Source organism: Trachemys scripta, chromosome 9 (genome assembly GCF_013100865.1).
Source record: "Trachemys scripta elegans isolate TJP31775 chromosome 9, CAS_Tse_1.0, whole genome shotgun sequence".
NCBI lineage: Eukaryota > Metazoa > Chordata > Testudines > Emydidae > Trachemys > Trachemys scripta.
The window spans coordinates 45,425,802-45,495,678 of record NC_048306.1 but is presented as its reverse complement, the minus strand read 5'-3'; the positions used below and the strand labels follow the sequence as shown (position 1 = coordinate 45,495,678).

The 69,877-nt window shown below is 47.8% G+C and overlaps 5 protein-coding genes across 11 annotated transcripts in view; 3 read left to right on the top strand and 2 right to left on the bottom strand.

Moving 5' to 3' along the window:
• The window catches only part of FUNDC2 (FUN14 domain containing 2), a 21,361-nt gene extending 12,639 nt beyond the window's left edge, over positions 1–8,722 (top strand). For both annotated transcript variants that reach the window (XM_034781471.1, XM_034781472.1), the window contains exons 3-5: positions 1,769–1,844; positions 3,539–3,673; positions 4,338–8,722. In XM_034781471.1, coding sequence (XP_034637362.1) covers positions 1,769–1,844; positions 3,539–3,673; positions 4,338–4,415 — 289 coding nt within the window. In that variant the 3' untranslated portion in view covers positions 4,416–8,722. The remainder of the gene's footprint in view (positions 1–1,768; positions 1,845–3,538; positions 3,674–4,337) is intronic.
• A 2,276-nt stretch (positions 8,723–10,998) lies between these two features.
• On the bottom strand, positions 10,999–30,760 carry CMC4 (C-X9-C motif containing 4). Of its 5 annotated transcripts, none has more exons than XM_034781466.1 (3): positions 30,623–30,760; positions 15,054–15,121; positions 10,999–12,252 (listed from the first exon to the last, which is right to left on the bottom strand). In XM_034781466.1, the coding sequence occupies exons 2-3, from the start codon at positions 15,109–15,111 to the stop codon at positions 12,083–12,085; spliced, it is 228 nt and encodes a 75-aa protein (XP_034637357.1). In that variant the 5' UTR covers positions 15,112–15,121; positions 30,623–30,760; the 3' UTR covers positions 10,999–12,082. The 5 variants fall into 5 exon arrangements, with proteins under 5 accessions (XP_034637357.1, XP_034637360.1, XP_034637361.1 ...); XM_034781469.1 differs by having other exon boundaries at positions 30,545–30,671; XM_034781470.1 differs by having other exon boundaries at positions 30,576–30,653.
• On the bottom strand, positions 15,054–29,577 carry MTCP1 (mature T cell proliferation 1). Of its 2 annotated transcripts, none has more exons than XM_034781464.1 (5): positions 29,492–29,577; positions 16,949–17,135; positions 16,674–16,844; positions 16,460–16,511; positions 15,054–15,121 (listed from the first exon to the last, which is right to left on the bottom strand). In XM_034781464.1, the coding sequence occupies exons 2-4, from the start codon at positions 17,066–17,068 to the stop codon at positions 16,464–16,466; spliced, it is 339 nt and encodes a 112-aa protein (XP_034637355.1). In that variant the 5' UTR covers positions 17,069–17,135; positions 29,492–29,577; the 3' UTR covers positions 15,054–15,121; positions 16,460–16,463. The 2 variants fall into 2 exon arrangements, with proteins under 2 accessions (XP_034637355.1, XP_034637354.1); XM_034781463.1 differs by lacking the exon at positions 15,054–15,121 and adding an exon at positions 16,236–16,378.
• A 97-nt stretch (positions 30,761–30,857) lies between the features above and the next one.
• On the top strand, positions 30,858–41,969 carry BRCC3 (BRCA1/BRCA2-containing complex subunit 3). Its single transcript, XM_034781462.1, has 8 exons — positions 30,858–31,011; positions 32,239–32,358; positions 33,722–33,809; positions 35,991–36,079; positions 37,141–37,196; positions 37,692–37,823; positions 38,613–38,656; positions 41,093–41,969. The coding sequence occupies exons 1-8, from the start codon at positions 30,907–30,909 to the stop codon at positions 41,242–41,244; spliced, it is 786 nt and encodes a 261-aa protein (XP_034637353.1). The 5' UTR covers positions 30,858–30,906; the 3' UTR covers positions 41,245–41,969.
• Positions 41,970–68,250: 26,281 nt separating this feature from the next.
• LOC117883414 (transmembrane protein 47-like) overlaps positions 68,251–69,877 on the top strand; it is a 31,138-nt gene continuing 29,511 nt past the window's right edge. The window contains exon 1 of the mRNA XM_034782694.1: positions 68,251–68,543. Within this exon, the coding sequence (XP_034638585.1) occupies positions 68,348–68,543 (196 nt within the window). The 5' untranslated portion in view covers positions 68,251–68,347. The remainder of the gene's footprint in view (positions 68,544–69,877) is intronic.

Below are 69,877 nucleotides of genomic sequence, written 5' to 3'. Positions count from 1 at the left end.
ATTTTACAGAGATGATTTTTACCTTTTTCTTTAATTAAAAGCCTTCTTTTTAAGAACCTGATTGATTGATTTTTCCTTGTTTTTAGATCCAAGGGGGTTAGATCTTGATCCACCAGGAGTTGGTGGGAGGTAGGAGGGGGATGGTTAATTTCTCCTTGTTTTAAGATCCAAGGGGTTTGGATCTGTATTCACCAGGGAATTGGTGAAGAGTCTCTCAAGGCTACCCAGGGAAGGGAATTAGCACATTTGGGAGTAGTGGCAGCGGACCAGATCTAAGCTGGTAGTTAAGCTTAGAAGTTTTCATGCAGGCCTCCACATTTGTACCCTAAAGTTCAGAGTGGGGAAGCAGCCTTGACAGTGTGGGTGCCTCAGTTTCCCCTGCAAGATGCCAACTGAAGGTGTTGGAGAACAAAGAGATCAGGTGGCCTCCTTTCCCGGAAGAGAGACAAAGGCCAGAGGGGGGACTGGAGAAATGGATAGGGGAAACTGAGGCACCCACACAGTATTTGTAGAAAACATTAAGAACATTCCCATTTTGTAACACCTGTATACAACCAATTATATACTTTAAAGGGTGTAAAATAATCAAGTATTGTGCTAAACACGATCATAACCCAAACTGATGGCCAGATTTAAGTTGTGTGTGTTTTTCCCCTCAGGTGAGGGCTCTGGGGTGGGGCTGAGGGGTTCACAGTGCAGGAGGGGGCTCAGGGCTGTGGCTCAAGTTTGGGGTGCTGGGGGTGCAGGCTTGGGTGGAGTGGGGCCAGGGATGAAGACCTTGGGGTGCAGACAGGCTGCTCCAGGGCTAGGGCCAAAGAGGAGTCCCTCTTCCCATCTGCAGCAGCAAGTTCCAGGGGAGGGGCCCCTTGTCCACCCCCCACCCCCCCCCAGCACACTCACTCTGCATCACTGTTACTGAACATGCTCCTAGGGCCCCTCTCAGGTCCAGGAAGCCCCCTCGCCTCCCCTATGGTGGGTACCGGGGCGGCAGGCTGCCATCACGTGTGGCCTCCCCTGCTGCTGCCCCTCACCCTAGCCTCACTGGGGGTGGGGGATGGGGCTGCCCCTTGCCCAGCATGTGGCAGGAGTGGTGGCTGCGGAGGGGGCAAGGTGTCACAAAATTCACCCAAGCCCTGCTGCTCAGGTCCAGGAAGTCCATCCCCTGTCTCCCCTGTGGTGGGTGGGTGCTATGGGGGAGAGGACTGCCATCACATGTGGCTTCCTTCTTTCCCTGCTGCAGCCTGCTGCCCCTCACCGTAGCCTCACGGGATAGGGCTGCCCCTTGCCCAGGGCGGGGCAGGAGTGGTGGCTGCTGGGGGGATGGGGGTGGATCACAGGGTCAAACACTTATGGAAGCCCCAGCAGCTGCTCAGGTGAGTGAGGTCCACTCCAGCTGTCTCCCACCGGAAGCCCCCTTGGTGTCTCCTCCTGGTGGGTGCCGGGGGAGGGGAGGGCTGCCAAGCATGTGAGTGCCTCCTCCCTCTCCTGAGGTGGAGTAGCAGCGCAGGCAGCCGAGGGAGAGCCATGCCCTGCTTTCAGTCAGGCATGGACGCTCCGGGGGGTGCGGGGGCCCCACTCCAAACATTGGGGGTGCGGGGGCCCGGGCACCTCAGGCCCATACAACTCTCTGCCCCTGTTCCTTGGTTAGTGAGGCTGTTTCTGGAGTCTGAGTGGTGTGTGTGGAAGGATGGAGTATTTACAGAAAGCCAAAGTGTGGGTGTGGTATTTGGTTGAACTCACTTTCTGGCCTGTCCCTCTTTGATTGTAGGTGTACTGGCTTCATCTTTCAGAAGGTTGGAAAGCTGGCAGCAACAGCAGTGGGTGGTGGCTTTTTCCTACTTCAGGTGCGTATGGTTAATCTAGGCTTTGTGAAAACTGCCCCTGGGGGTAGTTCTGAGCTGCATAGAGAGGTAGGCTGGTCCAGTGGTTAGGGTGCTAGCCTGGGTATCAGGAGACCTACGTTCCATTTCCTGCTCTGCTAGAGATTTCCTGTGTGACTGTGGGCAAGTCACTTCAGATATGTTTGTTCTGTAGTCCAGGTCTGCAGCTCGGACAGACATACCTGCACTAGCATTGCTAAAAATAGCAGTGTAGATGTGGTGGCAAAGGCTTTGCCACTGCATCTACAGTGCTGTTTTTAGCTGTGCTTGTGGCTAGAGCTAATGTGGGTATGTCTGCCCAACCTGCCATCACACCTGGGATTGCAGTATAGACTGTACTTTTCTGGGCCTCAGGTCGCTCTCTGTGAAATAGGGATAATAGCCCTGCCCTGCCTCTGAAGTGCTGCGAGGGTAAATACATTGCAAATTGTGAGGTGTTCATATACTATGGTAGTGGAGTTGCATAAGTACCTTTATGCAAGCATGCTGCATCACCTTGAGTGTGGCTTCTTCGCTTTTAATAGCTGCAACTGAGTCAGATTTGCATTGCTCTGAAGCTGCTGATTTTTTTGAAGTTAAGGCCTGCTTTCAAATCCAAGATGGGGGCCTCTTCTTCTCTGAACTGGCAGCACAGCAGAAACTGTGTCCTCTGGACTGAGCATTGGAGGGAAGCCATGTGCTCAATAGCGACTATTGGCCAAGGCAAGGGGCAGCACTGAACTTCACAGGGCACTGTCCATGTCTGCGCAGCCAGGCTGAGTTTGGCTTTAATGTAAGGCCTCAGAGGGCACCACCCTCCACAGAGTCTGGTTAGGGACAAGAAGCCCCCTGTTAATGTATTCTTTGGGGGCAGTGCAGCAGTGGAAAATACTCATTTTCTCAACTATATTTTTCCTTGGCTTTAAAAACCCTACCCTCCTGGAGCAGGGCAGAGTGTCCTGTACTGGCTTGCTGGGCCATGAGGGCAGGAAACTGAAATCTAGATTTCACTGTTCTATGTGAGACAGAATGCAACCACTAGACCCTACTCAGTGATCCCCTTCTTTGTTTGTTCCAGCACTTAAATCGTGTATAACTGCTTCCCCTCACCCCGCTAGATCTCCTTGTCCCTTTAAAGGTGGATGTCTCTTTAAAGCATTGTTCAGGCAGTGTTCCACTGTTGGCCCACCATGACAAGACAAAATACTTATATGGAGACAACCTATTAATAAACCATGCCCTCCCATAGCAGCAGGAGATCTGGAATGTGACAGCTGCGTGTAGGCTTTGAATGATACCAGTATAACAAGCTTGGGGGTGAGTAAATGCAGTTGGTGCCAGCTCTGTATTGCAAAGCAGAGAGGCTGACGTAGGTTAATGTTAGACAATATGTAAAAATCTCTGCATATGAACTTCCATTGGAGGATCCTACAGATAGAGGTAAGCAGAGGGGTCCTGTATAACTGAACTACTTCTCCATGCCTCTAGCCTGTTTATATTCCCTTTCCATTAATTTAGTTAGTAGAATAGTTCTCTTACTAACCAAGATGAGATGGTACCTTTTAGAGTTGTTGAGTGAGTTATTTGGGTTAGCAATGGGGCAGGAGGGAAAGGAAGGTCTTGCTAGCTATGGGTTGTGCAGGATTCACTTCATGTTTCTTACCACCACTCAAATGTAGATTGCGAACCACACGGGATACATCAAAGTGGACTGGAAGCTAGTAGAGCAGGACGTGAGCAAAGCCAAGGAGCAGCTGAAATATCACAGCAGTGGCAGCAAACTGTCCCCAGAAGTTAAAAGCAGAGTTGATGAGGTGAGAGCACTTCTCCTTCTCAGATTTTTGCCTGGATGTATCCAGATGCTGGAGACAAGGGTTGGGAACTACTTCCCAACTGAGGCTCTTTAAGGGTAACCACACAGTAGCAAGACAGGGTAGTGGGCAAATCTGCTAGATGTCCTGTGAGATCATGAAGATGGCTTCCAGATGGTGTTTCACCATACAGTGCCCTGTGGAAAATCTCCTGGAATCCAAAGAAGGACCCCTCAGAGCAATTAGGACAGCTAAGCAGATAGTACAGCATAAGAATGCATCAGTCACTCTAGACTCCCTCTACACTCTGGATCAATGTGTGCAGGGGGCATTTGTCCCCTTGCCTCCTGTCTTCCAGATCCTTGACTGCTAATGGTGGTACAGCTATAAAGCCCCTAATGCACATTCAGCTGCTGGTCAGAATGTCTGCAGCACATTGTGCCATAGTGTGCAAGCAGTGAATGAAGTAGGGAGGGCCATGTCTTTGCCTCCCCTCCTGTGGAAGGGGAGCGGAATAGTACTAGTTCCCCTGCCATTAATTTTGGTCATTAGTTGAACTAGGTAGGGATAGCAGCGAGCTGGGTGCAGTGGGTGGGAGGGCTCAGTGCTCATCTGACCTGAGTGACTGGTTCTAGTGTGTTTTGACTGTCCTCTCCCTCTTGCCCAGGTGATAACATTTGTGAAGAAGAACGTTATCCTGACTGGAGGGTTTGCTGGGGGATTCCTGCTTGGAATGTCTTCATAGAAACTACACAGAACTGACAACTCTGTCCCTTCTCACCCCTTCCCACTTGATAAACAGTGGGTTGTGCTGACAGACTCTGCTTCCTCGGGTCCTCCTACTCCTCCTGGGTTCAAGCCCCCCACTTCCTGCAACACTGCCGCTAACTTTCCTCCCTTTCCTTTACCTGATTTCTGTTGGTGCTGGAATCAATCTAGAGAATTGTGACCCTCAGCGTCTGTTTGTCGATCTGACTCCCTATCCCACTCAAAATGCCTCTCTGCAGTTTTCAGGGTCAGTTGGAACCCCATGAACAGCCTGCAAGAGAGAGATCTGAGACAGGCCCACTGCTGTGCTGCACAAGACTGACCGATATAAGCTCTCTTCTTCCAGTGCACACAAGGTTCGTCAAGTTCTGTGTGCTCCTAGTTATCTTGTATTCTCTCTTCTCCGGTAATAGGAAAGCCCATACTTTCTCCAGGAAAATGGTATTTTCATGGCTATCCGTGGATGGAGGCAGAATTGTCAGAGGCGGTCTTAGAACATGCTCAGAAATGGACTGTTTGGAGAAACAACTAATTCCGCAGTGGGTGGTGGCAGAGTGAGTACATGGCAGAAATACTATTGGAGATCTGTTCTTCTGCCTTCACTCCTCCCTAGACTCTTGCCATTATGTTTCACACAGATGATCACTTATCTGTGGTATTTATATATCCCCTTAATGGAATTGCAGCATTGGCACTGCCAATAGAAATTGTGAGTGGTGCATGTCACTATCCCAGATCCTTTCTTGTCATAGGTTTTGAAAGTCATTGGGCATCCCACCATTGAGAAGATATTCTCCTCTCTCACTCTCTAGCTGGTGTCTCAGCGAATGAACTTTAAAATGCACTGAGGCTGTATGTCTGGCAGAAAGTCTGCCTGAAATGTCTGTGCATATGACTGAAACCTGCACTACCAGCCCATCCAGTCCGGCATGCATTTCCATAGTGACAATAACTGTAATTTATCCCTGGCGTCATATCAGCATTTCTGACACTAAAACCTTTTTCTCTGGCTAGTATGGAATTGCAGCTACCTGTAGGTATCTGGTGCACATGGGGCAGGCTTTCTGGAAAGTAGTGCCCTGGGCAGATGAAAGTGGGTGGGATTCTTCTCTGTATAATACAGCCTGGGATATGATGTCCTGGAGCAGGATTCCAGTTTGAGTGCAGACAACAACTGTTCGGGATTCACACTCTGACTAGGATTGCTTTGAATCCAGAAGGCCATTTCTGTCCCTTTGCAGAGCAGATTCCATCCGCCCTCAGCGAAAGGCTGAATCTTCCAGGCAGTCCCCCATCCAGCTGCACCTTAAAATCCCTGGTGATTACCTTCCTGCCTGTTATATGTGCCTTTACTGAGCAGTAGGTGACATATGCTCTTATAGTCATGAGATCCTGTGTTTAAATAGCTACTGGGCATGTGAGGGGAGCCAGTCCCATACATTCCTTCTCCAAACAGAGACTGGCACTTCAGTGCCATAGACAAAGGAGCAGGTATCCCAGAACCGCTCCATCTGCCTGCCCCTTCCTGTAAAAAATGATAGCATTCTTACCATCTTATCTCTTTGGAAGCTGGACAGTGGGTCATGGGAAATGCAAGAGCACTCTCTATGCTGCTGTCAGTCTGGGTTAACTCTCCCCCTTCCTCCTCTCCATTGGCTTCTCCCATTCATGCAAAAACAAGCATCTGTGTCCAGTTCTTTCAGTTTGTTTAATTCCTGCACCTGCAGACCCATCACTGGGCTATAACATGGAGATGGGTTCTGCTAGGCTTGGAAAGGCAGGTTAACTGTTACTCAGTCCTGAGCATCTCTAGCCTTCAAGAAAAATGTAAAAATAACAGAGATCCGTTCAGTATTGCCTAGTACTGGGCTTTGCTTATCTCCCTGCTCAGATGTAGTTTGAAAAGGAAGGAGGTCTAGCTGGTGATAAGCACATTCTTGTTGAAAGTTGGTTCCGTTCCCCCTCTGAAATCATGTCCTAGAATTGTGTTGAACTCCAGGAGCTCGTTGTGTGCATGGCTGGACGCTGTTCAGAATATACTGTCCATGGCACAAGGATGCACTTTATCTATTATGCTGCAGTAATTCCATGTTTACAGTGTTTAGTGGCTTGACCTGACTGGAAGCAAGGGATGTACCCAAAAGAATGCCAGGAGCCCTGAATACTGTCCTGTTAGAGCTGTGGCAGCTTGGCAACTGCAGCTGTTTTCAGGAGAGCCCCTGACATTTAATCTGTGCTAACTTTATTTTGCCTTGTCTGTCCCCTATCATATACAGAGTTTAGAAAGTCAGTCACATCACTTCAGCTTTTCTTTTCTTCCTGATCCTATAGTAGAATATGCCTTTAGATGGTCAGAATCTTTGCTGTCTTGCATTCTCTGGCTGTCTACAGCAGGGCAGGAGAAATTGGGCTTATAGCATGTCAAATGCTACAAGAATTGTGCAGTGATGTAGGTGCACGATAACTTGGTTAGGGAGTGGGGCTGCTAGCTGCTGTGTAGGAAGAAATTCTGTACAGCAGAATGATCTTGATGAATTTATAAAAACATCTTGCTGGAACTCTCCTGTTCAAATAGGAAAATAGTGTACCTACACCTCTGCCTGGTGTACTAGCTAACAAAGCTTTTTATTCAGACTTTACTCTTCCAGCCTCCCTCCAAAGACAATGCTGAGTGGAAATGACCCTCCCCCTTTTCCCTTGGGAGTGACAGTTTTGGGATAACAGTTATAACTCGACCAAAACATTTGGCCTGGTACCTCTCTCTCTCATTAGCCTGATAATCTGCTGGAAATTTAGCGGTGAGTTCTGCTCATGTGGGTATAAAAACTGGCCACAGTCTCTTGACTTCAGTGTTCTCCTTTCCAGCTGCCATTATATTCCTCTTCATGCATGGAGAGACTGCTGTGTATGCAAAGGCACTGCTGGTGCTATGTTGCTGTAGCCTTAGAAGCAAGCAACTTGCCACCAGACCTCAGGGCTGTTCCTACAACTTCCTGCTAACCGATGTCAGTTAATGAGCCCAAATTCTGGGCATAAGGCTCATTAGTCTAATGAGGAATATATTGGGAGCCCACTCTGAGGCATTTAGAAATAGCTATTGTTTGTCTAGACTATTATAAATTGGTGCCATGGAGCTAAGCAACTGCAAGAAAGAGCTAAAACTTAACTTCTCAAAGCTGTTGCTGGAAGAGAGATCAAACAAACAGTTTAAGTACAGCCACAGTAGTTTCTGATCTGAAGACGTGGAGGGAGAGAGGAAAAGCATGGGGCATCCCTGTGTTATTACCATGGAAAGTGTAACACTGCCAAACTGGAGCTTCCTTGGTACTTCTCATGAAGTTCTGTAAGCAGCTAAGATAGTTTGTCCTGGCAAACGTGATTTTTGTATATAGAATGGAAATCGCATACAATTTTTGATCATGTCATGGGTGCCAAGATGAAATCTTAATCCCCCTTCTGTTTTGTTTCAACAATCTCTAGCACCCATACCAGGAAGTTGTGGTTTAAAAATAAGTAGACTTTTAAGATATTTTTGTACATTGTATGTAGATGCTTGTTGAAGTGGTATCTTATTAAACTGTTGCTCTAATCACTTATCTTTCGGGGGTCTGTTTTGGGAACAGGCATCACTTCTGCCACTCCCTGCACTGCAAACACTCTGTTCATAGTAGCCTAGAGAAGGCAGGAGCAGTATCCAGTACTGTAACTGAAGGAGCAGTTGCTGTAATTCTGGGGGAGACACAACTGGGACTAAAGCCAAGATCATCAGATATTTAGGGGCCTACCTCCTGTTGAAATCAATGAATTAAGCTCCTAAATACCTGTGGGGAACTGGGCGTTTTCCTCAGCTATGCACTCCATGTAACCGTACTTCAGTCAGACCTTGCATAGGATACTAGCCTATTGTGCAGGTGCCAGTCACAAGGCAGATTTGTGGGAGAGCTGGGCCCTACCTGAGTGCTTTTAATTCACATTGGCTGCTAAGCTCTAATAAGCTGCCTTTTGTGTAGCCAAGCTGAGAGTCTTATGTGAGCATGTTGGTGGCAGTCATGTGAATTCATGCATTTCTCGGGGGCTGGGTAAATGTGGATCTCTAAGATAATCATTCCCTTAGATAACCCTGGCTTATCTATGTTAGTGTTGATCCTTTCCCCAATGAGGCAGTTGGTGCAATCTCATTCAGCATGTGCCTGAGGGGTCTTGGATTTCCCTAACTATTTTACCCTCTAGGGTAAGAAATCAATGACACCTCTGCAAGCTCATGCTGTAAGCGCCTCCCTACTAAACAAATGTCAAACTCCATCTAGTCAAGCAAACAGAAGGGAACACAAAAGTAACTCTTGTCCTAAGGCTTCTGTATTGGACACAGTGAAAGGAAACTAAGCAGTCATGGGATTAGAGAGAAGGTCCTCTGGCGGATCATTAACTGCTTGAATGATAGGAATTGAAGGGTAGGAATAAATGGTCAGTTTTTACAATGGAGAGGTGAACAGCAGGATTCTCCTACAATCTGGGCTGCTCAACACATTCAATGATCTAGAAAGGGGAGTGAACAGGAAGTGGCAGAGTTTGCAAATGATTACAAAATTACTTAGGATAGCTAAGGCCAAAGCAGATGGCAAGGAGTTACAAAGGGATCTCACAAAACTGGCAGATGAATTTTTATGTTAATACAAAGTAATGCACGGTGGGGAAAAATAATCCCACCTATAGATACACGATGGGTTCTAAATTACTATTACCATCTAAAAAAAGAGATCTAGGTGCACCTGTCATAACTAGAAAGGGAAGGGTAACAACCCTCCTATATACAATACTACAAAATTCTTTTACCTGTAAAGGGTTAAGAAGCAGGTAACCTGGCTGACACCTGACCCAAAGGACCAATAAGGGGACAAGATACTTTCAAATCTGAGGGGGGGAGGCTTTTGTTTTTGTGCTCTTTGTTTTGGTGGTGGTCGCTCTTAAGACTAAGAGGGACCGGACATCAATCCATATTTTCCAAATCTTTCTGCACAAGTCTTTCATATTTCAAACTTGTAAGTAACAGCCAGGCAAGTCATATTAGTTTTATCTTTGTTTTCTCAACTTGTAAATGTTCCTTTTGCTAGAGGGTTTACCTCTGGTTGCTGTAACTTTGAACCTAAGGCTAGAGGGGTTTCCTCCGGGCTCTTTGAATCTGATTACCCTGTAAAGTTATTTTCCATCCTGATTTTACAGAGAATTTTTACCTTTTAATAAAATTCTTCTATTAAGAACCTAATTGATTTTTCATTGTTTTAAGATCCAAGGGTTTGGATCTGTGTTCACCAGGACTAATTGGTGAGGGGATATTCTCAAGCCTACCCAGGAAAGGGGGGTTAGGGGCTTGGGAGATATTTGCGGAAAGGCAGAGTTCCAAGTGGCTCTCCATAAATATTTGGTTAAAATGCTTGGTGGTGGCAGTGTATTTTTAACCTAAGCTGGTAAAAAATAAGCTTAGGGGGTCTTTCATGTGGGTCCCCACATCTGTACCCTAAAGTTCAGAGTGGGGAGGGAACCTTGACAGCACCATTAATAGTTCTCTGAAAACATTTGCTCAATGTGCAGCAGCAGTCAAAAAAGTTATTAGGCAGCATTAGGAAACGGCTAGAAAAGACAGAAAATGTCTCAATGCCACTATGTAAATCCATGGTGCATCCACACCCTCTGTACTGTGTCCAGTTCTGGTTGCCCCATCACAAAAAGAATATAGGGGGACTGGAAAGGGTTTAGAGAAGGGCAACAATGATGATCAAAGATGAGGAGGACAAAAATGTTTAGCTTAGAGATGACTAAGGGTGGATATGATAGAGGGCTATGCAAAAAAATAAATAAGTGTTATTTACCCTTCACAGAATACAAAGACCAGGGGTCAGCTGACAAAATTAACATGCAGTAGATTTAATACAAATGAGGAAGTACTTTTTCACACAGTGCAGTTAATCTGTGGAACTCATCACCATGGGATGTTGTGATGGCCAAAAGTATAACTTGGTTCACAAAAGAACTGGATAAGTCTATCAATGGGTATTAGCCAAAATGGTCAGGGCCAGAACCCCATGCTTGGGACAAAGCTGGGTGTGGAAGACACTCCATTACTGACCTGTTGTACACACTCCACCACCCCTCCCCAAAAGTTCTGGTACCGGCCACTGTCAAGAGACAGGATATTGGGTAAGAGGAACCATAATTTAACCCCGTAGGGCAGTTATGATGTCGTTAAGGCAAAGTTGTGGCTGTAAAAAAACTTTTAGCCAGCCCTTTGTGCATTGCTGCAACTTCTCTTTGAATGGGAAATGAGGTAAATATGAAAAAGAGCTTCAAAGCCACTTCACTTCATTACTTTCCTAGCTCTTAATCAAAACAAGATCCTAGGTTACTCCTGTGACAAATTAATTTTTTATTACAGGCTCAGGATATAAAAACACCACACAGCTTCCAAAAATTTGCAGGTGCGGGCCTTAATCATGAAATCAGTCAATCTGCCTGACCATGTGAGACAAAACAGACGACAGAATAAATACCCCTAGTGAGAACTCTCATTATTCCAGTCATTTATTTTGTATCATGGTATTTAGAATACAAGACAAATGGATATGTCACATGTGCTTTGATATAGCTGCCTATTATGTCCAGGAACTGCAGTGGTCTGTTATTGTTCATAAAAACCTGTATTTCAAAACTAAGTTGTGCTTGATAGTGTAATGATCACCCAGAAGTGCACAAAGTTGATTAGGCTTTGTATGACAGAACTATAGGTAAAGGGACATTGTAATCTCACAAATTCATTGCATGTCATATTGCTTAGATGTTCAGTCATACAAGATGACTGCTGCTCTCAACATCGTAAAAATCCATTTTATACCAACACCTTGGTTTTCCATAAATACTGCTTTAAAAGATTCTCTTCCTTTAGCACTCCCTGAAATAAAATGCTTCTGCAACATCTTTAAGATCATACAAATACTATTGTGCAATGTGGTCCAACTAGTTATTAATCCAATACCCCATTGCACAACTGAGGAAACAGGCACCTCGGTGAAATGACTTATGGTCACAGAGGAACTGTGGCAGAGCTGGGAATAAACCCCAGAGCTGACTCCCATTCTTGCTTTAAGCACTAGAAAAGCAGATCACATCTTTGGGAAACTATGGCTCAATGAGAGGAATATTTCGGATACTTGAAGATGGTCTTGCTTAATGCATCAGATTCAATAGACTCTCCTTGAACTTATTTCCAGTACATCCTATGCCAGAAGGCTGAATAAGTTTTATATTTCACCCTCAAATTCTTATTCTGAGAATGGATTACTGAGTACATTAAGCATCAGAAACAAATTAAGTCACAATAGTTTGGGATAGAAAACAGAATCCTTTGAACAGCCCATCTGTTGTATTGCATTTTACATGTGGTGCACAGGACATTTTATTCTATGATGGATTCTTCTCTGGCTTCATCATCAGTCTGAATAACGCATTATTTTAACAGTTTTATTCCTTGAGGTGGCCTCCACTCCAGCGTGAACCTCATAGTTTAGCTCTGAAGGTTTATTATTTGCCACTTGCATGCTACTTTGTCTGAGAAGAGGGCCACGCTCCATAACCTCCTGGAGCTGCAGCCTGTTACTGTGGTGCTGCATGAATCCCATTTGAAGCTGCCTTAAGCTTCTCCCTCTCTCTTTCCTCTTTCTCAAACCCCGAACAACAGATGGATCTGCCCTTGGGGTATTGGGTGCAGCATCTTCGCATCTCTTGGAGCACAGCCTCACATCTAGCCTCCAGGTAGTTGTTGGCTGTAAAATAAAAGAATGGAGATGCTAATCCTGCACTAGAGAGCAAACTGCATGAAAAAGAGGGGTTCATCTAACCCAGTTAAGTTCTTTCACATTATGGATCGAGCTTGATCCTCTTGTGGCAACTTCTCCATCCCATCCACACCCCTGCTCTGCAATAGCTATGCTGCTTAGTTCTGGGGAACTAAGGAGATGAGGTGCAAATAACTCGCTTTAATGGAGGGAGTACAGCTGATGGGTTGCATGACCCACCTCCTAATTGTGTATCTACCACTGCTAGGTGGAGAACTTCACACTTATTAGCAAATCTTCACTGATTGCCTGCCCTGCAACCCCTGCTCTCTCTAGCTGGGTTTGGACTTCGGTTCCATTGTCCCACGGATTTATTCCCCATCCAATTCTGAGGTCACCTGTACAGACACTCCCCGGGTTACGCAAACCCGACTTATGGAAATCTGGACTTACAGAAAAAGTTCCATACGTTCCGTAAGCTTTTTTTTGCGTAATTGCTGGAGATATGTTCCCGACTTATGCAAAATTCGACTTATGCAAGGCATTCCAGAACGGAACGCTTGCGTAAGTTGGGGAGCTTCTGTAAATGATTACAGTTGAATGTAAACCTTAGACACAAGATGGAGAACATAATGCAAATGCAGAGAGAAACATGGTTTGTTTGTTTTTTTCACTGAAGTTAGTCAAAGAGGCCTTTGGGCACCATAAGAGGGGCCAGGGATGGGTTGCAACCAGCAAAAAGAATCATTCCTTGGGGGCAGGCAGAGAGCTCTGCAGAGCAGCGTGAGGCCCCCTGCCCACTTTCCTGTGTCTCACAGTGCCATCAATTAGCTCAAAAGAGCTGAGACTAGGAATAAGCAACCTTCTAGTGGAGGTCAACTGACCCAGCTCTCTCCTTCCCTTCCCAGTGCCTACAGTACCCCAGGTTTTTAGAAGCAGCGATAACTGTGGCACTCATTGAAGCCATAGTGCCCCAGGGTGCTAAGTGTTCTCAAGCTCTGCAGAACATAGGTTACTTGTCCAACGCCACCCTTAATCTTTACTTTCTGAAACCGACACTTGGCTCGGCAGCACAGCTTGTTCAATGCTGTAACGTCCCAAAACACTTTGCAGGGCAGACCACCAATTTCAAAGAATGTGAGGATTTTGAGAGAGGTAGCCCCAAGCATGACTAAGCAGCTATTGCCGCAGGTGGAACAGTGGTGCTAGCTAATAAAGTCTCTGTCTGTAGGAAGCTTTCCTGGCCGGAGGGTTTGGTGACCACCCTGGGGTTACCTACCTTCCCCTAGAAAGTAGGCTTGAAAGGACTAGATTTTTATTGGTAAATGTCACTAAATGTCAGTTTCACCCTACACACACAAACTGACGCATCCATCAAAAATCATCAAAATTTCCAGATTGGCAAAGTAAGAAAAATGCTGCTTGAAAACTTAGAGTTTGATTTAAGGATATTTACCTTGTATATATTGTCAATTTATCTTTTCGAATTTCAACACTGACTGTCATTAAGTCACTGACCCTGACCCCCGATTTCCTGTAACTGTGAAAATTTAAATGGATAAAAATAAAAAAATGTTTAAACCCCATAATTTTGCGCAATTTTGAAAATATAGTTACAAATTGGAAAAAATGAAAATTATTCATTGAAATTATAAAACAATGAAACTCTAATTCTGCCAAGCCTAGTTAAGAGAGACGGAGATTGTGCTGCCCAAACAGGCACTGCTATAATCATTCTCCCAAGCTTTTTGAAGACTAAGAAAGAGCAAACAGTGACCCAATGAGAGACTAATAAAGAGCAGCTTGGGGATTCCAGAAAAGGCATTAGAATCTTTCCAGGGGAAGAGCAACCCTGTCAGGCTTACATCCTGCCAGGGTAACCCCAACTAGAGCCCATGACCGTGATCTAGCCTGGGAGCAACACAGGCCTCCTGTCGTCTCCCCTGTACATCTCGCTGTGCGTTAACAGGAGCTATAGAGACCAGAAGAGGGTACGTTGCTCCTGGTGCTTTCCCTGACCAGTGAGCATCCCTTTTAGGTTAGCTGGAATGAGTCCTGGCCAATTAGCTCTCATTCACGTCCCAGCCTCTCTCAGACACTGAGAAAGTGGGCTGTAGTCCACGAAAGCTTATGCTCTAATAAATTTGTTAGTCTCTAAGGTGCCACAAGTACTCCTGTTCTTTTTGCGGATACAGACTAACATGGCTGCTACTGCCTGAGAAAGCAAGGAGGCTGATGAATCTAGGCTTAATGATGAGGACACCTACAGCTCAGCAGCATCTCTCCGTAGACAGCCTCTCATGGTTTCCCCTACAAGTTGCAGACATATATGGCACAGGGGAGGGGAGACAGACTGAAACCCTGGGCCTTGGCAAGAACAACTAACGGGAGAGAACCCGCACACCCACCCGGGATTTTCCAAGATGAGTGACCTGTGGCTCATTTTACTATGCATGAGTAACGTGACCATCCCAAATTCAGGTTAACGCAAACTTTACTCCATACTACACCACGACTGTCTCGTCTATATATCTATCTCCAGACACACAAATAAATACTATCCTTTATTATAACAAATTCTTTGTTGTACAGTAGTGGAGTTTAGTTACATCAAATCAAATGCAATGTGGTGATATTAAAATCTGATTTTACAACTACATTACATTTGCAACTAAGTAATTTTTTGTCCTTGCCTTATTCCTTTTGCTAGGGAGAAAGGAGGATGGGGTTAAATTTAAAAACAAAACAAAACAAACAAGACACCAAAAAGAAAACATTGCATATGGTACCTTGCAAGCATTTCTGTATTTCACAGGCTTGTTTCTGGCAGGGATCCTTCTGGGGCATATCCACAGAACTAGAATGATAGGAAAATGTTACTATACAAACAGTGGGGTTTGGGTTTTCTCTAGGGGCTGGGCAAGGCACTGCCTAAGACTTAGACCCTAGGGAGCTCACATTTTCCCTGCTCATATACCCTCCTCACAATGGACAATTGGATGGGTCCCCATTCAAAGCCAGTCTCATGCTGCTTTAGGGTCACTGTGAGACACACAAAGAATCCCTTATCCCCACAAGTTGACCACAGAGCCTTCCCCCCTTTCCTGTCCTCTATTGGCCCAGGGAGCAACAATGCTTTAAACACCCTAGGATATCACTGGGGACAGCTAAAGTTAGGCAAGGAATGAAAAGTGGATAATGGGTATCTTGAAGGGTTCATCTTGTAAAACCTGAAGATCTCTTCCTGGTCAAATCTAGTTCTTTTTCCATTTGGCAATTAGTGAACTCTCACCCACGCTGAATCTGAATGATGCTTAAATGAACATGGTTGTTTTAGTTTAACAGTTCAATTCAGGTAGAGCTTATTATGCTCAAATATATTTTGATGTACCAACACTGCTGGGGGGGAGCGGCGCTGCTACGGAAACAGCATTTGTCATAGAACTGCCTCTGGAGAGGAATTTATAAATAAAAGCATATTTCTGTGGTCCTAAAAAAGGATTACTTTTTTTAAGAAAACGTCTTGGTGATCAGTAGATTAAAACCTAGCAAAAAATGCAGCAGATGAGCCTATCAGACTCAAACCTTTTTAAGATAGGGTTTTTGACACGCAATTTGACCTGTCTATCGTCATGACACTTTGAGATCAAAAGGAAAGCAGAGGTGGATGGGTTTAGTAGTTGGATGGAAGACTCCAAAGAAAATGCAGATGCTGCAGGAAGTGGCGTTGGGGCATCATTCTTCCCTCTGAGCCACCATTAAGCCAAAGTTCCCACACAGTGCTAGGAGATGCTGATGTACTGTCTTGTGGATAGGATATGAAACAGACATTCTGACCATTCATGGTCATTAACAATCCCATGGCACCTTTCAAAACAGATGGGGTATTAGCCCCAGTATCCTGGCCAAACTCCAGTCAGGGAAATTACATTCTGCCTACCTAAAACTGCCCCTTGTAGTTTCAATTGGACATGACACTCTTCTTCACTGCCTGTCCTAAACTCTTGTGTGGTGCTGCTGTGTGCTGTTAAACAGCTGCCACCTCCCACCTCTGAGGTGGGAGAATCATATATTGTACAAAACAAACAGGGACATCTTCCTAGAGGCACCGCTCCTGAAAGACAAAAATTCATATTAAAGGACCACTACAAATAGTTAAAGAAGAGTAAGAAAGAGAGGAAATGGTGACACTTACCAGGTTAATCACCAGGCATGAGTCTAAGCAGCAGCTCCTCAACTCCCCCGATCTGTAAATTACAAGGAAAAGTTCAGTACACCTAAACCACTGTGGAAAAGAGCTAATATACCTCAATAATAATAATATTTCTTTGCCCTTTTACAGCATCTTTCCTCAGTGATCTCAAATCACTTCACAAATATGAATGACTCAGGTTTGCCACCAGCCTTACCATTAGGTGGTGCTGTATCTCCCAAATGCGAGAGTTACTATCCCTGTACTGCTCGCCCTCGGAAAGCTGCCACATGTGAGGCAGTTGCGATGGGGGAAGTTGGCTGGGTCGCAGTGCCTCACCCAGGGGGACCCGAACTCGTTGAATCCGGGCCCTCAGGGTACCTGCCTCCTAGGGGAAAGTACACAAGAGAAGAATAGTCAGTTATTAGCAGTGCAGTAAAGATATCCACAATGTCAGAACTATGATCACTGAGAATCTTGAAAGTCACTTGCCTCTTCCACAGCCACGAGCCATGTTTTACGGCGTTCATCACAGTAGACGCCTACCCGTCGCACCCACAGATGGATGGGCGGAGCACCGGCGTCCCCTCCTTCTGCCATTCCCTCAACCATTTGTTATGACACTCCCACTAGGCATGCAGCATCAACACACAGGACACACGCATGTTTCCCCTCAGCTCTGAACAAATTCATGGAGCAAACTGTTAGGCCTGAAAACTACCTGGTTTCAACGGCGCCATCGTGTGCTCACAAAAAGAGTTACTAGCAATATACCCAAAAGTCAATTCAGGAAACTAACAAGATACCCAGATGTCATGAGATGCTCATACTTTGTAGCATATGTGGCTGTATATAGCTTGTAAGGCATTTTGGGATCCTTTGGGGTGAAAGCGCTATATAACCATCATTACATCCCTTTACAATCGGCGTTACTTATTCCATTAAGCTTTGTGCAAACAATACATTATTTTACAAAGTGCCTTTAAACAAGAGTCCAGAGCCAATGATGCTCATGCTCCCAAAAGGCAGGACTGGTAACCAACAAGAGGTGAAAATAGCTTAGAAAGAACCAAAGTCATTCCAGAAACAATCCGGCCTATGGCTCTGCAGGTCTGATTATCTCATACTTGGCACTTGCAGTGCTGCCATGCTGAATCATCAGATCTCTTTGAAAGGCTGGGAGAACTGCCCATTCATTTACAAGCTTCTTGTCAATAGCCATTACTACTTTGTGCATTTCAGATTTTAGCTGCTAATTGAAGGGTAACTGATACCAGCGAGGGCAACAGAATGTTAGTCACTGAGGTGGCTTTTTCTATTGGGATTCTTCAAGTTTATCAGCGCTCTGAAGTCTGGCACAAGCTGACCTTAACATAATGAAGGTCAAGAAAACTACTCTCCTTAGAGCTACATGAGGTAACCAAAACAGTGTATTCTTCTGAGTGCCTGTTCATGTCCATTCCAATCAGGTGTGCACGCATACACATGCACGGTAGTCAGAAGATTTTCCCATAGCAGCATCTGTTGGGTCGGTCTGGGTGTCCCTTGGAGTTGTGCCTTTAGGACATTCAAATATAGAGCCCTGCCCACCCACCACCCCCTCAGTTCCTTCTTACCGCCAGTGACGATTAGCTGGAACTTTCCTATGCTCTTGTCTTGGCAAGTGCATTTAGCAGTCTATATACATAGTTTTCATTAGCTCTGTAGTGTTAATTAAATAGTCAGCAGCCCTTAGTGTTACATTGTTTTCTTTCCCCTCCTACACTCTCTCGATGCCAGGGCATGCCCAGGTCTCCAGGCTTCAAAGCCTGTGAAGTCTGCGGCACATGTATACCCAGAAGCGATCCTCACACTTCGCGTTTGAAGCGTTTAGGAGAGAACCATCAGAAGGATCGTTGCACCATCTGCAAGACCTTTTGGCCCAGGGAATTAAAGGATAGAGATCAGCACCTGAAGGTCCTGTTAATGGAGGCTGCACTCCGCCCCCAGTCTGACCCCAAGTCGACTGACCCTGTGCCGAGTTCCTCGGTGAGGAGAGCTCTGGCACCGTCAGCACAAGCACCAGTGCTGAGTAAGGACAAGTACTCACGGTACCATCCCGGCTCCATTCATGGTTCACATGCCACACACACACACACTGTTCTCAATCGCCAGTACCGCAGAAGAAGAGGCCAGAGAGCGGTCGTTCTCCCCGTTAGCCTAAGGAGCCAGCCATTGTGAGACCCGAGCTGGGCCACACTACTTCTGCTCCACCACCGGTGACAGTTGCATCAACTCCTGCCCACATGGAAGGGCAGTTGAGTCTGGACCCTCCTTGTTCACAGAGGCCGAGACAGGGAGCTGCACCTCCCTTCAACTCCAGAGGCATTCGAGGCAGCCCAAGAATTACTTCATCTCACGGCACCGTTCTCCCCTCCTAGACTGGACACGTCACCGGCACTGGTCACTCCCCGAGCACCTTCAAGGGGAAAGCCCGCCATGATGTCCCATCTATCTCCAACCCGGGCACCAGAACAGACCCAGCAGCTGTGCCAGTCCCCGAGTCCTCGGCATGAACGGTTGGCGCCTAGAAATACCGCTCCTCCGTGGTCCTCTTTTTCCAGACACCTCAGAGTTGGACTGCTATCAGTCCCATAGGAGTGTCAACACAGGACCGGCACCCTTACCTGGCACCGTGGCCCGTGCAATGGCAGCCCCCGGAGCAATGGCCCTTTTGGACTCTCTGGGCTTTTCATCAAAGCCAAGTTCAGAGCCAAGGGTCACATCCCAGGGCAACATCGGTGGCCTCAGCCATGTTTGTACCCCCGCCAGCACCATTGGTATTGGCAGGATCAGGGATAGCCGCATTGCCACCCGGCACTACCATCCCATCACCTCCAGCACCAGTGCAGCCTGCACTAGCCCCAGTTGTTTCGGCTCCGACATCTCCAACACTGACAAGGGCTCCGGCACCGATGACAGCCTCGGCACCGATTACACTTTCAGCACCGGCGTCGGTGTATGCAGCCTTGACACCGAGGGACAAGACCCCATGCGAGTCGGCACTGGCCCAAGAAATCCAGGTGCCGCAGGACCCTTTGGGTGAAGAAGGACGGAATGGATACAGCTACGGGCATAGCCATGACAAGGGGCTCCTGGCTCCACGTCTCGGGCCTGCCATATGAGATCCAATAGCCATCCCTTACGGGGGGTCTCTTCCTCATCCCCACCCGGACAAGGCGCTGGCGGGCCTGGCTACAGCCCCAGCCCTGGAGAACAGCTGGGTTCTACAGCAATTGCTGCGGCAGGTTGCCCAGGGTATTCAGGTGTGGGAGGTAGGGGAGGACGCAGATCCAATGGTAGACATCCTTGCCCCCTCCAGACCTGCACGTATCACCTTGCCTCTTATAAAGATCATCTCTGACACCACAAAAACTTTGTGGCAGACCCCAGCCTCATTGCCCCCTACAGCTAAACACAACGAAAGGCGCTATTTTGTGCCATCCAGGTGCTACGAGCATTTGTATGTTCATCCCCCACCTGACTCTCTCTATTGATGCTGCCAACCAACGTGAACACCAGGGCTTCCACGGATCCTCCCCAAAGATCGGGAGGCAAAACGACTCAACTTTTACGAGAGAAAGGTCTATTCCACTGGCAGATTGCAGCTCCAAATCTCTAATCAGCAGGCATTGTCAGCAGGTACTGCTACAACACATGTGGGACAATGGCAAAATTTGTGGAGCTGATACCACAGGACGCCCGCACCGAGTTTTCACTTCTGGTGGAGGGGGGGAAGCTCATTTCACGAGCTTCGCTACAAGCCGCACTGGACGGAACGGATACAGCTACGGGCATAGCCATGACAAGGGGCTCCTGGCTCCACATCTCGGGCCTGCCATATGAGATCCAATAGACTATTCAAGACCTCCCATTCGAGGATTCGGCTCTCTTTTCTGAGAAAACAGACAAAAGGATGCATAGCCAAAAGCACTCGAGAACCACTCTCAAATCATTGAGCCTCCATACTCCCGCTATGCAGCAGAAGCATTTTAGACCATAACCTTCCCTGCGCTTCTACCAGCAGAACCATCAGGATGGTTCCCAGAGGAGGAACAGGAGTGGAGGGAAAAGGCCACACTTGTCATCAGGCCAGAGCTCTGGCCAATCCAAGCCACCTTTTGGCCCGAAACAGGCCTTTTGAAGTGTAGTCGAGGATGGCGCACCAGAACAAAAACTGGATCTACCCCGCCTTACCTTTTTGTCCCCTTTCTACTGTGCTTGGTCCCTTATCACTTCACGGCTGAGTGTTCCGCACAGTATAGAGGGGATATTCCATCCCATTCTGTACCCTCCCACCCTTCCACCATCCTTCAATGTCCCTCTTCGGGGACCTCTCTCACGAGCAACTCCTTATACAGGAGGTGCACTCGCGCCTTTTGCTGGGGGCAGTGGAAGAGGTTCCTCAGGAACAAAAGGGCAATGGTTTCTATTCTCGGTATTTCCTAGTACCGATAGCCAAAGGCAGGCTCAGGCCCATCCTAGACCTGCGAGAACTTAAAAAGTTTGCGAAGAAGCTCGAGTTCCACATGGTCTCTTTGGCCTCCATCATCCATTCATTAGATCCAGGAGACTGGTATGCCACCCTCAACTTAAAGAATGCATACTTTCACATAATAATAACTCAGTCTGACAGAAAATGCCTCACGTTTGTGGTGAACAACACCCACTACCAGTTCACAGTCCTCCCATTCAGCCTGTCAGCCATACCTCAAGTATTCAGCAAGTGCATTGCAGTCGTGGCCATGTTCCTCCACAGGCGACAGGTACAGGTCAAGGGTCAATCCAGGACTCAAGTAGAAAGGCAGTTCGCCTTCATAAGAGCTTCTTTCGATGAACTGGGCCTGCTACTGAACAAGGGGAAATCAACGCTGTCCCCAGTTCAGATGATAGAATTTGTAGGGATGGTACTGAACTCGACACACACCAGGGCATTCCTTCCAGATGCGAGATTTCAAGACCTTTTTTCAAGGTCCCAGACAGTGTCCCACCACCACAGCATGGAACTGCCTAAAACTTCTAGGACACATGGCAGCTTGTACCTATATAGTACAGCATGCCAGACTTCGACCTCTTCAAACACTGATGCCAGCCATGAATCGGCCAGCCCACAACAGTTTGGACAGGATTGTAACCCTGGCTTGCCCAGTACTTGACTCCCTCCTGTGGTGGCTCGACCCACAGGTAGTATTTGCAGGGGTCCCTTTAACCAGCCCTCAGCCATCCCTCTCACTAGTGACGGACATGTCAGATTTGGGCTGGGGGGCACATTTGGGAGACGTAAGAACCCAAGGCCTCTGGTCTCATCGGGATCTTGCTCTCTACATCAATGTCAGAGAGCTGTATGTCTGGCATGCCAGACTTTCTGAGCATACCTTGCAGGGAGATGTGTATCAGTCATGACAGACAACACCATGGTGATGTTTTATATCAACAAAAGGGGGTGCATGCTCTTCTCCCTTGTGCCAGGAAGCCCTCATGCTGTGGGACTTCTGTGCAGAACACTCGATACACCTGCAAGCATCATACCTCCCTGGAGTACAAAATGAGTTGGCGGACCATCTCAGCAGATCGTTCCACGACCATGAGTGGTCCCTTCGCCCGGACATTTTCCATCAGTGGGGTTTTCCCCAGATAGACCTGTTCGCCAGGCAACACAACAGGAAGCGTCAGCAGTTTTGCTCCTTCTTGAATCACAGCCCAGGATCCATCACGGACGTGATCCTCCTCCCATGGGGAGGCCATCTCCTATATGCGTCCCCGCCCATCCCTCTCGTTCACAAGGTGCTCCTCAAGATATGGAGGGAAGAAGCTTCGGTGATTCTGATAGCTCCAGCCTGGCCCCGCCAACACTAGTAGACATCACTCCTGAAAATGTCCATGGAAGCGCTAGTCACCTTGCCGCTCTTCCCAGACTTACTAACTTAGGATCATGGTGGTCTCCAACATCCGAATCTAGAGTTGCTGCACTTCATGGTGTGGAAGCTCCATGGAGCTCTCCTGCTCAGACTCGGTTAGATAAGTCCTCCTGGGCAGTAGAAAGCCCTCCACCAGAGCTACCTACCTTGTTAAGTGGAAGAGATTTTCAATCTGGTTGGCGCAGCATCATTCACCCCGATGCTCGCCTCTGTGCAATTTATATTAGACTATCTCCTCCATCTCAAGCAGCAGGGGCTGTCCATGTTGTCAATAAGGGTTCACTTGGCCACCATCACTGCCTTTCATCCAGGTGCAGAGGGCCACTCGGTCTTTGCCAAATCTATGGTCAGCCGTTTCCTTAAAGGGGTCAACAGGCTATACCCGCATTTCCGGCAGCATGTCCCCGCTTGGGACCTCAATCTGGTCCTTTCCAGACTCATAGGACCACCCTTTGAACTTTTGGTGACATGCTCCCTGCTCCAACTCTCATACAAGGTAGCATTTCTGGTAGCAATAACCTCAGCCAGGAGGGTGTCTGAGCTCAAGGTCCTGACTTCAGAGCCCCCTTACACTGTGTTCCATAAGGACAAGGTCCAGCTCAGACCTCACCCGGCTTTCCTCCTGAAGGTTGTTTCCCAGTTTCACATCAACCAGGACATCTTCCACCCGGTATTCTATCCTAAGCCGCACTCGAGCAGCAGGCAGGGCCGGCTCTAGGCACCAGCAAAGGAAGCAGGTACCTGGGGTGGCCAATAGAAAGGGGCAGCACTCTGTCCATTATCAGGACGGCACGTCCAGCACTTCAGCACTCCGTTTTAGTCTTCGGCGGCACTTCTGTGGCAGCTCAATCGGGTTTTTTTTGTTTGTTTGTTTTTTTCCCACCGCTTGGGGTGGCAAATAAGCTGGAGCCGGCCCTGGCAGCAGGGAGAAAAGACTTCACTCATTGGATGTCCACAGAGTGCTAGCCTTCTACATCGAGAGAATGTTACCATTCTGAAACTCGGGGCAGTTATTCGTGGCAGTGGCAGACAGAATGAAAGGTCTTCCTGTCTCTTCTCAATGGATTTCGTCATGGATCACGTCCTGCATCCGGGAGTGCTACAACCTGGCAGGAGTACTTGCTCCTTCGATCACTGTGCATTCTATCAGGGCTCAGGCCTCTTCAACAGCATTCCTGGCGCAGGTTCCCACCCAGGAAATCTGCAGAGCAGCGATGTGGTCCTCCATTTACACTTTCACCATGCACTATGCAATCACCCAACAGGCCAGAGATGATGTGGCCTTTGGAAGAGTGGTGCTCCAATCAGTGGACGACTCCAACCTCACCTCCTGAATCTGGGCTTGAGAGTCATCTGATTGGGAATGGACACGAACATGCACTTGAAGAAAAAAAAATGGTTACTCAACTTCTCGTAACTATTGTTCTTCAAGATGTGTTGTTCGTATCCATTCCAATACCCACCCTCCTACCCCCGTCGGAGTAGCCGGCAAGAAGATACTGAGGGGGTGGCGCGTCGGCAGGGCTCTATATTGAGCACCACGAAGGTGCGACTCCAAGGGGTGCCCAGACCGACCCAACAGATGCTGCTAAAGGAAAAATTTTCTAGCTACCATGCACATGTGCACGTACACACACCTGATTGGAATGGACGTGAACAACACACCTCAAAGAACAACAGTTACGAGAAGGTGACTAACCGTTTTTTCTTGGTTCTATCTTTAATGTGGAGTAAAAGAATTAAGAACTAATCAGTGTAAGGTCTACCTGCTATAGACCAGAAGCAATATCCCAGTGAAATACAGGGATCTCATCCAGAAAACTTGTGGATGTACAAGGCAAACATTGCATGCAAGTAATCAAATCTGGGTACAAAAACAGGAGAAGAGTTCAGGGAGAGAAAAAAAATTATTACTTGCCTCAGTGCAATGTACATAGGGAAAATACACTCCCTTGCTATCCTATACATCTCGGACATACCAAATAATCAATTGGAACACTGGCACTTCAAGGAAATCAGCACTGAAGTCATTCAACACAAGGCTTTCTGGAACGATCCGTAAAGGATAAGGTGACATTTCTATTGCACCATTCATTCTGGAAGATCCCAAAGTGCTTTACAGACTTGAATTGATTCTCAAACTATGCATAGGAGTCACTTTATCCAACACCGATATGTGGAAACCATCACTGTACACCTTAAGTGAGCGGAATGTAATTACCCAAGTTGGAATTTGGCCAGGATACTGCCCTACTCCATGAACTCCATAATGATCACGAATGCTCAAGATCTTGATTTTATATGTCATTTGAAAGACAGAACTTCCAATAGCACAGTTCCCCCCCAACACCACGTTGTGGCATCAGTTCAGTTCCGCACTGGCTGACACCTATTGGATCACCAATTCTACTTCCTAGAGCACCTAGGTTTTCCTTAGTGGTCTATCATCCAAGTACTGACCCAGTTTGATCTTGTTTAGCTAAATCTAACAGGATCACGGCACAGGGTGGTGTGACTAACATCTCCCGCAAAGTCTACAAATACTATTAGATTATGGTTGGATTAGAAAAATACAGATGTATATTTATTTGGTATGAATGTGGTGCTAGTGAAAGGTACAGCATGGGCAGCAGCTGTGCAAGTTTCCATTTTAGTCTGGGAATGTAATGTAGTAAAATCTCATTCTGTGGGCAAGTTAGTGACAGCGAAGTGCCAGTTGATTCATAAAAATCTACAGAATCATAATTTCAATGGTATCATCCTCTGCAACAGGCAGGAACTTGCATCTTTCTCCCCCCAGCTCCAGGTCCTCCAGTCGGTGGAAATTTTGATAACAGGGTAATGTTGGAAATGGGTTGAGATGGGTATCACTCGAAAGCCCTTTCTCTGACAAACATAATGGTATTCAACATGACAAACCAAGAACAATTATATTTGAGAAAATGCTTAAAAATCAACTTTAATTATACTTCAACTCAGGAATGCAATGCATACATAAAAAAGACATTGATCTTTGGTAATCCTAGAGAAGCTAGCCTTGACTTGTAGGATTGAAAACATTTATTCAGCAAAATCACCATCCATGTCACCTCGGTCTAGGGCACCATGCTAGACATGCTGTCACACTGATCCTTGTCCATGCCACTCTCGCACCTCTCCATGCAAGACAGGCTGATGGCCAAACATTTACAGGGTGAGCATCTGATTAGCTGAAGGATTAATTCAGGAGTATATGGTATTTCACACATAACAAGACCCATCCAGGTCCGATAGGGAGAATTATTTTGGATGTGTTCAATCATCCTGGAGCCATTCCATTGCTTGATAATTTGCCCTTGTGTTAGCAGGTATAAATGCATCCCTTGCCAGTGGCAATTTTTCTCCATTTGTGTGCTTCTTGGAAAACATCCATCTATGTAGCTCTGCGAGTGTTGTCATGTTGGTCTTAAAATGATAAACTCAGCATATGAACGCCTCTAGTGCATTTATGTCCTCATTAGTGACTGTCTCAGCCATTCTGAGTACCTGAAGAGTGAAGGAAAGTCTTTGGAGGTTGAATCAAATGCCTTCCAGTAAGATAATTTGGTCTTTCCAGTCAACCTTCCATTGTGACATTGGAGAAGTTGTGGAGTCAATTATTTTGTATTGGACAATTGTAATACCATGGAGTCTCTTCTGCCTGGTAATATTTTTCATTGCTTTCTCTGCATACGTGTCAAATGCAAGATGGACTTCGTCATACATCCAGTATTTTCTCTGTAGCCTCATAATGAAGTGTTCAGCCAAATCATGGCAGGTATTAACAGTTTCTGGTTTGTTGAGAGCATATATCTCAACCATAGCATCTATGATTGCTATGCTGAAAGGTCTCTGCTGGTATAAGGTCCTGGCCAAATTGTTAATAGGTGGTGGCTTAGGAACACAATGGAAGATGTGCATTAGTTTGCTTTTTGCCTGGTACATATGCATTGTTCTATCACATTCAAACATCAATTGTGGTACCATTGAGAACTTTTACATTTCCGAAGTCTCACATGCCAATATCATTTTGAGATCTGGACACAACCAGGAGAAGTGCAAACAGTGTCTTATGTGTGGTTAACTCAGTCATCATCCCTGCCACCTTCACTCTGACTTTCTCATATATAAGAGCACACCTTTAGTCTGTTCTTCTTGACTGGAGCCCATAGATTGAAAGAGCCTGGGATAATTCTTTGGGTTTTAAAGGTTTCATACAAATCATGACCAAAAGTATGCATTTGATTGACATCTTCAGCTATCTCATCACTGAAGACTGCTTTTATCATAATATTAATGAGCTCCGGCCCAAACAGGTTGCCATCCTGGGGGATGGGGGGGGGGGGGGGGGACAGCTCAGTGGTTTGAACATTGGCCTGCTAAACCCAGGGTTGTGAGTTCAATCCTTGAGGGGGCCACTTAGGGATCTGTGGCAAAATCAGTACTTGGTCCTGCTAGTGAAGGCAGGGGGCTGGACTCGATGACCTTTCAAGGTCCCTTCCAATTCTAAGAGATAGGATATCTCCATTATTTTTTTTATTATTATTATTATTTTTTAAATTGCCCCTTCTTGCCATTTAACTGCACCTAATTAATTTAGATGGTGCTTGTTTTTTTCTGGGGAAGTCATCCCAGCCATGCCGAATGTTTCATTCAAAACTTGATGGATGGAGTTCTGAAGCTGTCAGGAAAAACTGTGAAAGAGCCTTTGGATACTGTGTTATGCCCACTCTACCCCTCTTCACTTTCCTTGCTCAGTTTTTATGTTCTAGGGCTTCATCTGAACCAAGTGCACAGAAGGGAGCTGATGGTCTTTTAAACAACCCAATTTCCTTTTCAAAATTCCTCCATTTTTCTACACCTCTTATTTCAGGGAGGTACCAGGCAATCATCACAGTATAGCTGGTTAAATCTAAAGCAAAGAAGTATTTAACAAGGTCTTCCAGTGCTGTGAGGTACAAACGTCAATTAGCAGTCCTGACAGATCAAATAAAGAACAGCAAAGACTTGCCCACAGATGGCACTCATCCTGGCATCTTCAACATTTTCCTGGGTGCTTGATGTACTTTCTCTCCAGCCTTATGAGCACACTTCTTATAACCATGTGAGGTGCCACTGAAGCATTGTGTTTAGCCCAGTTCTCCACGGTGGTATTCTCCAAAGATGCAGTTCCTACATGGTACTCTATCTCCACACTAATGCCTAAAAATAATCAAGACCAAAGTAAAAACAAGGATTTTGTAATAAATTACTTTGGGATTGTAATTAATTAAATTATATAATGTATGTTATGTAACGATGTGCATACCATTTGCAGATGGATTCCAGTAATTTCTGACTCGATGCTGACATCTTAACCAGTGCCTCATTACAACTCTTTTGGCATAAAAAACAAAGCTGATAATCAATACAATTGAACTGCTTCTTTTTTGCCGATGACGGCAAATCAACTCGAAGTACTCCTTCAATTTATAGTCATCTGTAACATCAAAAAAATTAATCAGGTATCCAGTTCTGGCATTAACTGATGACACAGCACTGTCAGTCAAGGGCCATGATTTAGCTTTGTGAGGGCTGCATGTTTGACATGCCTGTGTTAAAGTATAATTTTTAAAAGTTGCCTTTTAAACATTTTCTCTAATGTATAGCTACACAATTGTTCTAGGTTTGTCATGTTGGGTACCCTTGTGTTTGTGAAAGAAAGGGCTTTCAAATGATATCCAACTTAACCCATTTCTGATGACAATGTATTATCAAAAATTCCACCAACTGGAGGACCTGGAGCGGAATGGGGTGGGGAGGGAGAGTGAGTCCCCCCTACCATGTTTCAGAGGGTGACAGCATTGAAATTATGATCCTGTAGATTTTTATGAATCAAGTGACACCTCCCTTACCTTTCTATCATTAATTTGCCCATAGAATTGCACATGCTTCCAGACTATTTACTGACCCAGAAATGTACTCCAACTCTGCCCTGAATTCCACAGGTGAATTCAGTCCCCATGGCCCACACAGTCCTGTCCCTCTTGTGTGAGACTGCCAACAAGATTCCCAGTTAGTGACAGCTTGGTCTTGAGGACATGGAACTGGAGTAAGAAATATCTTTCTTTAAAAACAAAAAAGCTAACGCAGAAGAGAAACATGGATGTGATCTGAAAAAGTAAAGAGCAGGGAGATTCATATCTAAAACCTTGAGAATAACTTGAAGGGAGAAAACACACAAAACTCCTATTCTTGATTATACCGAGAAGGCAATCAAACCGCTTACAGGAAGCGGCAGTAGAAAAGAGACATAAGGTTACTTACTATTTATTTTACAATATAAGAACTGTTCCTTATTTTCTACACAATGTGGTTTGGCCCCATATTGTTCCACACTCTAAACAGAACCATTATTCAGCCTGAAATTTTCAGAATTAAAGAATCTATCATCATTGATCCTATGTCCTAATCAATATGTTTGCAGAGAGGAGTGCAGATGTTCAGCCCATCTCAGTATCAGGCCATTGAAGTTTAAAGGAGTTCTAGGACACCAGTGGCTTTCACGTATAGGCATGAAAATGGTTGGTAGGAGAGCTAGATCGTGTAATAAACATAGTTTATTAGCTTTTAAGATTGATTCCTTGTAAATTATTTATTGTAAGATGAAGAAATTGTTCTAGCTGCATCTCAGACAATCGCCAGAGCTACAGTTCATTGAGTGCTAAACAGTCTGTGCCCACGTGAAACATTTTGTAGTTGTTAATTGTACTAAATTGTATTTCAAGAAGGGGGTCAGGTCAGATTTTCAGAAGAGTTCAGCTACCATTTAGGCACTTTAGGAAGTGGCCAGTTTTTCAAAAGTTTGCAGCATCCTGCACCTCCTATTATTTTCATCAGAATCTGTTTGGTGCTGATTTAAAAATATGGCCATTTCATTTAGGCGCCTATATGGGAACTGAGCTCATCTGAAAATATAGCCCATCAACCCTAAACCAGCCATACATGAAAAAGCCATGAGTCAGGTGAGCCATCCAGTATTTCAACACATTTAACCACTAATTTAACCACTCAACTCTACCTGGAGTACTTGCATAGAGCAGAGGCCTCTGACAGACAGCTTTCCACTCTGCTCAAATTATTCAGGGATAGAAGAGGTTCATCAATCAGAGAGTTGAGCAGAAGTTAGGAATGGAAGATCTAGGTTTGATGGGATCAGATAAGAGGTAGGCAAATGGGGCACAGAAAGGAAAGAGCAAGGCAGAAATAGGGTACGGTAGCCAAGAAGCAGGAGAGGATGATCACAGGTAGATATAAAAGGGGAGGAGAGAGAAATTATGGCATTTGAAGGCAAAATATGTTGCAGATCCACTTGGCATTACTGGCCTCCCCCCATGCAGAACCATCCCCATCAATGCTTTCTGATCACTGTGCAGCCATTTACCAACCCTTGGCCACCAGACTACTGGAGGGCATGAAGCTGAAGTCACAGTGAGCATGCAATTCAGGTGCAAAAGGGCTTCACAAGGGGATCCAGTGGGCGACAGACCCTCTCAGAGTATAGCTCACTGATGCCCAAAGGCAATTGAACCCCTTCACCGTGAGACTTTAAAATCTACCTTGAAACCTCTGCCAAATTAGAGTCTCCGCCTCCCCGCAAGTGAATGAGCCAGGGCTACAGGCGTGGGGGCACTGCACTCCAGGCGTGTCAGATGCAAGCCAGTGGCCCAGTCTTTGCCCACCCCTGTTCTGAGCGAGGTAGGGCATGATCGTCACCCAGCGCCCTAGCTGCCAATGGCAAAGCTGCCCCTGTCAGGGTACACTGCCCCCGTCGTGCCCCGCTACCCCTGGCAGGAGTTATTGGGGGGGTGCAGCCCCCAATGTCCCCAGGGGCCTGTAAGGCCTCTCCTTAGTCTCCCTCCCTGATTTTCCGCCATGGGAGTGGGGGAGCCGATCCCTCTGCACACTAGAGGGCGGGGCCCCCACATTCGCCCCCGACTTCCTGTGTTTCACTGAGACATCGGCTGCCTCCTTCCTAGAAATGGCCTAGCCGGGGGGGGAGCAGCCAGCCCGGCCCCAGCGGGACACATGCAGCTGAGGAGACGCCCTGCCCCGCCCCCTCCTAGTGACCTACTTGCAGCCCCCAGCCAGCTAACGGCCATCACCGTGTGCGCTGCTCAAACCCCTCCTCCTGTCCACCCTTCCTCTGTACCTCCTGGGCCCCGGGCGGTTCGGAGACCCAGCGCCAGTGCACACTGCCCCCGCCCGCGGACTCTGCTCTCCGCAGCCCACAGCGGAGGGTTCGAAGCGCCGGAACCGAAGTGCCTCAGCTCAAACATGTAGCCCGGCGCTTCCGATATCCTGACCGGAAGTTGAACTGCCCCTAGAAACTGCCATTGGCTGTTGACTTTTCAGGCTGCGCTGGGATTGGCCGCGAAGTGCCGACTCTTGGGTACGGCGTGACCCGCGCTTCCGGGGTGGGGTGGCGCTGCTAATATGGCGGTGCAGGCTGTGCACCTCGAGGCGGACGCCTTCCTGGTCTGCCTCAACCACGCGCTGAGCACCGAGAAGGAGGAGGTCATGGGGCTGTGCATCGGGGAGGTACCGGCCGGGCCGTGGGCAGGCGGGCCCCAGAGCCCGGGCGCTGGGTGTGCAGGAGTGTCCCCCAGCGGGTGCCTGGCCATCTCTGCTCCGCATAGGCGAGGGGCTGGATGTGTCCCCCACCCCGGGGATGCCAGCGTGCCCCCCCAATATAGACTAGGGGGTGGGGTGTCCCCTACCCCGGGGAGACAGTTCCAGTGCCTCTGCTCTTGCTAGGGAGAAGGACAGCCACTACCCTTAGAACTAATACGCCCTGCTGGAGCGGGGGCCTAACCACATTCCCCCTCTCTAGGAGAAAGGTCTGTGTGTGTATGGGGTGCTTGTTAGTAGTACCGTGCCATCCCCCCAAAAGGATCTGTGTATGTGTCCAGAGGTCCTGCTACCCCAGTGTAGGACAAGGGGCTCTTTATCTGTTGGGGGGGGGGGGCTGTAATTTACTGGTTGGGGGACAACATGGACTTGTTAGTGGGGGATGACCCAATGCTAACTGATAAGGTGTGTATTTTCTGGGTGCAGCATTGACTAGTGTTTGCTTGAGAGTACCAGCATTAATTCAGGGGTGGGGGATGTGCAGAGTCTAGCCAATAAGAGACCATTTCTTCATGTTCCAAGTCAAAGCAGCAGGTGAGTGTCTGGCCTGCAGGAAAGGGCTGTGTGTTTTGACTTGATAAGTAGGTTTCGTTTTTAAGAGAGTGGATGTTGGGTAGGCTTTTCATGCCCTGATTGACCCTAAAAGTGAAATATGCATAAAAACGTGTAATTAAGTTACATCTTTACATACAAATAAACTTGCTAAATTCTAGCTTCACTGGTGAACTTGATCCTCAGGGAACTGAAGAAATAATAGCAATGACCAAAGCTGGCATAGTTTAGACATGTTCTGCTTAAGCGTTTCTTGCACAGCTCTGGTAATAATGTGCCTCACTCTTGCTCTGGAGCCTACATCTGGCTACTCTTGTCTTGGCTGTCTTTTCAGTAGTCAGCCACTTGTGCCAATTCAGCTGTGAGATTGGTGTGACACCCTAAGCTCATGGCTTCAAGAATTTTAAATTCCTGGTTTCAGAAGTGAAAACCTAAAATAAGTAATCCACTGAAAAACCTATCCCTACGTTTTAAGAGATCTAAGCTGGAAAGCATGCTTTTTTAATAAAGACGTGATAGCACTCTCATTGAGAAGTTGGTTCACTGAGAGAGATGAGTGATTCTTGCTCTCTCATTTATTATTAGGTCGACACCAGCAGAATTGTTCATATTCATTCTGTGATTATCCTGCGCCGTTCAGATAAGAGGAAGGATCGAGTGGAGATATCTCCGGAGCAGCTTTCAGCTGCTTCTACTGAAGCAGAGATATCCTTTTATAGAGACTAGCCAGAAAGGGCTGTGTTCAGTAGGAAGCTTTATCAACAAGGTTTCTAAATCTCAAACCCGTATGGTTTCAGTACCACCCTTGGTTTATTGTAGTTAATATAAAGATGCCTACCACCTTTTCACATACTCTGCCTGGGAGGCTGTGCTACAGCTCTCCACTGCTGCAGTCTCTTTCCACACTTTTTGAATTATGTGATGGAACCATATTGTAATTACCCATTGTTCTTGATCACTTGGTTTTGTCAGAAATATATTCAATGCTACAGTTTTTAATATGGGTAGAGAAGATCATAGAAGATAAGGATTGGAAGAGATCTCAGGCGGTCATCTGCTCCAACCTCCTGCTCAAAGCAGGACCGACTTCAACTAAATCATCCCAGCCAGGGCTTTGTCAAGCTGGGCCTTAAAACCTCTAAGGATGGAAATTCCAACATCTCCCTAGGTAACCCATTCCAGTCCTTCACCACCCTCCTAGTGAAATAGTTTTTCCTAATATCCGACTTAGACCTCCCCCACTGCAACTTGAGACCATTGCTCCTTGTTCTGTCATCTGCCACCACTGAACAGCCTAGCTCCATCCTCTTTGGAACCCCCTTCAGGCAGTGGAAGGCTGCTATCAAATCCCCCCCTCATTCTTCTCTTCTTCAGACTAAATAAGCCCAGTTCCCTCAGCCTCTCCTCATAAGTCATGTGTCCCAGCCCCCTAATCATTTTTGTTGCCCTGTGCTGGATCGTGTCCAATTTGTCCACATCCTTTCTGTAGTGGGGGGCCCAAAACTGGACACAGTATTCCAGATGAGGCCTCACCAGTGCCAAATAGAGGAGAGAATGTTTAGACTAACACCCAAAATATTATAACTAATCCCTGGAGTTCTAGTTTAAGATTGCCTTTGTATTTTGAAGAAAGCTCACCTTTCACTTTTAGAATTGGCAAATGCAGCAAGAAAACTTCGTAGCAAATGAAAGGTTAATAGGCTTGTGTTTTCAGGTTTGGTGTATTTGAAAACTCCCCCACTAGAAAAGCCCTTTTTACATGTAATCTTTTTAACGGCAAGAGTCCGATTCTTTGGGTAGCTTACTAGCAATTGTTGTCATATATTTCTATGTACAAATGCACATTGCTTCTGTTCAAGGAAGTGTTACATCTGTGAGGATGTGGCTACGAGGAAGACTGTTTCAACACACACCATCACCTGTCATTCTTCCCTTTAATGTACTAATATCAAATTATCCCTTGAGGGCCATGTTTGGATTCTGCCCCGTGGTTATTATTTAACTTGCACAAGGGACATATAGTCTCTTCTGCTCTATCACTGTTTTGAAAGTACCTTGACTAACACACAGATTGGCTGAGATTACAGGACGTCCCATGAGGGTTGTGGGCTGGTATCATTCTCATCCACACATAACTGTATGGCCGTCTCATGTGGGTAAGAAGTATCTCAGCCCAGAGCTTCACATGGACATGTGCTTCATTGTGAACAATACCACTTTGACCAATTTTTTTTGTTAAAGTGATACTGTTGAAGTTTTTAATCCCATATTTTCCCCTACCTTCAAATTATCTAAAATGGGAAGTCCTCTGGATTCCTAAAGTAGGCAAAGTCTGTTTCTAGGTGTTTTTCAAGACAGTAAGTTCAGAGCTGTAATCAGAAACACAAGGAACAGAAGGAGATACTCAAAGCTCTTTGGATGTCTTTATTTTTTCTAGTTGTACAGTAGAACATCAGAGTTATGAATGCCTCGGGAATGGAGGTTGTTCGTAAATCTGAAATGTTCATAACTCTGAACAAATGTTTATGGTTCTTTCAAAAGTTTACAACTAAACATTGACTTAATACAGCTTTGAAACAGTACTATGCAGAAGAAATATGCTCTATCTTTTTTAGTAGTTTACGTTAAACACAATACTGTACTGTATTTGCTTTTTTTTTTTTTTTTTTTTTTTGCGCGCCCGGGGGGCTCTGCTACTGCCTGATTGTGTACTTCCAGTTCCAAATGAAGTGTGTGATTGACTGGTCTGTTGTTCCTAACTCTGAGGTTCTACTGTACATGGATGTGTATGCTATAACAAGAGAACAATGCTTCTTCAAAAGAGCTGTTGAAATCTGCTTGGGTGTCTGGTCATTGCTTTGATCTGCCTGTCTGGATACATGTTATACTCCCCGGGGAAAATCTGTGCTACTGCGTGTGTGCATAATTATGAGCCACGCATATTTTTAATTTTCGGCAGAAGCTTTTTTTCTGCACAAAAATGTTGCTACATTTCCACTTTGCCCACCAGAGGGCACTGTGGTGATAGAACACAGCAGCAGCAGCTCCCGGCCATCTAGGGCAGAGAAAGAGCCTGCCTTCTTCGCAGCACCTGTCGGCCCAGGTCAGGAGACGGGCTATGGGGAGACAGACAGCATGGGGTGCTGGAGGGGTCAGACGGGCTCATAAGGGCTAGTTGGGGAGGACAGACTGGGGAAGAGGCAGAATGGGAATGGAGGCACAGGGAGGAGAGAGGTGCAGGGCCACATGGTGATGGGGGAGGGGGTGCAGAGCCACATAAGGACAGAGGGTGGCTTAGTGGGGGTACAGACACATGGAGATGGGGGTGTGCAGAGACACATAGGGACGGGGTGGTTGGGTGGGGGCACAGAGACACATGGGGATGGGGGAGGGTGTGCAGGGCCACATGAGGATGGAGGTGAGTGGGTGTCTGAGTTGGGGTGGAGGGACACATGGACAAGAGGTGCAAGGATACATGGGGTGCAGGAACACATAGGGATGGGGCAGATGTGCCTGACTGAATGGAAGCAGCTAGGGGTCAGCCAGGGTCTGCATGGGGGAAGCTCCCTAACAATCCCTCCCCGCCTCCCATACTTTTCCCACCATACCCAACAACCCTCCAAGTTCACACCCAGGCTCCTTCCCAGCAATTTACTTCCCTCTCCCTCAGCTCCTCCATTACCCCTGACTCCCACAGGCCTGTTCACTGCTTCTGAGGGGTGTGGGAAATACAGTTCTGTATTGTAGTTTAAATGAATTATTACTCAGAATTCTGTATTAATATGCCTAGTAAGGAATCTATTTGTCAAAAAACATTTCCTGAATCTTTTTTGTTGTCTGTATTGTTACAGACATACTTGCTGACAGGTATTTTGAAATAAATGACCAAAAATAATTGAAACTGGTGTAATTATATTGTGTTATTTTGACAAAATATGCAGAATTGTGCAGAATTTTTAATTTTTTGCAGCATTTTTAATTTTTTGGCACAGAATTTCCCCCAGGGGTAATGTTATCAGGCTGACTTTTTACTTCATTATTTCATATTGCATATTTTATATATAGGATTTTAAAGATAGAACATTAGCATTTTAGCCTTCTTTTGTGTTAGATCATTACTGGAAACTTTTAAATATTCCTTTAAAGCTGGCTATTTTTTGGACATGGAGAGCTATTCTTTTTAAAATACCTCCCCCCAAAAAATCATTTGACTAGAATGAAAATAAAGACTATTATCTGGAAAGATGGCAAGTCTTTGCCTGGTGTTTCAGGTGACGGGCACAGTCCTTCACTGCTTAGCAGCAGCCTGTTTATTTTGTTTTCATTCACACCTGCAGATGTTCGCACTCAAGCCATGTATCAGATGATGGACCAGGGCTTTGTGGGGCTCATCTTCTCCTGTTTCATTGAGGACAAGAACACAAAGGTAGGCAACTTGCAAATGGAGAGAAACCCTTCATATGCCAGTTTGAAGCTTCAGCTTTGATGCAGAGGTGAAGTCTTACGTTTAACTCTGAATGGTATCTGAAATAAGGGTTCACTCTGGAGTTGGGTCAGGGGCCTGCTGGAATGTAATCAATGTAAATGCAGCACAGATGTAAATTAATCTCCAGGCTGGTTTGGTCACAATGTTACAGTTTAATGTGGTTAGAGAAGATGCTCTGGAGGAAGCAAACTTGTGTTTAGCTCCAATTTATAATTGGCAAATGTAGCAAGAAAACTTGATGGGAAATGATAGTTTTCAGGGTTGGTGCATTTGAAAATTCCCCCAGTAGAATTCTGCAGCCTATAGATTGTTTCGTAGCTCTGCTGGTGTTTGAGCTCTGGGACCAGACAGAATGGTGTGCATCAAAAAGTAACTTACTGCACCACAATAACACATTCCATTCGGTATAGACTTTTTTTGTCCTGTCTTTCAGGCCTGTTGTGTCTAATTAGTTCAGAGTGTCTTGTCTAACATCGTTGTCCCCTGTGAGAGGCTAACAGTTGGGATGAACTGGGAATGAAATGTTGCCTTTGACCAGGTTTTCCAGGTTTTTGTAGATTTAATCAGATGGTTCTGATTTAAGAGTTTTCATATGATAGTTAATATAGTCTGTAGTGCAGGGATTCTCAAACCGGGGGTTGGGACCCTTCAGGGGGTTGTGAGGTTATTACATGGGGGGTCGCGAGCTGTCAGCCTCCACCCCAAACCCCGCTTTGCCTCCAGCATTTATAATGGTGTTAAATATATAAAAAAGTGTTTTTAATTTATAAGGGGGGGGTTTGCACTCAGAGGCTTGCTATGTGAAAGGGGTGACCAGTACAAAAGTTTGAGAACCACTGCGTGAGTGTCTCAGTATTTGCTTATTAAGAATTTTTCATTCCTCCTCCCTCACCAAAAAGTGGTACATTTGAACCCTCAGGGAAAGTATTATTTGAAAGTTTGGATTTCAAGTGAGCTCTCATTGCCCATAGTCTGATGTTTATCTCTCCTGATTCTTTTAGACGGGCCGGATACTCTACACCTGTTTCCAGTCAATTCAGGCTCAGAAGAGCTCGGAGTAAGTACTGTCTGAAAAGCTTCTTAACATTCATCTCACAGGAGAGAAATGATCAGTCTCTTCTGTCTCCTTTTAATTGTCAGCTTTCCTTGGTAACTTAAATGAGTAGTACTATTATTGTTTGATCATCTGAACATAGAACTAAATGTTGTGTCAATCCCAGTAATTATGGAAGTGTAAAGGAGGTCTCATTTCCGCTTGAAAGTGGACAAATTTCTAAAGGGGAATCTAAGCCATAGGAGCCTTAGTGTTCGTACGCTTATCTGGCTGTCGCCAATGCTGACTTCCTAGTTACTCTTTTTTCCCATTCCTAAACTGGGTAATGAGTACCATTACAAACTGCTTCTCGAATGTCAGTCAGCACGAGCAAGCCTGCCCGGCAACAAAGCTATGGTGATGTCACTGTTGGGCAAGCCGTTACTGCTGTATGGAATATATGGCTGTCTAAAGCAGCAGACCACAAGGTATGATAACTTGCACGTGATCATCTTGCAGGTATGAGAGGATTGAAATTCCTATTCATGTTGTTCCCCATGACACCATTGGGAAAGTGTGCCTGGAATCGGCGGTGGAGCTGCCCAAGATCTTGTGCCAGGAGGAGCAAGATGCATACAGGAGAATTCACAGGTAGGGGGAGTCAGGGTCCCACAGCACCAGAGGGTCTAGTTGATGACAATAGCTTTTAAAGTTAATATACTTGACCCTCATAGTCCTTTATCCTGAGCAGAGCACAAGTGTAGAAAGAAATAAAGGGGTAGCTACACCTAGTATCATGAGGGGCCTTGAAGCTAGCTTTCAGTCCTAAAGTTCTGCTCTTTATCCTATGTGTTTGTATGTATGGTTAATGACTCCTGCTCCCTGAGGTGCCTCTGCAGGGGCACTAGTTTCAAAAAATTCTTCCAAAGTTTTCATCTGTAAGCCTGACAAGACTGCAAATCCTTGCTTAGTGGAATGTATCTCAGGCCCCACTCCCAGAGATGGAGAGGCTACAGCTAGCAACTCTTCTACTAGCCTAGAAAAGGGTAAGGGGCCTGCATAGTATGACCGTGATGCTGATACTAAGGCAACTGCATGAGCCTCTCATGATCATGGTTATCCAAGTGTGATAGGAGTGAGAATGGCTGATCAAAAGGGAAGGTATTTGAGAAATAAGACCAAATGCTAGTAGCATTGCCACCCTCCTGTCATAAGCCTCTGTCTGTGGAGTTCAGCATGGAGAATGCATGATACTCATTATAACACATGGTTTGATGCGGTGTGATCAATGCAGTGGAACTCCCATTAAGTAAGGGTGAGTAGTTCCAAAGTGCCTGTGGTTTTACACTCTTGTAGGTGGCTGTCTTCAGTAATTCAGGTTCACCTAATATTCAGTTCATTGCTGTCTTCTCACCAGCTGTGTTCTGTTCTTTCCCTTAGCCTCACCCATCTAGATTCTGTAACCAAGATTCACAATGGCTCAGGTAAGGGTTCCTCTTCTGGGAATAAGGATGCTGGACTGTGAGTTGAAATATGAGTCACCTTGTGGTCTTGAAAAATGGTAATTTTGGGTCAGTCTATAGAGGGCAGTAGACCACAATGTGTATCACCGTGTGTCTACTTGGAGATGTTCAGCGTTGAGCCAGCCTGTGAACAGATTACTTCACCCAAGTTTAGCACTATGTTTTGATCTTGCCATGTAGTTTGTCTTGCTCCGCAGCTTGGCTGACATTCAAACTTGTTCGTTCTTATATTGGGGGCTAGGGGAGTTCAGTAGTGAATCAAATTATTCGTTACATTTCTGGTCTTTGGAGGGGTGGGGGCAACTGACTTCTAATGTGGGCTAAATCACAAATGGAATGAACTGGATGGCCTCCTTCAGTTTATCCATTTGGTTTTAAACAGTTATAGAACTGGACTTGGTGTTGGAACAGCACAGGGTACTGTAGTATGGATGCATCTTAAAGATTACTCCTGGGGGAATTCATGGCCCCCGCAGATTTATTAGCTTCCCCTCAGAAAAATGACTTTCTGACGGGAAACATAAGAGGAAGCAAAGGGAAGCCGCAAGAGCGGTCATGAGCCCCTCTCCAGCAGTTCAGGTGCATTATTTCAGGGGCCCGGAGCAGCTGGTGGAGAGGTAAATCACTGCTGAGTCCCAGGCCCCCTTCTCTACCCCCCCCTTCCGCTGAGCCCCAATCACCTTCACCTGGACCTCCCTGCAGAGTCCCATTGTTCTTGTACATGGAAGCCCCCATTGACCCCTGTGCATCCAGATCTTCCCCACATCTGGCCCCCACACTGAGCTGCCCACACCCAGAATGCCCCACACAGAACCCGATCACCCCACACTAAGTCTCTTCATGACTGAGCCTGCCAGCCCATACCTGATGTGCCTGGTGCGGAGGGGGAGGGCCCTGGGATGTTTCTGGGTCAGGCCCGGCCCTTGCGCTGTGTCAAGGTTGGGTGCAGCCTCACTACCGAGTCCGTACCCCTTGGTGGGGGGAGAGGACGGGGCTGCAGGGAGATCTCCCACCTCCATGTAGCCAGTGGTCTGTGCTCCAGGATAGCAGTGCGGAGCCTCCATATTTATTTATTGACAAATTTTGCAGAATTCCCAAATACTGGGTGCAGAATTTATATTTTTTTGGCGCAGAATTTCCTCAGGGGTAATCTTAGAGCTGTGCTGGTCCAGAATTAAAATCAGGGTAAAGGGGGCCAATCCATATTCCTGTGGATACCTACTGGTGCTTCCACATGTGAGGTACACCAACGTAGACTTCTGTGTGGTCACACATCACTGAGGGGAACTAGGTCTCATTAGTTCCATAGCATTTAACTCTGATCTCCATAAGATGGAGTATTGTTCTACCACAGGAGTGGCCAATGCCATGTCTAACTTTCAGTGTAAAATATGTTTTCATTATATAAGATACTCTTTCCCGTATTGACTATGAATAAGACTACGTTTTCGTCACGGGTATTTGTAGTAAACGTCACGGACAGGTCACGGGCAGTAAACAAAAATTCACAGCCTGTGACCTGTCCATGAGTTGTACTATATACCCCTGACTAAATCTTGGGGAGGGGGTTAGCCCAGGAGTGCTGCGGGTGCTTGGGGGGAGGAAGGGGTCCCCGGCGGGTGCTGCGGGTGTCAGGGAGGGAGGCAGTAGCTGGCGGGAGGGGGGAGGGATCCCGCTGGTGCTGGGAGGGTGGTTGGTGGAGCTGCAGACTCCCTACCCGGCTCCATGCCTCCCCAGAAGCAGCGACATCTTTCAGCTCTGGCGGAGGTATGTCCAGGCAGCTCTGCACGCTGCCTCCCCCCTGAGCGCCAGCTCCACAGCTCCCATTGGCCGGGAACCATGGCCAATGGGAGCTGCGGGGGTGGTACCTGCAGGCGGAGGCAGTGCGCAGAGCCCCCTGGCTGTGCCTCCCCACTAGGAGCCAAGGGATGTCGCAGCTTCTGGGGAGACCCCTGAAGCAAGTGCTGCCCGGAGCCTTCACCCCCTCCTGCACCCCAGCCCTGAGCCCCCCACCCAAACGCCTGCTGCTATGGGCGGGGGCGGGGGAGGGCGGTGGCTGCTGCAGAAGTCACAGAATCCGTGACTTCCATGACCTCCGTGACAAACCCGCAGCCTTAACTATGAAAAACAATCAGTCTACACTAGGCCTGTTTACATGTCAATTTTTATTGTATGTCCCCAAAGGGCATCTAAAACTCAGGTTTAAATAATTTTTATAAGTATTCTCCCCTCCTCCCCCTCGGACTTGTAGCTGTTGTTTAACCCTTTCCTGTGAGGATCCATGATGTCTCAATGTGAAATATTGTTGTGAAACCTTTCTGCTTAAGCTTTGCAATTCTGCAGCCTGGTGAGAGATTCTTCCTCCTGCACTGACATGTTGTTTTGTGTCTTTTCCAGTGTTCACCAAGAATCTCTGCAGCCAGATGTCTGCTATCAGTGGTCCCCTCCTGCAGTGGCTGGAGGACAGACTGGAGCAGAACAAACAGCGGGTGCAGGAACTGCAGCGGGAGAAAGAGGAGCTCATGGAAGAACTAGCTGCCCTGGAGTGAAGAGGAAACCCCAGACCCTTTTTTTTTTTTTTTTTAAGTCAATAGGATTGGACAGGAGTGACATGTGGCTGATGTGTGGTCTGTCTTGCCTTTCTATGAAGATGCTACTTGTTCCTCTCATCTTGCTTCATGTGACAGCTCCCAAGAACGCTTCCACAAGATGACCAAGGGCTCACATCTGTCTCCAGCTAGATTGGAAAGCCTTGTGCTGCCTGTGTGAAAAGTCCACTCCGGGTGCACAAAGGAGCAATCCAGCACCACCCTAACTAGGGTGATTCAGCAGCACACTCTTGGGAAGAGACCATAGCTCTAGGAGGGGGATACCTAGTGAATTTATTTGGTTCCCCTCTCCCCTGTTGTTCAACACACATCCCTTTTATATATATATTGCTGGGAGCCTGGAACCAGAGGATCATGGGTGGGGTAATAGCTGCACTTCTACAGTAATCACGACTTCTGTTGTAGCAAATAAATCAAGCAACTCGCTAGTCATGGTCAGAGAAGGGGGGGTGTGTGCTATGCCCTTGACACTGCCAATTTTGCCTCCTTTTGGTAGCTCCAGTTGACAGGTAGTGGCTTGATGTCCAGTAACTTTCTGGATTACTGATTGCCTACTCTTGCATGTATGGTAGGGTGGGGGTAGATGCGGCCAAGATGAAGGGGGCTTAAGGTTTATGCCTCCTGTATTTCAAACCAAATAAAGAAGGGCAATTTGAGAGTGGAAATGAGTTGGATGCTGCACCAAACACAGTGCAAGTGCTGCAGTTTGAGTGTTCGTTTCCTTCAGCGTCTCTCACTGTAGTTGTACACTGGTCACTGAGCTGCTTCCCACTGTTGGACTGGATGGGTGACATTGTTTTACAGAGAGGAGTATGTGGGGGGGAGAGTAGCTGTGATAGATGATGAAAACTTTTCCTTCCTGTGTCCTGAGATCCATTGCAAAGGTTTATTTGCAGTAGTTATTTTCAACTTCAGTGTTAAATTACCCTTTGCATTTTCCTCCTCAGTGGGTTTTCAAGCAGGGTTTACCATCCGCCACCAGCTGCATAAATATCTACCATTACTGAGGGGAAGCCTATATCAAGGGCTCTTGCATATCCCAGAGTGATTTGGAGACCAACTGCGTATTTAAAAGCTTTCTGTTAAAACTCCTTGTATTTCTGGTTTTTAAATTGAAACTATTAGCTGCTCAGAAAAAATAGTATTCACATTTCAAAAAACATAAACTGCACATAATATGGGGGCCCTCCTGCTGCATATAGCACTCGCTCTGGGTCTTTGGCAGCATGTCGGAGCGAGTGAAGGACCCGCTGCTGAAGACCTGGTAGGGAACCGCCCAGTGAGTACAAGCCCCCTGTCCCCTGCATCTGACCCCCACCCACGTCCTGCCCCCTCTCAGAACCCGCAACCCATCAACCCCCCCCCCCCGCTCCTTGTCCCCTGACCACCCCCTCCCGAGACTGCCCCCCAGGATTCCCACACCCACAGTGCTGGGCCACTCAGATTAAGTCTTTTTAAAAAGGACATGATAAAAACAATGGAAGATCTTCATAATGTCAGATAGCTACTACAGTAACTCCTGTAAAAACAGGATTTAACAGAGGGATCCATTTGCCATCGTAGTATAGATCGATAGAAACAATCCTGTGAAAGCTTAAGTGCCAAATCATCTTGTGATTGGATAAACACAAGTTAAGTGAGGCATGAAGTCGGTTTTTTCAGAAGAACCTTACATCACACTCTGGTATGAAGTAGGAGATGTTTTATTATTAATATTATCCTGCCCCATGATCTAGAATTTAGTTTGTACTCACTTGCCTGCAAAAAACATTGATTAGGAATTGTCAGGAATTTATAGCAGCTACTTGGTTGAAAATAATTCCTCATTGACGTGGTTTTGACATGCTGAGTGCCTTGGCATTTCAGGGAGGAGAATCACAATAAACATCCTCCAAAGGCTTTCAAGACTTTGCTTAGTCTGTCCTCTGAGCCCAAGAGCCTCTCAAACCAGAGAATGAGTTTGTGCCTGCACGTCTCTAATGGAGGGATTATAAATAAGGCTGCGTGTCTGTCACAGAGGTCACAGATTCCATGACTTTCTGTGATCTCCGTGACTTCTGCAGCGGTCACTGCGGCTGGCTCCGGGGCTGCCTGAGCAGATCAGGCAGCCCTTGGGCTAGCAGCACCAGCCACTGCTGAGTCAGTTTAGGTGTGGGAAGGGGTTGGGGTAGGGACTTGAGGTGCGGGATGGTGCTTACCTTGGGGTTGGGGGGCTCCCCGGAAGTGGCCAGCATTTCCTTGCAGCTCCTAGGCGGAGGGGCCAGGGGGCTCTTCGCGCTGTCCATGCTCCCCAGCTCTGCCCCCACAGCTCCCATTGGCTGCGGTTCCCGGCCAATGGGAGCAGCTCTGTCTCCACAGCTCCCATTGGCTGCGGTTCCCGGCCAATGGGAGCTGCGGAGTTGGAGCTCGTGGTGGGGGCAGCACGGCGAGCCCCCCTAGCCTTCCCTTATGCTAGGAGCTGCAGGAACACACAGCGCCTGGTAGGGAGCCTGCTAGCCCCACCAACCCTTCTCAAGCACCAGCAGGCATACCAGGTTGTGCACCGTGCCCCCCCGCCGTCTTCTTCCCAGCAACAGCGTGGGTCCTGGGCCACCCCCTCCCAGCACCCGTGGCACCCCCAGACCCTCCCCAAGAGCACCCTCAGCCTGAGTTTTAGTTAAGGGTATATAGTACAAGTCATGGACATATCACGGGCCATGAATTTTTGTTTACTGACCGTGACCTGTCCATGACTTACTAAAAATACCCGTGACTAAAATATAGCCTTAATTATAAATCAAGACACAGCTTTGTGGGTACAATGTGGTGCGAATGATCTAATTGTGAACCACCTACTTCCTGTATTTTCAGTTTGGTTTGAATCAGCAGATGGAGTTTTTTCACTAGCTGGCGTTTGGTAGGAGCCATGAATGCTTCAGTCAATGGGACTAGCTTCCTACCTTGTTGAAGCCTGACCAGGTTATCTCTGCTATACCCCTTCTATGCTACTCCATTAGTCATGAGTAAACCAATCTCTAAGCTATACTACTGGAGTGGGATGCTGAAATGCAGCTTCTGGTAACTTGCCACTAATTTCATGATTGTCCACATGTGCTAGAATGCTTTACACTTGCATGGTAACTACTGTGGGTGAGTGTTTTACAAACACTAATAGTGAGCTGCAAAAGATTTTTTAAAATTTGAATTTATGGCTTGGTGTGTGCATTTATTTAATGATACAAATGCAAGGTCAAGGCCTCCTTTATCCAAAATGTCATTGAATTTAAATTGGTGTTTAAAAACAAATTCAAAGGCCCAGATCCTCAAGTAGTGTAAATCAGTGTAGCTCCATTAACGCACTCCCTGATGAGGAAATGGCCCAGTGAGTTTGAACAGTGTGAGAGGGAAGAGACTTGTAATTTGTCAGGTTTCCCTCCCTTGGGGATTCTGTTTCCCTTGTAGTGGCTCTCCAATCATGCTCTTCCAGCCTGGCCCCCATCTGAATTTTTAATATAAGGCAGTGGTGTGGTGTAATGATTTTTTTTTTTTTAATGGGTAAACTAACCTCCATACTCACCAAATGAGAAGTAAACTCTGTTTACCCTAGTTTATCCTTGACCATGCTACTGCTATAAGGGCTTGTCTATATGGACAGTGCAGCAAGCTGGGATGTAAATCGATCTGGCACCAGCCTGCTGCGCACTGACTGTCCCTGTGCCCCTACTGCTCTGCACTAGGAGTTCCCTAGCACACTTTGATCTACCCCGCTTAGAGATGGGAGTAGGGCAGCATACACGAGGGGACCTTTTTAGTGTGCAGTAGTGGGATCCACACACACAGTTAGTGTGTGGCAAATTTGTATCTCACTTGCTCACTGTTCAGATAGACAAACCCCTAATGAACAAGCACAGCTCCCCACCCACACCTTTCAGGGCTTCATGCAGTAGGAAGAGGCACTTTTTAAAAATTAGTTTGCTGTAAATCTTGAAGCCCCTCCTCAGCCCTAGCTCTTAGGTAGATATCAGGAAGCCCATTTTCAAGGTGTGCAGCAGGAGAGAATGGCTTACTCTTTTTCCCACAGCAAATGAGGGCCAGAGTTGTTAATTATATACAAATGTCCTGACTCCAGTCTTCTGCTGTAAGCAGTAGCCTATAGACATGTCATTGTCCAGTACTTGAAGGCTAACAGAGGTTGGTTGCAGTCAGAGCTGGTGAATGTTAGGTTGCTTGTTTCTACATCTGTTTATCTGCTGGCACCCACCCAAGGACAGAATGAGCCTGGCCAGGGCTGCTGAGCTCCAGTGATGATCACCCTCGGGGTGCATTGCTGGAGGAACATGGAACAAAAGGTGCCCCCTCACTTTGCCTGGAGAGTATCATTTGACTTGGAGGCTGCGGTGGCAATGACCTTATATAAAGGAAGGGGGCCATTACTCCTTCTGAAAGGAGTATGATCTTTATAATGGCTGGGCAGAGCACTAGCTGTATTCCTGAACCATGACATTTCTTGAGCTGGTGGAAGATTTTCTGACATTTTATCATCAGAAAATGCTAATTCAGTGGAATTGACACATTCACAGGAGTGTGTCTATTCCATCAGACCTTGCAATGAAAAGCATGTGGGCGGACTTGCTGGCTCCCCAGCCAACATGGGCAGTGGGTTCCACAGGTTCTCTGGAATCCCTGGGCAGCTGGATTCCTCAGCTGGTGGGTTCCCCAAGTTGCCCATCAGAGAGGGCTTCCCGGACAAACAACTTCCCACCTCCTCTACTGCTTCCCACAGGAAATTTTCCAATTAATATTTTTGTTCCAGTTCAGGATGGATTTTTTTTTTTCAGACATGCATAATTTTCTGAGAGAAGGAAATCCCAGTTCTAGTAATTTCTGTACAAGTAGCTGTGGGGGTTGGCAGGGGTAAATTGCTGCATTTGGAATAAAAGATTCTTTCCGCTAGCTAGGAATATACACAACTCTCCTCTCTCTTTTCAGGGCTCTGCTCTGAAGCATCTCACTCTGCAGTTGAGGGATAATTGCACTGCTTTCCAAGAACCGGCACTAGAAGAGCAGACCCCAGCAAACTCAAAAAAGGATAAAAGTCCTTCAAATTGTAGTTATTAATAATTACCACTGCTCAGAAGGACATCATCATGTTGTGTATGCTCTATGGAGAAGTGTTTTTCTACAGAGCCCCCTGCTGAGACACTTGGGATACTGCACAATATAAAACAACCTCCCCCCCCCCCCCCCCCGCAAAAAACCCACCCACTTAAAATATATACAGCATGAATATATCAGTAGCTTTTAACTAGGCCGAATGTGATTTTTTTTTCTTATATTTGATGTTTATTTTTAATCATTTTTATAGATTTAAAAACTCACAATTACAAGAAACTAGGGGAAGGGTCAGATAATAACAATGACAAGAGACACTGAGATTCCATAAATTAAAGCCTTGTAACCATTAAAACCCAAATTGGCAACATCTCATGTCAAAATATACAAAGTCAATATCCTTAAATCAAACTCTAATAAGTTCTCAAGCTGTATTTTTCTTACTTCACACAGCTGTAAATTTTGATTATTAGTGGAAATATTTTTGCCTGTTTGTGTGTATGGTGAAATTGACGCTTAGTGACATTTACTGAGGAAAAAAATCGAATCTTTCCAAGCCTATTTATAAAGCGGGGGAATGGTAGTGGAGTTAATGCAGTCGGTAAAAGTGTCAGGTGGGTGTATACTAAAAATACACATGGAAAAGAAAGCCTTGATTGGGGAATGAGATGCTTTAAAGTTGGGTTCTGTCCTCACCCAGTGCAAACAAGTACCTTCCATGAATGTTTGTCTTGGCAGAGGGGGAAGGTGTCAGTATCTTTTGCAACAGCTGAGAGCAGCTGTAAAGACTCAATTATTTAATTCCCTGTGACAGCATAAAAGGGTAGTGAAATCTATAGAGCAGCCAGGGGAAGGCCAGATGTCAGATTTCCTCTTCTGGAAAAGGAGAGAGAATCTCCCTGCCATTCAGCTATGAAAAGGGTCCTTGTCCTATCTCACCACTTAGTACAGCAGGAGGTCCTGACCCATGACCCTTCTTGGAGGTCAGGTGCAAAGTGGTCATAGGGGTCTGTGTCTGCTGCTCCTAGGGGTTATATGACTGTTGTGAAAACCCTTTCTCTTCATTCTACCACAGCCACAATCTCTGTGTCAGTTTTCTGGCTAAAACATAGCTCAGTTCCATCTAATTTCCAAATACCTGATCTTCAGAAACCAGGCTAGAAACATGTTGCTTATGGATGGTCGTGAATGAATGGAATGGTGGCAGAGGTGCTGAGCATCCAGAACTCCCATTGATTTCCACTGGAGTGGGGCAGGCTCTGCACTTCTGAAAATCAGGCCCTGAATGTTTAAAGTGTACTTTGTGAGCTCAACAGTGTCAAAAGGCTGGATCAATAGCACTGAAGACTGAGCCCCAGATCGTAAGAGTGGCCATACTGGTTCAGACCAATGGTCCATCCAGCCCAATGTCCTGTCTCCTGATAACAGCAAACGCAGGGTGCTTCAGAGGGAATGAACAGAATAGACCAATTTATCAGGTGATCCATCCCATTGTCCACTCCCAGCTTTGGGCAATCAGAGAGGCTTAAGGACACCCAGAGCATGGTGTTGCATTCCTGATCATCTTGACTAATAGCCATTGATGGACCTATTGGCTAATGTCTGTGAAAAAGCAGATATGGACACTTCAGGCGTGAAGCTCCTGCCATCTTCTTGGGGCCCCTACATTTTTCCACTCCTGCCCAGATGACAAAGCACTGCAAAGATCTAAGTATCCAGCGTGGCCAGGAGGAGGAATTAAGTGGCAAATCAGCAGATGATGATGTTCTTCATGGATCAAGAGCTTGAGAAGCATCCCACAAAAGTAACAGAGTAACAGAGATAGAAGGAGTTAGGCTTACGGGCTGCACCATAGAGCATCACTACAGGGCTAGGACTGAAAACAAAAGGCTGAAATATAGCCTAGACTCTCCTCAACATGCAACGTGAGTGGCAGGGATCACTGGGCCTGTGTGTTCAGAAGAGTTTTAGAACATTGATAGGGCAGCAAATTCTGGGAGGCCTCAGGTACAGTTCAGAGAGAATCCAAGACTTCTTTTAAAAAACAAGAAATCAAACCCACTGTAATCCCTTTCTCTTGGGGGGGAGGCAGAATCTCTCCTAAACCCACTCATAGGAGTCCTCAGCAACTTCTAAACAGAGGCACAAAGCTGCTGAGCACCTTCAATTCCTATTGAAATCTATGGGATTTATTGGGCCAAACACAGAGGTCCAGATCCTTGGAAGATATTTAGGCACCTAACTCCCATTGAAAGCAAGCCCCAAATCTTCAATCTGAGCTCTGTTGCAAAGCAAGCCCCACTTCCTGAGCACGTCCCCCATTAGACACAGCAGAGGGTCTCCTATGACCCCAGTGGGACAGGGCACTAAGTCCCCCTCACCAAGCCCAGTTCTACTGGCATTTAAATCAGTGGCCAGGAGATCAGTCCACAGGAGGAAACTAGGTTGAGTCATTTGGTTAGCCACGCAGGCAGGCCTCTCCCACGTCCAGGCAGCACTAGTGATCAGATGATCACACCAAGTTTCACAGGACAGGGATGATTTATTAATACAGCTGCTCCTACCAGAGAAAGGGAGCAGCTGGCAGGGTGTTTGCCGTGAGGGCCCTTCAGCTTTTGAATTCTTCCTCCTCCACCATTTCCTTCCCCCAATTTGAAATAGGCCTAATTAATTGACTTTCCTGACACACTGCAAGGCCCATTTGCTTTCCCTGGATGCAAGGATTCTGGCAAGAGGTGTTGCTGATTGTATTCTCTCTCGGCTCTGGTCTGTTTGTGCGGAATGACTGGCAAACAGGTTTTAAATATTACAAAGCTTTCAGTTTGCTAGTGACACTTATGCTGCTGCATTTTGTAAAATCCTTTCTTTACGATAAAGTATAGTAGCTTAAACTTGGCCCTGGATAAGTGGCAGCTATTCTTCTTGACTTGACTTAACTGGAAAAGTTGCACCCTTCCTGCCTACTAACTGTTCCTCTTTTTTTGACCTGAGCAGCTAGTCCAAGTTTGGGGAGGGTACCAACTGGGAGTAGAAATTGGTGATAGAACTGGGATAGAAATTGGTTTTTTTGATGCAATCTTCTTTTTTTACAAAGAATGTACAAAGCCCTGTGTCTCTGAGTATAGAAGGAATCAAATAGCAGGAAACAGCTTTTTTCACTCTCAGCACTAGGAGCTTCAGCCTGCATCTCTGACCCAAAACCTCTTCACAGTTTTCTTCCAGTCATCCACTCTGCTTTCAGTGGCTTCTTCAGTCTGTATCTCTCTCTTTTCCGCCATCTTTTTCAGCATGTTCTCTCCCACCCCACTTGGTCACAATACCCACTCTGCTCACCTGGTGCTAGTTTCTGGGCAGATTCTATTACACTTTGTTTTAAGTGTGGCCCCTTAATTGTCTCCTACAACTCACTTAAATGCAGGACTGTGTCAGGTTAAAGAGTTTTTTAACTCCACCCATAACAAGGTTTCACCCAGCTCATAACATATGCTTTTAGGTGCTATTAGAAATAATCAGTTGAGTTCCTGGCTCACAGCTCTGTGCTTAGAGCTTATTTTCCCTCTCTAAGTTACTGTGTGATGGGAGGAAGTTAAATGTAGTCTCAGGACAGTTAGGCCAGCAATCCATACCAATATACTTGAGCTCTTGTCAAATGCATCTCAAAACAGTCACTCAAGTAGCTTAGTTCCAAAATGTTCCTTGCATTTTACTGCAATGCTAGTGACAGAAAGTCCTTTACATTCTAACAACCTGGGAATGGGTGTTCTTGGGGGTTTTAGTTCTTCTACCAGGTTAGGGCATAGGGTAATAAAACTAATCTATGATTCTATAACAAACAAGAGAACTCTGGGATCTGGCTATTGAATGCTCGGTTCTTGATCTGCCTAAAACATGTACTAACACTAATCCAACTTTGCCTCTAAAGACAAGACCATAGCCTGAGGTGCTCTGGACACCTACCAGAAAAGTTGCATTTGTCTCTAGTTTCTTCCTATTTATTGTTACCATCGAGACATTGTCAGTTTCCACTCTACTTGCAGACCAAAGTCTGCATCCATCTGCAACCAAACCAGCAGCAAGTGAGATCTTACACCGCAGAGACAGATCTATTTCTATTAGGGCAGTTCAGAAGGGCCATGCTCAGCTGTCCATTTTTAACCTAGAGTCAGTATTGCCACCTTCAGTAATCAGAAATCATGTGACTAGCTTAAACGATCACAAGATCATAAAACAATAATTGTTGGGTTCTTTTTATTTGCCTTCTGGCTTTTGGGCTCATGTTTCCAGGCTCTTCAATGCACCCCTGAGGGCAAGAAACCTAATTATTTACATTTTCTTTTTAAGCAGGATTCTCCCATAACTGGTTGACTTCAGGAGCTGGGCTTTTCATGATACTTCATGTTCTGTGACCTATGATAAAATCTTGCAAGCTGACAACACAGGCTGCTTTCCAGATACTGCAAACTAAACGGCCAGAATGCAGTTTGAATCGACTGTGGGGGATGGGGGAGGTGTGACGTTGCAGTCTATATAATTTTATAAAAATATGCTAATGAGTGAATATAATGTAACTGGAATATGCTTCATGCAAAAGGTCTCTTGTAAGGTATCATTACAAAGCTTATAATCTACTGAGTGTGATCACCCTATTTGTATAAATGTACCACTCTTGTATCTGAAACTAGAAATATGAAATATAACTCTGAGGGCCTATTGTAATTATGCAAAGTGTGGGCCATTAATGGTGGTTTGGAATCTTGATGACTCCCATTAACCAGGACAATTGTCTGCAGATGGATGTGTTTTATACCTGTGAGTCTTCCTGTGTATCTGTGTGCTGGCAAGTGGGCAATGAAGTCTTGCAGTGACATGTGATCATGTCACCTGAACTGGAATCCATCTTTAACCTGGTGTCTTTCCATTGAGAAGGAGGGGGTGGAAACCCAGAGAAGGACAAAGGATTCCCGCCTTATGCAAAAGATATATAAAGGGGTGGAACAGACCAAAGGAAGAGAGGAGCCATCATGAAGAACAGGGCTGGCTTGAGCCCGATTCCCCGGAATCAGGCCCCGCACCTAAGATGCCCCATGCCCGCGCCTAAGAGGGCCCCACGCCCTAAAGAAGAGCGCCTAACTTAGGCGCCTTTTTAATTTTTTTACTCACCCGGCGGTGGTCCAGGTCTTTGGCAGCACGTCGGCGGCGGGTCCTTCACTCGCTCTGGGTCTTCGGTGGTATTTCGGTGGTGGGTCCTTCAGTGCCACGGAAGACCCAGAGCGAGTGAGGGACCTGCCGCTAATGTGCCACCGAAGACCCAGACTGCCGCCAGGTATTTGAATCGGGCCCTGCACTTACTAAAGCTGGCCCTGATGAAGAATCCCCTATCTACCACCTGAGCTGGAACAAGAGCTGTACCAGGGGAAAGAATTGTGCCCAGGCCTGGAAGGTATCCAGTCTGAGTTTTATACAGGGTAAAACGGATTTATTTGGGTTTAGACCCCATTGGGAGTTGGGCACCTGAGTGTTAAAAACGGGAACACTTCTGTTAGCTGTTTTCAGGTAAACCTGCAGCTTTTGGGGCAAGTAATTCAGACCCTGGGTCTTTATTGGAGCAGACAGAAGTGTCTGGCTCAGCAAGACAGGTTGTTGGGGTCCAGAGCTGGCAGGGAAAACAGGGGTAGAAGTAGTCTTGCACATCGGGTGGCAGCTCCCAAGGGGGTTTCTGTTATCCAACCTGTCACAGGAGGATCAGACTCTCATCTGTGAGATTCATTCACCTTCTCCTGTGCTACTAACGCCTTTGCTGCTGGCTCTTGCATTCCCATCATGCTCTTGCTGGATCAATCAGCACTAAAGCTAGTGTCCTGAGCTGGGACCTTTGAACAGAATGATTTTCTGTCCATTTCATAGGGACATTAGTTAATCTGCTCATGGCTCAGCGAGCCCTGAGATGCACCCTCCTGGATTAATCTGCCCATGAGGAAGGCCACAAATATAATCTTTCACCCCCTTGCTCCTTCGCCTCTGTCTTCCAATAGATCACTTCATGTGCATGTGAGCCCCATGTTGGCTGATTGCATAGCTCCCTGCCTCATGGGGAAGGCTTGGGAGGGGGAAGGCAGTCTGTTAATGTCTGAGACTGCTTTGGGGCCAAGCTAGCATACAACTGCATGGGAGGGGAAGGGAGAGAGACACTGACACCCAGTCTGGTGCCAGCACTTTACTGAAATATGCCAAAGTCTAACAGGACTAAAACCATCCTTTTAATCCACTGAGATCCTAGATATTCCTGAATTCTTCTTTGAGTGATTGCTCATGTGCATTCCACAATAGGTGTGTGTGCTCGCCACGTGCACCAGTGCTGGAAGTTTTTCCCTTAACAGTACCGGTAGGGGAGTGCCCCAGCGACGCCTGGAGTGGCGCTGCCATGGTGCGGTATAAGGGGAGCTGCGCGCTCTCCCCATTCTCAGTTCCTTCTTGCCTCCAGTGAAGGTGCTTTGGAACTGCTCTGCTCCAGCTCTGCTGTAGATTTCCCTCTTTGCACTTTGTTAGTTCGTAGTTAGTACGTACCTGTAGTTACGGAAAAAAAAAAAGTTTAGTTAGAATAGTTAAGTGCGCCCATGTCGGGGCATGCCCTGCGCCCTGGGCTTTAAGTCGTGCGACACTTGCAAACGGCCTATGCCCATGAGTGAGCCAAACGCAGACTGTTTATGCAGTCTGGGGGAAACCCACCTCAGTGACCGCTGCAAAATTTGCAGATCCTTCAAACCTCGGACCAAGAAGGAGCGGGACATATGGCTCCGAGCCATTTTGATGGAGTCGGCCCTGATCCCGACACTACTGCACCACTCCGAGTCGGCACCGAGCACCGCTGCATCGGTGCATGGCGACCCAACGGTGCCCTCCAGCAGTCGGCACTGCTCCCTGTCCACGGGACCCTCTAAAAAGGCGAAGAAGAAGTCTTCTCTGCCAAGGCACCGGGGCAAGACTGGGGGAGAGACTAGACCCGTGTTGGGCAGCTCTCGATCCCCATCGGCCTCACGGCCTCCAATTGAAGTCGAGCCGAGTAACCCAGCCCACTCCAAGCTGACCTCCCCGGATGCCAGTGGCCACATTTGGATGCCCTCCATGCCAGAGGCCCTGCAGGCAGCTCAAGACATTATGTCTCTACCAGTACTGGTTGCACCGACGTCAGCGGCTCCCTGGTCCAAAGGCAAGCCGCCACTCGGACCCCCACAGTCACTGCCTGAACAGTACCACTCACAGTCGAGGGAAGGTTCCCAACGCTGTTCTCCACACAGTGACCATCCCACGTGCAGCCCGCGCTGGTCCCCGTCAACCCCACCAGGTTGTCTGGCTCGGTGTCGAGCAGCAAGGGTTCCAGGCACCATGCTGCCTCAAGGGAACACAGACCTCGCGATGAGAGCGTGCCTCGCCGAGACCGGGACAGACAGCACCGGAGGTTGTTATCTCAGAGCCCCTGTAGCCCCTTGTGGTCCGGACGTCGATGCCGCTCCCGCTCTTCATCCCATTCAAGGTCTCCACCATGGCACCGCTCCCGCAGCACCAGGCGTAGATCGCCAGCACCCTGCCATTGCAAATCCGCCCGTCGGAGTCATTCACAGAGCAGCTGCTACAGACGATACTCCCGCTCCTCCACTCCGGGATCACTGTCTTGTGTTTGCAAAAAGAACAGGAGTACTTGTGGCACCTTAGAGACTAACAAATTTATTAGAGCATAATAGTTTCACTCTATATGCATCCAAAGAAGTGGGCTGTAGCCCACGAAAGCTTATGCTCTAATAAATTTGTTAGTCTCTAAGGAGCCACAAGTACTCCTGTTCTTTTTGTGGATACAGACTAACACAGCTGCTACTCTGAAACCTGTCTTGTGTTTGGCACCGCTCCCGACGCCGTCACTCATCCCTGTCCCGGGATAGCGGTAGATGGTATGCTAGTCTGGCCTCCCTTCGAAGTCGACAGTCGGTGGGCCAGGCGAGTAGGCGGGGTAGTCCACTCTGGGCTCCCTGGCCAGCGCCCTGGTACCAATGGGCCCCATGGGCCCCGACGTAGCCCCCGGTGGTGGCTCGCTCGGTGGCCGGAGCCTCGGAAAGACCGTTGGCCTCCCTCTCTTAGCCTCCCAAAAAGGGTCAGCGGAGCACTCATCCCCAGTCCCACACCTAGAAGGAGACCAAGTGGTGGGGACACAGAACACCGCACCCCCCATCCTTATCCTCATCCTCCCCCGATGAGGCAGTCACGGCTCCTCCTTCTCCCGTCCCATAGTAGGACACGAAATCCCATCAGGAACTGTTGAAAAGGGTGGCATCAACCTCAACCTACAACCTGAGGAGGTGGAGAAACCCTCGGACTCCCTCTTCAATGTCCTCTTGGCTTCAGCACCAGCCATGGTGGCTCTCCTCCTCCATGAAGGGGTGGCAAAGGTCTCGAACGCCCTGTGGCAAACCCCGGCTTCCTTGCCCCCCATCTCTAAGAGGGCAGAATGGAAGTATTTCGTGCCCGCCAAGGGGCATGAATATCTGTATACCCACCCCGCCCCCAACTCTCTAGTGGTCGAGGCTGTTAACCATAGAGAATGTCGAGATCAACCCGCTCCTACTCCTAAGAATAAGGACTTGAGGAGACTAGATTTATTCGGTAGAAAGATTTATTCGTCCTCGAGCTTCCAACTGAGGGCAAACCGCCAAGCCCTGCTGGGCAGATATGACTTCAATTTGTGGGGCTTGATGCTCAAATTTGCGGACTCCCTCCAGGAGCATGTAGAGAAGGAGTTTAAGGCTCTGGTTGAGGAGGGCATGGCTGCCATCAGGGCAGCCATTCAGGCAGCCTCGGATGCTGTGGATACGGCTGCAGGGTCTATGGCCTCCGCAGTGTCCATGAGGAGAGTGTTGTGGCTCCTGCTGTCTGGATTGTCCAACAAGGCACAGAACTCCTTGCAGGACCTTCCATTCGACGGCAAGGCCCTGTTCGCGGAACAAATAGACGTGAAGTTACACGGTCTTAAGGACTCCCACATGACATTAAAGACCCTCAGTCTCTATGTTCTGGCCCCGGCCAGGACCAAATTCAAACCACAGCCGGCTCCCAGTCAGGCCACCCACTCCAGATACGAGCCCCCTTATAAAAAATCAAGGGACTATAAAAAGCACCCACCATGGCAATCCTGGCCTGCGCCCCAGCCTGGGCCCTCTAAGGGTAAGCAGGTGGGTAAGCGCCAGTTTTGATGGGACGCCCGGGGATGACTTACCAGTTTGTACCAGAGATCCACCCAACCTTCCCTTCTCCAACCACCTATGTACTTTCCTCCTGGAGTGGTTGCTGCTGACCACAGACCGATGGGTCCTCAACACTGTCTCCCAGGGCTATACCTTCCAGTTTCTTTCTACCCAGTCACCCACCCTCCCTCCCCGTCCCTCTTCAGGGACCCCTCTCACGAGAGCTTACTTGAGCAGGAGGTGAGGCGGCTCCTTTGGTTAGGAGCGGTGGAGGTGGTGCTGGCAGAGTTCAGATACAAGGGGTACTCCTCCTGCTATTTCCTTATCCCGAAGGCCAAAGAGTAGCTCAGGCCCATCCTGGACCTGCGAGGCCTGAACCAGTACATGGTAAAGCTCAGGTTTCGCATAGTCTCTCTGCCCTCTATCATCCCCTCCCTGGATCCAGGAGACTGGTACTTCCACATTCATATATTCGAGGGCCACAGGCGTTTCCTCCGTTTCACGGTAGGGCAGGAGCACTACCAGTTCACTGTCCTCCTGTTTGGCCTATCGACGGCTCCCAGAGTCTTCACAAAGTGTATGTCTGTGATAGTGGCCTACCTCAGGTGTTGCAGGGGGGTCCAGATCTTTCCCTACCTCGATGACTGGCTGGTCAAGGGCAGCTCCAGGTCACTGGTACAGGATCACGTAACACTCCTCCTGTCCACGTGCACCACACTGGGGCTGCTGGTAAACAACACCAAATCCACATTGGTACTGGTGCAACCCATAGAGTTCATTGGTGTGATTCTGGACATGACATCGGCCAGAGCCTCCCTCCCACTGGACAGATTCAAAACCCTAAGGGAGCTCATTGGCGTGGTCATGAGGTTTTCCATGACGACCGCCAGAGCGTGCCTCCAACTCCTGGGTCATATGTCGGCGTGCATGTATGTGGTTCATCATGCCAGACTCAGGATGTGGCCCCTTCAGCTCTGGTTGGCCTTGGTATTCTCCCAGTCCAGAGACAGTATGGACAAAGTTCTCACTGTGCTCAAACCTGTGATAGACTCCCTATGCTGGTGATCCTCCGTGGGGAACATGCTTCAAGGGATCCTGTTCAGGGGCCAATCCCCGACTGTGGAGTTGGTGTCCAATGTGTTGGACTTGGGGTGGGGAGCCCATGTGGGAAACCTCCAGACCCAAGGTCTGTGGTCCGCGCAGGAACTAGCCCAGCATATAAATGTCAAGGAGCACAGGGCCGTCCGTCTAGCCTGCATGGCCTTTCGCTCGTGCCTAGTGGTCAGAGTGGTCAGAATTCTCACGGACAACACGGCCTCGATGTTCTACATCAACAGGCAAGGCAGAGTCCGCTCCTCAGCCCTCTGCCAGGAAGCCCTCAGGCTGTGGGACTTCTGCATAGCCCACGATATCTACTTGGAAGCACACTACTTCCCGGGCGTCCAAAACTCTCGGGCAAATCAGCTGAGCCAGGACTTCTCCTCTCAGAATGAATGGTTGCTGCACCTGGAGGTGATGTTCAGGATTTTCTGAACGTGGGGCACTCCCTAAGTGCATAGGCGCCGACTCCATGAAAATTAGTGGGTGCTGAGCATCCACCAGCAGCTCCTCGTGGCCCTGCCCTGCCCCCCTGCTCCAGGTCACCTCCGCCTCCTCCGCAAGCGCGCCGCCGCATCCTGCTTTTCCCCCCTCCCTCTCAGCACTTGCACTGCGAAACAGCTGTTTTGCGGGGCAGGGAGGGAGGGGAGAGAAGGGGGAACGCGGCGTGCTGGGGGAAGAGGCGGGGCTGGGACTGGGATTTGGGGAAGGGATCCAATGGGGGTGGAGTTGGGGTGGGGACTTTGGGGAAGGGGTTGGAATGGGTGCGGGACCAGGGTGGGGAAAGGGTGGAGTCAAGGTGGGGCCAGGGATGGGGGGGCGCAAGCACCCATGGGCGCCAGAGAAAGTTGGCACCTATGCCCAAGTGGACCTTTTGGCGACCTGGCAGAACTGCTGGTGTCCCCGTTTCTGCTTCAGGGGAGGGTTGGGCATGGGCGCGATCTCCAATGCCTTCCTTCTGTCCTGGTTGGGTCAGCTTTTCTATGCCTTTCCCCTGATTCCACTGATCGGCAAGGTCTTGGAAAAGACAAAGACGGACAGGGCCCGTGTCCTTCTGATCGACCCAGCATGGCCCAGGCAGTATTGGTACGGAACTCTCACGAGCTCGGCAGTCACCCTGCCCTGGCTGTTGCCAACCCGCCTGGACCTGCTCTCCCAGGACCAAGGTCGTTTCCTCCACCCCAACCTAGCAGCCCTCCACCTCATGGCATGGCTGCTCAATGGTTAGGCCGAGAGGAGAGGACTTGCTCGGAAGGAGTTCAGTCCGTCCTCCTGGAGAGCAGGAGGCCCTCCATGCATCAGGCCTACCTTGCAAAATGGTCTTGGTTTTCCTGGTGGCCGCTGATTGGGGCTTCTTGCCAGTGGCTGCTCCAATCCATCTAGACTACCAATCCATCTTATACTAGACTACCTCCTTTATCTTAGAGCCCAGGGCCTAGCGCCCTCATCTGTCAAGGTGCACCTGGCAGCCATATCGGCCTTCCACCCACCAGTGCAGGGCCACACGATATTCTCATGCCATGACCAGTCAATTCCTTAAGGGCTTGGATCACCTCTTTCCGTATGTTAGACCCCCAGTCCCCCAGTGGGACCTGAACTTGGTTCTGGCCAGGCTAACTGGACCTCCATTTGAGCCGCTTGCTACATGGCTCCTGGTCACACCTCTCGTGGAAAGTAGCCTTTCTGGTGGCGATCATGTCTGCTAGAAGGGTCTTGGAACTCAGGGCCCTGACCTCCGAACCCCAGTACACGATGTTCCATAAGTAGAAGGTCCAGCTTCGTTCCTCCCTAAGGTGGTCTCTGCCTATCATATAGGCCAGGACATTTTCCTGCCGGTGCTCTGTCCCAAACCCCACACGTCCAATGAGGAGCGCTGCCTCCACATGCTAGATGTGAGACGGGCTCTGGCTTTTTACCTGGAATGTACAAAGCCATTCAGGAAGTCTTTGCAACTGTTCATCGCCACAGCCGAACGCATCAAAGGTCGGCCGATCTCCACTCAGCGGCTCTCCAACTGGATCATTTCATGTATCCGTACTTATTACAACCTGGCGGGAGTTTCCCCACTGCCAATTGTGAGGGTGCACTCGACTAGGGCGCAAGCCTTGTCGGCTGCCTTTCTGGCCCATTTCCCCATTCAGGACATCTGTAGGGCTGCCACATGGTTGTCAGTCCACATGTTCACCTCGCATTATGCGATTGTCTCCCAAACCAGGGAGGACGCCAGGTTCGGCAAGGCAGTGATCTGTCCCGAGTGCCTGTGAACTCCTACCTACCTCCAACAGATATAGCTTGGAATCATCTATTGTGGAATGCATATGAGCAAAGACTTGAAGAAAAAAAGACACTTACCTTTTCCGTAACTGGTGTTCTTTGAGATGTGTTGCTCGTGTGCATTCCACATCCCGCCCTCCTTCCCCTCTGCTGGAGTTGTCTTGCAAGTAGGAACTGAGGGTGGGGGGAGCGTGCAGCCACTCCAGGGGTCACTAGGGGCACTCCCCTACAAGTACTGCTAAGGGAAAAACTTCCGGCACCAGTGCACGTGGCGAGCACGCACACCTGTTGTGGCATGGACATGAGCAACACATCTCGAAGAACACCAGTTATGGAAAGGTAACTGTCATTTCTGGACCCTCTTCTCTGATAGTGCACTGAGACCAGGGGCATTGCATATGGGCTTAGCATGCTATCTGGTTGTCTAGTGGCTAGGGCAGGAGTCTGCAAATAGAGACTTCTGGGTTGTAGATCTGAACACTACTGACTTTCTGAGGGTATATAGCCTTTGCAAAACATGTCTGATCTTCTTTGCGACTGCCATTGTAACTCTGGATGTTCTTGTTCAGTCCTCTTTAGAATCCTGCTAAGCTCTCGGCCTCTGTGGTGTCTTGTGGCAATGAGTTCCATAGGCCAACTGCATTTTTGGAGGGAGGTGGCGTGACTTCCTTCTAGTAGCTTTAAATGTGCTGCCTTTTAATTCCATTGAATGTCCCCTTGTTCATGAATTGAAGGTGGAATAGAAGTGCCCAATCTACCTTCTTCATGTACCTTTAACATGTCCCCTTACTCATCTTCTCTCTAAGATAAATGCCACTCCTTTTCCAACTAACTTCTCCAGTTTTGAGAGACATGAGAAACATGCTAACCTTTATTAGAGCTGAAGAGGCCTCTCTCCTTCAGGAGAACTCCACTAGTATGCTTGCCGTGGGAGCTGGTGGGAACTCTGGGGACTAGAACTCACTGATGCACCAGTAGTTTCTCAACAAAAAAAAAAAAAAAAATCACAATATTGAAACGACACACAAATGAATCTATGGCAAGAGACTGTTGTGCAACTGTTGCTGGGCGGTGACAAAGGGAATGCTGCGCCTGACGTACACAGCCCAGGGAACATTGGCAAGCGGAATACAATTTCCCAAGCTAGAATTTTTCCAAGCTAACCCCTCTACTTCTGAAGAAAGGGCCACGGGCTAGCCAATAACAAGTAATGAGGACCTCAATTTTTTTACAACTTTGGAGAAATGGCAGCTCCGTCAGCATAATGCCCCCTATCATCAAGCTGGGTTATTATTACTTCATTTAATGTATCCTGTTTGATGAATTGTCTAATAGTGTAGCACCTAAAGGCCATGATTAAGCTCAGAGCTCCACTGTACTAGGCACATAGATATAGTAAGACAGTCCTTTGCCCAACAGCCTCTACAATCTAAAGAGACATGACAAGTGAGGTGGTATCAGATGGGGAGCAGAGACATGGATACAGTGACTTGCCACAGGTCACACACAGTCTGTGGCAGAGGCAGGAATTGAATGGAAGTCTTTTGACTTCCAGTCCAGTGTCTTAACCACAAACCAGGCTCAGAGGAAAGGTGGCCACCTATTAGGTCTTGATGAGCTGTCTCATTTGTGAAGTGTTTTGGGCCCCTTCGGGATGAAAGGTCCCAGATAAATCCAAGCCACATATAGACAGCTGAGCAGCCCTGATGAAGAGAGACCCCCTCTGCTAGAAAACTCACTCTGTAGCTGTGACCAGTGATATGCATGATGAGGTTCCCACTTCCCCTCAACCCTCACAACTCTGCAAAGAGCTCCTGACATGATGCTGTCACCTTCTCAGAGGCAAGGGTGCAATTTGGGGTCTTTGTCTGGTATTCAGGACTCATCAACTGCTCCACCAATCAGAAGCATAACACAGCTCGCTGTCCCGACCTGCCTGAACCTGGGCTTTTATGCATGGTCAGCTGATCCTTTTGTTCTCTCTCTCTCCCTGGATTGTTTGCTCATCTGGCCAGAGACCGATTGCGTTGCTCTGTTGGGACTGAGCAGCACAAATCACACCTCCCCCCCAACACACCTTAAGTCTAACTATCCTGGTTTGATTGAGGTGGGGGCTGTTAGCCATGCCCTAGCTGAAAGGGAACAGAGCTCAGGTAGCTGACAGACAGGCAGCATATGGTGGGCCAGGCCCTGCTCTTCCTGTGCTTAGAAGTGCAGGGAGAATAGCGCAATGGAAGAGCCATAGAACAGGAGGCTATAATTCCACTGAGAGGCCCCTGATTACATCATAAACTATCTGGGTGAAGCTCAGCTCACAGTCCCTGTGAATAGAACAAACGCCTATGTTGCTCACTGCAGATCACTTGTTTTCTATGGGCATCCAAAGATTGTTTAAAGGTTTCCAATGGCCAGTGCACCAGCTATGCTAGAAATGAATGCATCTATTACAGTAAAGCTAACGGAGGGGAAAGGAAAGGGGGGCTATTTATAATGGGTCAGGTTCTTTATTGGGTTGGTTTCTAACTGATGAACGGTGCTAGAATGACAGTCCTGGACACTGGCACCCTATTGCACAGAGCAACATGGGCTGTGATGGTGCAAACTTCCACTGGGTTTAGAACATTGGCCAATATACCTCAACCCTACCTTGGAAGAGTCCCCTCTAGGGATGAGGCAGTCAGTCTCCATGGCCCATGCAGTACTTGGCTTGGCTGCTAGGATGGTTAACAAGGGGGCCAATTGTAGTGTGAACATTTGCTCAACAGAAGCTGGACTGAGATCAAACTACAGATCTATCTACACTAGAGATCTTGACTGAGTTTGCATTATGAGTAATTCCATTCACTGATGCATGTGCTAATATAATGAGAGAATCCACTCTCATGCTTCAGGGCAATTACCTACTGGGATCGGGAAGGAATTTCTCATCATCCCATATACAGCACTGCATGCTTGGCCAGGTGCACTAGAATCTGCAGGAATGACTTATGTAAAAAGCATTAGGTATTGGCCCCTGATGGAGGAAGGTACCAGATTATCTGGGTGAGTTGTACAATCTGATCAGGGAAAAGCCTGTGTTCTCATATTTAAAATGTCATTGGGAGGAGACATACTCTACTTGTATGGAGTGAAGTAAGGAAGGAAGGCTTAATGCCTAGATACTATAGTGACTGATCCTGTAACATTATCCACTGGGACAGTACATACCAGCTCCACAAGGTTTTACATCAATGGCATATGATGAAGGACAGTGCCCACTGACTCAGGTGGTCACCGTTATCGGTGTTAGATAAATGCCTTGAATAGCCAGATCTCCTACAGGTGGCTTATTGCACCAAGGGAGCTTTCAAAATGAGAAACTGTCTCCTTCAGCATCCTTGAAAGAGGAAAACCCCTTTGTATGAGAGAGAAATTGCCACATGAGACGTGCTGAGGCACATTTAGCTTCAGCTTCTCAGCACTTCCATCTGTTCTGCTATCAGGCTGGATGCTGTATGCAGAGTTCTCTTTCTCATTCTCTCAAAACATGGTGACGTTCACAAGCTTGTCTCTGTTGCTGCCCAGCCAGTATTCCATGTCACTTGCTTAGACCCTGTCAAGGCTGGATCCCCACTTTGAACTTTAGGGTACAAATGTAGGGGCCTGCATGAAAACTTCTAAGCTTAACTACCAGCTTAGCTCTGGTTCTGCTGCCACCATTTCAATGGATTCCATTCCTGGGAAACCTTGAAAAACCTTCACCAATTCCCTGGTGAATACAGATCCAAACCCCTTGGATTTTAAAACAAGGAGAAATTAACCATTCCCCCTCCTTCCTCCCACCAACTCCTGGTGAATACAGTTCCAACCCCCCTGGGATCTACAACAGGGAGAAATTAACCATCCCCCCTCCTTCCTCCCACCAACTCCTGGTGAATCAAGATCCAAACCCCTTGGATCTTAAAACAAGGAAAAATCAATCAGGTTCTAAAAAGAAAGCTTTTAATTAAAGAAAAAAAGGTAAAAATCATCTCTGTAAAATCAGTATGGAAATTAACCTTACAGGGTAATCAAACTTAAAGAGCTCAGAGGACTCCCCTCTAGTCTCAGGTTCAAAGTACAGCAAACAAAGATAAACACTCTAGTAAAAGGTACATTTACAAGTTGAGAAAAACAAAGGAAAACCAACACGCCTTGCCTGGCTATTTACTTACAAGTTTGAAATAGGAGAGACTTGTTTAGAAAGATGTGGAGAACCTGGATTGATGTCTGGTCCCTCTCAGTCCCGAGAACGAACACACTCCCAAACAAAGAACACAAACAAAAGCCTTCCTCCCCTAAGATTTGAAAGTATCTTGTCCCCTTATTGGTCCTTTAGGTCAGATGCCAGCCAGGTTACCTGAGCTTGTTAACCCTTTACAGGGAAAAGGATTTTGGAGTCTCTGGCCAGGAGGGATTTTATAGTACTATACACAGGACAGCTATTACCCTTCCCTTTATAGTTATGACAGACCCTCAGCAGATACACAGGGAAAGTTGGACTGGCCGCAGCATGCAGTCTCCACCATGGCTATCCCACTGGTAGTAGTAGGAAACATGCTGAATGTGTCTCTTCATATTCTCTTGTGCAACTTGCTTATAAATTAAACCATGTCACCTCGCTAGTAGCTACTCCAGAAGACAATAACCTACCACTGTTAGCTGCTAATGGAGTTGCTCTTCTAGCTCAAGTGGTATTGTTCTAAGCTTTAGTGCTGAAGGTTTTAGGTTCCAGCTCTGCTGATGATCATGGGGTGGGAAGGTTACTATGAAACGGATATCTGCACAGGAACTCTAACTTCTGTGCCCACAAGAACTTGGGACAAGCTTTCCCTGTCAGCAGCAGGCAGAAGTCACTAATTATCTTTCTGTAATGTTAATATGCTCCTTGTATCTCATGTGGCTGTAAGCAAAGCAAGCTGCTTGCAGCTTGTGCTTTCCAATAGCCATTGTAGTGATCTCCTGACCCTGATGATGGTAATTGACTTGGTTTTGACCAGTGCAAGTGCAGCTCTATTTAGTTGAGTGACTCTAGGCTGCAGTGTTGGGTAGGGAAAGGAGCTAGCCTTGTTCCCTCTCCTCCATGTGAGGCCTCTGAGCGAAGTGACCTTCCTTTATTCCATTGCTCACTCACCCACATTGCCCCCATATTACATGCCATTGGCGTGAGGGAGGCATTTAGCAGCCACTGGATTCTCCACTCTGTCTGGAGATGAGAGGTGACTGGGTGCCTAATGCTCCTGCTGCAGCCCAGCTGGAGTAGTTATGTCCCTTCCCAACAGGCCAAGGAGCTAGAGCATGAAGATGCGCAGATACTGTGGAGATGGGTGCCACAAACAACCTGGATGGGGACTACTGATGAGTGGATTAGGCTATTTTCTTTTTCCAACAGCTGGGGGAGGCGGGGAAAGAGGGGTATTCCTTCGCTACCTCCAGGAAGGGAAGGGGACTGAGAGCTCAGTTCAGTCACCATGAACAGTATCATAGGCTGAGGGAGTCACTTGGCCTGGGATCTACTTGCCCTCCTCAAATGCTTTCCAAGTGGGAATCTCCAAGCACTCCACAAACACTGCCAGACTGAGCCTAGCAACAAGCTGGGGAGGTAGGTCAGGATTAGCCCCATTGCACAGATGGTGGGGGTGTGGGAGACAACCCTCTGAGAGGGTCAGGAGTTTGCCCAGAGCCAGGAATAGAAACCAGGTTTTGGGACTCCCAGTGGCCTACTTTAAACAGTCAGCTGTGTTCCCTCCTGGTGTCTCTTTCTTAGCTCTGCCCCTTTGTGCTATTTGCTGGAATGGTTCTCCAAGCTAGAGGCTGGTCTACCAGGCAGGCATCAATTCAACACTGACAGTTTGGGACAGGAAGTGAAGAGTGAGCGGGGGAATCTTCCCTTTTCTGGGGAGGTGGGGGGTGGGTGTCTAGAACTAGATGTACCTCTTTGATTAAACCCTTGCTTCAGTCACTAGTTCAGTCAGGCCTGGCTGCTAGTGCCAGGACTGTGCAGCTATATGACAGCTAGTGGCCTAGGCAAAGCAAATTGGATCCCGATCCAGTTCCCAGTAGGTGGAAGCCTGCACCAAAGCCACTGTTACCACTGGCATCAGTGGACAGCCTTGTTGGCAGGCTCCACGCGGGACAAGAACTGGCTGTGTCATGGAGCCACATAGAGAAGGTTCCTCCAGAGCTGGATTGAAGATGGCTGACAAGGCAGCATTAGATGCCAGCACTGCTGCTGCTACCCACTTAGCAGACAAGCAGCAGTCTTCTTCAGGCTCCAGTGCTGTCTCCCTAGCCCTTTTTCCTAGCCCTAAACTTGTATGAGAAGGGTTAAAAAAATGAGCCCATTGAACATGTGGGTGTAGGCCTAGCCTTGTGGAGTGAGGGAATGTAGCCACTGATGCGGACTTGGGCTCTCCCCTTCCTCAGCCCCGGCCTGGCTGTAATGGGCAGGGTGTGGAACTTGACTTATCTGACTTTATGCCAGCTCATGCCAACACCAGGGCTGGGACACCAGTGCGGGCTAGCTCCTGAAGTGTCCCTGTGATAGGGCAGGAGGGGGCTGGTGCTCTGGCAGAGTTTCCCCTTATTTCAGCTCTGGGGTGGGGCACTGACCTACCATCAAACTCCCCAGCAAGAGAAGTCTCCCCTTTTCCTTAAATGCCTTTTCATTGGTTTGGCTTCTCTTCATTTTATGCCTTCTCTTCCTCACGCCTGCATGCTTAACTTTTTCCTACTACTGGCTGTAGCATGAGCTGTGGTACTATGGTGTCCTTCATGGCTTGTCACATTATCTGCCACCCTTGTTCTCTGACCTAGCTACAGAACAGTGTGATCACTGGAGAGAGTCCCATGCCCCCTCCCCCTTACCCTCCACTGAGCCAGAGGCTTGGGGCTGTCCAACAGGAGTCACAAGACTCATCCTAATCCTGGCATGTGAGCTCTCTGGGGCTGTACAGCACCTAGCACACTGGCCCTGCGCTGGTGCTTGGATCCTCAAAGCATTACCACAATATAAATGGTTAACAGGGTGGGGCGGAGGATATAGTAAAAGGAGATGGGAGAGCACAGGTAATAGGGTAGGGGCAGTGGGGGGAAGAGATGACGGAGTGACAGCAAGGCTAGAATGAGAGCAAGTCTACACTACAGCAGCAGAGCATCATATCATAGACATTTCCTACAGCAACCGAAGGGGGTATTCTGCTGATTGATAATCCACCTTCCCTGAGTGGTGGTGGAATAATTCTTCAGTCAAATAATTTTCTGTTCATCTCGCCTTGTCTACATTGGGGGTTAGCTTAGCTTACTTCTAGCATTTGTGTGTGTATGGGCAGAGGGAAGGGGGAATTAGCTTGGCTTACCTCTAGCATTCATGTGTGCATGTGTATGTGAATTTCTCTCACCCCTGAGTGGAGGTAGCTAGGGTGATGTAAATGTTAAGTGATGCCCAGGGCTAAGGCCAAGTTGGAACAGCAGTGAGGGTTAAGGGTAAATAAGTTGGGGGAGGAGAGGAGAATAAAGACTGAGCAGGAGAATGGGGTAAAGGAGGGAGAGGACTACAAACTGAGCATGGAAGGGGGCTGAGTGATGGCAGTTCGAGGCAAACTGCTGAGAAGCAAAGACCGTTCCCTGCTGGAATACTTTCTGGGGTGGACGGTAATCTCTGTATGATCAAGAGCTCTGAGCAATTCATGAGAGAAAGGAGGCATCTGTATATGTTGCAGTTCCACAATGTCCATGAGGCACTTGACATCCCAGCTGTTAATCCTACAGTACGATATGGTCTGACTTGGCTATTGGCCGTGTCTGGCAAGACAATCCCTTGGATTCCCAACATGGGCAGGCTGAGTATGCTTTCTTCCTGGGTTGGTGAGGAACTCTGTGGGGGAGGGTACATGGAGGGGGGACTTCTTTTTTGTAAACTGGTATAAACCTTGGATTTCTCCTGGAGCTTCTCTGACCCTATTAATTTCAACTAGCACAAACTCTTCAATTTCATAGCCCAGGATCCAGGAAAGATGGAGAGAAGCCATAGGCCAGGTCAGAGCTGTCTGACTCTGCTAGTGCTTGGAGTAGGGAAAGGGGAGCTGGAGTACCTCTTCTCTTCTAACCAATAGACCACACAGCAGGGAGTCTTCTGTGACCAGATTTTCAAGAGCTTAGTATCCAACACACCACTTACTTAGGTGACTAAATGGGAGCTGAGCAGTCTTGAAAATGTGGCCCTGCTCGCTGGTTCTGAGCCCCGTCTCAATACTGTAGCCCAGGGGTGGGCAACCTGTGGCATGCATGCCAAAGGCGGCACACGAGCTGATTTTCAGTGGCACTCACACTGCCCAGGTCCTGGCCACCGGTCCAAGGGGCTCTGCATTTTAATTTAATTTTAAATGAAGCTCCTTAAACATTTTAAAAACCTTATTTACTTTACATACAACAATTGTTTAGTTATATATTATAGACTTATAGATAGAGACCTTCTTTTTTAGAAGACACTAAAAAATTACAATGTATGACTGGCACGCGAAACCTTACATTAGAGTGAATAAATTAGACTTGGCACCCCACTTCTGAAAGGTTGCTGACCCCTGCTCTAGCCTGAGCTCTGTGCCGCCCTGTCCCCAGCTGTAAGAGTGGGAGAATACCACAAAGGTGAGTTGCGAGTCTTACTTCAATGTTAGGGAAACTCCTACCTCTCTCCTCCACCAATCTCACTGGTGGGTTGCCTGGTAGGCTGAAGAACAGGGGTTATTTATTTATATCCCCAAAGTTCCTAAGAGGATTAGTCATGGAGTGAGACCGCCATCTGCTAGGTGCTGTAAAGAGCCAGAGGGAACAGAGAGTGGCCCAATGACAGTGCTTAATTTGTAATGAAAGAGGTGCTGGGGCTCAAGCAATTTTTTTACATTCATTCATAACTGATGTGGCAAGCCTATGGTGCTGGAGCTTCTGAACTGCCAGGCCCGGAGATGGGAGATGTCGGGGCTCAGCCCTGCCAGGCCCAGAGGTGCTGGGGCTCAGCCTGGCAAGCCCTGCCACAAATTCAGCACTGCCCAGAGAGATTAGGAGGAGACACAACACGTGTGGGTGGGGGTGGGCGTTACACGGAACGAGACAACGCAGGTGGGGGACGCGGTGGAAATAGCAGCTGCGGAGAGGAGGAGGCCCCCAGGCGAGGGGGCGGGCTGTGTAAGGGCGGCTCTAGGACCCCGAGGGCCTTGGCATGCCCCAGTAACGGAGCACGGGGCTGGGCTGTGCGCTTCGGGACTGCCCAGCTCCCGGCGGGTCCCTGGTGCGGAGCCGGGGCGCAGCGCGGACCCCTGATCCCCGGGGGCAGCATGGCCACGGGCGAGGTTCGCGTCCTCCGGCCCTTCAAGCTAATCGCCCTCGTCTGCCTGCTGGTCGCCCTGGCGCTGGACGTGGTGGCCCTATTGAGCCCCGCCTGGGTCACTTCGGAGCGCGGCTCGCTGTCGCTGTGGGAGGCGTGTAAACGGGCCCCGGACGTGTGGCACTGCCTCATCACCTTGAGGACAGGTAGAGCTGGGCCGGCCGGCTGCCCCGATTCGGCGCTGGCTGGGGCGGGGGGCATGTCCGGGGACCGCCTGCATCTCCCTGCCTGGCTGTGAGCCGGGGGAGAGCTGTCCGCGGGGTGAGCCTCGCCCCGGTGTGCAATGGTTATACTGGGGCTGAGGGCGGCGGGGCTGGCTGCTGTGGCCACCTCTAGGCGCTAAAGCCCCGGGAAGGGGAGGGGGCAGGAGGTGCGTCCCCAGAGTAAACTAGCCTGGCTCCGGCTTTGAGACTGGCCTGAAGAGGTAGGGGTGGAGGGGGAGCTGGATTCAGAGATTCGCAGCAGCTGTGTAAACGGGCTTGAGTGGCACTGACAGCGTGTCTGTAAGATGCTGCGCCAGCCTCCTGTGGCACCAGCCAGAGCGAACATGAGCTTCGTTAATCTGCTGGTGGGCTGTACGCTTGTGGGCTACGTCATTCGGAGCTGGAACCGCGTAAACGCCCTGCTTTCAGGAGCCCTCTGGATATAGTCACTGCGAACTGATGGCAGCACCATGAATCCTGGAGTGCGGAGGCATAAAGGGGGCCCAGAGATTGTCCCTGCGCCTTGGGTCCTGCACAGAGGGAGAGCGGGGAATGCATGCGTCACCTGTCAGGGAGAAGAAGCATAGAAGGAGACTGTGGGTGGCTGGGAGAAGGGGATGATGTAAAGGGGGTTGCCTTTGGTGATCATGTGATGCCTGAGGAGACGATGGGGTTCTTGGCAGATAGGCCAGTGTTAGAGGAAGGGGGTAATTAGGGATGGGAGGTTCCGGGGAGGGAGTAGAGTAATTCATGAGAAGGTCAAACCTCTCTCCCCTCAACTTAAAGTTGTAAAAGGCAGTATGGTCTAGTGGATAGAGCACTGGGACTTGGGAGACCTAGGTTCTGTTCCCAGTTCTGTCACTGGCCTGCTGGGTGACCTTAGATAAGTCACTTACTGCTCAGTGCCTCAGTTTCCCCAGCTGCAAAATGGGGATAATGAAGTGCTTTGGGCTCTACTGATTAAGTGAGAAGCCTGAATCCAATTTGAGGGTGGCTCCTTGGCCTGAAGAAGCTGAAGTCAAAGCACCTGGAATCTACTTATTGGCTGTCAAGGTTTTGGGCAATGAAATAATGCATCTTGAGAGTGCAGTGCCCTCTCTGATGGGACTCCCCCACCCAGCGGGGCATATATCTTGGTGGGAGCTTCATCATGGAAAACTCCTGAAGCTGTGCTGGCCATATGCAACTGCACCTAGCGTAGGGCATCCAATGCAGGGGAGAACAGCACATGTACTTTACAAGGAGGTTGCACTGGTAACTCCAGGCCAAATGGGGCT

Coding starts and splice junctions, on each gene's coding strand:
- CMC4 (XM_034781466.1), bottom strand. CDS start 15,111: ATGCCCCAGAAGGATCCCTGCCAGAAACAAGCCTGTGAAATACAGAAA. Junction 12,253..15,053: donor AATACAGAAATGCTTGCAAG/GTACCATATGCA, acceptor TTTATTTTACAG/CCAACAACTACCTGGAGGCT.
- BRCC3 (XM_034781462.1), top strand. CDS start 30,907: ATGGCGGTGCAGGCTGTGCACCTCGAGGCGGACGCCTTCCTGGTCTGC. Junction 31,012..32,238: donor TGGGGCTGTGCATCGGGGAG/GTACCGGCCGGG, acceptor ATTTATTATTAG/GTCGACACCAGCAGAATTGT. Junction 32,359..33,721: donor CTGCTTCTACTGAAGCAGAG/ATATCCTTTTAT, acceptor TGACTAACACAC/AGATTGGCTGAGATTACAGG.
- MTCP1 (XM_034781464.1), bottom strand. CDS start 17,068: ATGGTTGAGGGAATGGCAGAAGGAGGGGACGCCGGTGCTCCGCCCATC. Junction 16,845..16,948: donor GGCTCGTGGCTGTGGAAGAG/GCAAGTGACTTT, acceptor ACTTTCCCCTAG/GAGGCAGGTACCCTGAGGGC. Junction 16,512..16,673: donor AGATACAGCACCACCTAATG/GTAAGGCTGGTG, acceptor TGTAATTTACAG/ATCGGGGGAGTTGAGGAGCT.